The sequence below is a fragment of the Diadema setosum genome, chromosome 14 (assembly GCF_964275005.1).
Source record: "Diadema setosum chromosome 14, eeDiaSeto1, whole genome shotgun sequence".
NCBI classification, from domain to species: Eukaryota; Metazoa; Echinodermata; class Echinoidea; order Diadematoida; family Diadematidae; genus Diadema; species Diadema setosum.
The window spans coordinates 36,947,692-37,019,780 of record NC_092698.1 but is presented as its reverse complement, the minus strand read 5'-3'; the positions used below and the strand labels follow the sequence as shown (position 1 = coordinate 37,019,780).

Below are 72,089 nucleotides of genomic sequence, written 5' to 3'. Positions count from 1 at the left end.
CCCTGCGAGGGGTCAACTGCGTGATTGTGTGTGTTCCGTGTCTATATTATGCATCTCCGTGAAAAGAAGTAACCCTGGGATTGAACATTCTTTGCTCAATGGGGGCTACATTGTGACAGTGGCGTGCTAAAGAGGTTTATTTCGTGTTTACACGCATGTGACAACCGATTAGCGCCGAACTAGTTCGTTCTAAGTAGATCATAAGTAGTCTTTAAAATTAGGAATAATCCCAATCTATGGTTAAATATTATACATGATACAGTACATTGCATAATTCATAATGCGTTCGCTCATGTCTGTAAAGGTAACATTAAAACCAGATCAATGGCAGGAAATTAAAAATGGGGAGTCATCAGCCTTGCAGATACCTTTCTGTAATGAGAGGGTGGGTTCGTAGACAATGCCACTGACATGTTGAGACTAGGCTGAGCACACAGATAGCAACACGGCAAAACTGGATCAAGGTTTTGAGCACGAAAACGGGCACCATTACGAGCACGCTTTTTTTGCCTTCTTGCACCATGACATGAAAAGCATTCCCCGCACTTGTCATCATCGCGTAAGAGCCCATGGCGCCCACCGAAGTTCAACAATGAGCTCCTGGGTTGCGTGTATCATGCACTTCCTCCTCCTCCTCATACGTTGTCTCTTTTTATCCATTAAAAAAAAAACCCAAATAAGTTATTTCAAAGAAAACGAAACAAATCGAGCCATTGTTATCCCTTGCACATGCAATATAAAGACGAAAAATCTGTCACTGCAGGACAGTCCTCTCAACAGCAGTGTCAAAGATTCTAGGTCAAATGAGCACTCCCGTAAGATTGTATTAAAAAAAAATAAATTAGTTAGGATTTCTTGGCTCTGACGGGAAACAGTTTTGGGGAGAAACGACTGAAAGGTTTTGTATGTACGCTGTATATTGTATTTCAAGGAGGCAGGCATCCCATCCTTGACACACTCAAAAGCTGCTACAATGCGATGATGGTATAGAAGGAGAGCTTCAACTGCCTGCCTGCTGAATATTCGCCGATTTCAACAGATTCAAGTGGCCATCAATGTACAATACTTTCAATGTCGAAGGACTGAACAATAAGTCTTGTAACACGTCATTATATTATGTATTGCATGTTTAATTACTTTGAAAAAAGAAAACTTGTTGCCAAGTTCATGGATTTAATGTTTTATTTCTCCGTTTATCTTTCCAATGAAGCTTTTAAGCCTACATACTCCCAGCATTCTTTGAATAATGTTAAGTACATTGTATATACTGCAAGCGCGTCTCCTCTCATTTTAACTCTCCGCTCTAGATTAGCAGATTTTTTTGGATCAATTATTTTTTTCAAACCAACTATGCGAGTGTCCCCTATAAAGATCAATTGGAAACATTGTTAAAGGGATGTTATCGTTTTAGTTGAGATGCAGCTTCCAGTTTCCAACATTTTTGTGAGATAATGAGAAATCTCTTACGAAATATGAAAGAGCATACAATTCTAAGAGGAATTCAAATTTTATTTGATGAAAATTGGTTTTGAAATACTGAGAATTCCCAAAACTACTTTGTTTTACTTTGTTTTTGGATATCTCAGCCATTTCAAACCGATTTTCATGAAATAAACTTTGAGATCCTCTTACTACTGCATGCTCTCTAATAGTTCATAAGTGGTATCTAATTATCTCGCAAAAAGTGCATGAAAGCTGAATCCACATCTAAACCAGAACTATATACCTTCCCTTCAAAAGCCGTAGATCATGTTCAAGTTGACTTTTAAAATACAAAACATCTTGAATAGAAGCAGATAAAGGGGGGGGGGGGGCGGGCAAATAAAAAATGTCTAATAATATGCTCTGAGTGAGGCAGAATGGATCTCAGGTGTAGTAGCCTTATTGATCGATCGAACAGACAATATAAAATGTAGTTGAGCCCACGAACTTTTTTCCAGAGAGGGTGCAGTGAGTTTTACTCATAGTTATTGTCTTAAGCCTGAAAACATGGAAAGCGAAAAAGTGTGTGAGGGCGTAAGTTGGGAGCTAAAAATTGGGGACGACAATAACAGCAATAATACTGATAACAACAAAGTAAATACTAAAGTATTATTATAACATTAATATTAACATTAATTTATCATAATACATAATATCATATCATATATTATTCTTATATTATCATAATCATAATATAATTCAACATTAATTCATCTTAATATGTCACACACGCAAAAGCAAAGGCTCGCAAAGGTATAAATCCGCACCAACAACACACCATTTCAAACCCAGGTAAAACTACAATGAACAGGTGGTTATCGTCCCATTCCTGATGATCAATTCACGACAGGGCTCACTATACCCTGTTATGATGAAGCAGCATATCATGGACAGCAGAACAGAAAAAAAAAATTGTCAAGAGAAAGGAAGGGACAGACGAACAGAAAGACAGATAGACATACAAAGAGACAAAGGGGGATTACAAAGAGAGAAAAGTAGAGGGTTTCTAACCTAAAGTCACATAACTGGAAATGGATTCATGTGTAAGCCGGAGGACACTCAAATACAGCTCAGCTAGAAATAAGTAGATATTCACTCTCAGAATGCGCGCAAACAGTAGGTTTTGCTTTCAATGTTAGATTCCTTATGTCTTATCATATCCGAATCTACATGTTGTCCAATATTTTTTTTGGCTTACATAATCAGTGTCATCACGATCAATACATGTATATAGCTGCAGGATTCTTCGGAGCTTTGAATGAATGTTTTCAGTCACGGAGAGAGGAGAAAAGGGGGTTAGTAAAATATCAACTACCATCAACATGTGTTATTTCACAGTACGATGAAGGAATAACATTGACATTCTTCGTTTCGTTTTCTTCTGAGGAAATATATTCCGTTGTTCTTTTATTCATCTTTCATAAACGCTTGTGAAACTGAACACCACTTATTTCATGGAAGACGTTGATTTTATGACGAACCTGCTGCGTCATGGCCATAAAATCATTGCACGGCGTTAAATGATAGCCTCCAACAGATTGCTACATACCCACGTTAAGATTGCGTATGAAGAAAGTTAAATTGGTAAGAGTAACATGTATTACACGTGTACATGCAAAATGATAACCACATAATGAGCTAGGTATTGCTTGCATTTGTCGATAGAGGGCTCTCTTTCACTGCGGTTCCCTGTCGAGATATACCAGTGTATACCATCTGCAGTTCCCCGCGTTTTTCACAGAAGGCGATACAACGGACATTTGTGTAAAATTAACGATACACGATAGCTACAAACACGCAAGAAAATTAATAAAAACTGATAAGGTATAATGCATAATGCTTTCAGTAAGACATAAAATGTATAATCGAAATAACGGTTGAATATATGGATGAATCACTGAATACAGTAAAAGATCTCATGCACACACTCAGCATACATACAATGATGGGTATTGCATTTCACATGCAGTCGTATTAAAGGAATTGATTGATACATGAATAATGATTAGATGTTGATAAAACCAAAAATAGGTAAATGCAAGAAGCTTTACAAAATTGTGACTATCCTTTCACTACTGATGTTGATACTTCCGCAAAGTCTTGAAAGAAACATTGCATATAATAACAATATAACAATGTAATTATTAACATTGATATCACAATGATCGTTATCTATATCATTATCATTATTATCATCATTAACATTAATATCAACATTATAATTATAATTATAATATTGCTTATATCAGCATCATTATCATCATTATCTACTTGTACATCACACTAATAATCTTGTAATTCGTTTTCCTACCAGGATGAGATTCTATTCGTTGGCGTTAAATAACCATTCTTGTCAAACATCAAGTACTAAGTAACATTGGATCAAAAGCAGTCATATCTCGGTTTAAAGGCATAATTTACCATTTGCAGATAAAACAGAATTCCAGCATTAGTGCTTTAAAATAGTTCTAAAATGTGAGTTAGGGATAGAAACAATCAATGTAAAAATTTGAATCCGTATAATCGATGTTAAGCATTGTCAAATACACAAAATGTGAACAATAGTTATAATAAGAATGCTTCCAGACTAAACCGTCTACAGTTATGGTTTATTGAGAAAAATGCTAATATCTCCTCATATTTTAGTCTTTATTGCGAAAATTTTATATGGTAGGATGTTTTGTGATACAACAGATCTACATATATGTATCAAAGATGATATCTTGAAAATTTTTGAAATCACTGCTCCCAAAGGTAAACTGGACCTTTAAATGTGGAAGCTGTCTTCTGCTAATCAACTATGATTCTGGTAACAACTAGACTCTAAGAGGAGGAACACTATTACATCATCGCTAGGTAACTTTATTCATGAAGGTCTAGAATGCCAGGACTGAGGGCGTATCTTTAGACAATCTAGAGTAACTATCAACTAACAACATATTTGGCAAGTTGATGAACACATGAATGAAGGAACGAATAAAATAATGAATGAATAGATAAAAAGGAAAATAAATTGACACATGGAAGGAATAAAAAGGATTGAGTATACAAATACATTAGCACATAAAAAAGATACAAAAGAGATAAATGACAAAAATAGAGATAAAACGAAATAAACGGAAATGATAGAGAGTTATAGGATTTTATACCTCTCAAATGAGAGCGACATTCATGTTCAACGCATAGCAAAAGGTCCAAAGTACTTAGTGTTTGAGGGATATCCAACTGCAGCAGCAGAAGATAATAGAATCATGCAGAACACTGCCCTCCTCGTGAACTGAAATACATGTAATAAGCGGGGTGACAGACGCCCTCTTGCGTTTTGCAGAATAGACGCTAACCTTGGTCTGACATCAGCTCCACTGCCCACTTTCACAGGGTGATATACAGAAACATGTCCATTACATCTCTCAATGATTAACTCATAAAAGCGACCTGTCAGACACTTCGATGCATGGTCAAGTTAAGCCATAAGTATTATCTTATTTATTTGCTTCCTCATCCAATATTAAAACTCCGCCAAAGTGAAATTGAAAGGTAATTGCTTCTTAATTCCCTTTTGGGCAACCAGGTCTCAGCTTGGATTTAAATCTGGGACACGCTACCTTAAGACAAAGGCATACATTTTCAATTTTCTTCTGCAGCTACTGGACATAATAAAAGACGGTAGTCACTTTTTCTGAGCCTACTAAATAGCAACCCACCGCATTAGAAATGCTCCGAGCACGGACGAAGCTTTCCCTTCAATGAAGCTCCGAAGATTTCAACTTATTAGTTATGCCGTTGGAGGGGATTTGGGTCAATTTGTCGAGTAAACGAAAAGCAGCGGCTCAGACAATTTAGATGCACCTCAAATGACGTTAGTATCTTGAATGCGACGGCCATGACAATGTTCAAATAAGACATCATGTTAAATTATTCACTAGTGGTCATGATACGCTTACTTAGTTGTACTGAAATTTTCAATGGCAAATTTCTTCTAGTAGACTTTTCTCTTTCATACACGTAAGTAACAGCTGATTACAAGGATAATCTATAAATCCACCCTTTTCAACCAATGGGCCGCAAAGCTCCCTCAGGTTGGCCGCAATATTGGCAAAAATGATTTAAAAGTATTTGTATTTGATTTAACTGGGTCTCCATAAAGTCGTAAAAAGCCTAATTGGGCCTCGGGTTAAAAAAAAAAAAAAGGTTGAGAAGCACGGATCTACATGTAAATTATGTTTGAAAATAAATGGGATTACGACACATATTCCAATTTAGATTTTCGATCCCAGTATGTGTGGAGTGCCTATAGTATAAACTGTCACTGCAATATTGATGAGTCGTCCACTCTCTTTCAGCGTCACCATGGATCATCGCCGTTGGTAGATGAGTTTGTCCATTGCTATCGACTCTTTCATTTCCTGACGAAAAAAAAAAAAGCAGCGGAGAAATAACAAATATGACCTTTTCCAGGTCTTCAAGAAATATGAGAGTTTAAACCGTGCATGTGGCGGTTTTCACCTCAGCTTCTTTTTGGTCAAATCCTTGTTTATTTCACATTTAAAAACAGAATAGCTGAGAGGGGGGGGGGTAAGACAGGGAAGGAGAGAAATAGACTGAGCGAGACATGAGAAATGAGTTTGTTTGTGTTTGCGTGGAAGTTGTTCATAATAAAACAACTTCAGTCCTTTTAACGTCTCTGGCAGCGTGCAGAAATTATGTGTTCACTTGGCTATAATGAAGGTTAATGAATGTAAATAGACGGGGGTGGAAAACCAATGCGGTTATTGACTTCAGGGCTTAAACTGGGGCGGTAAACCAACTTCGCTTAAACACATCGAGCGTGCCACATGATCAGCAGTGAAAAAAAAAAAACATTTAAAGAACTCGCAGATCAAAGCCGCAATTACGTATTCATTGTTGTCAAAATAGTGTGTAATTTCAGGAAATCTGAATCATGATATTGTGGCTGAGTTATGTCTCCTCACAGTCGAAAGTAAAAGTATAATTCTCGGAAATGTTTCGATGGTTAGAACTCTTGGTTCATCAGGCTATTTATTGTGTCGTATATCATCCAAAGCATTTGAAGCCAAAAGTAACGGACATAAAATCATGAAACTGCATAACTGGTCATAATTCACGTTTATCTGATGACGCTTTATCCATCTCACAGGCAAGTAGAAATGTCACAACGCACACAAGGAAAATTTTCTCAAGGTCATTCTTAAGTATTATGTATGCTATGTATACATTTCTATGTAGTCAACATAATTCTGTACCTTATTATTAATTGCTTTGAGGGGAAAACATATTACTAACACTATTTTTGTCTTCTCCATTTTTAACGTCATTCTAGTAACTATTCGCATCTTTGCGCACAACGTATTATATTGTGATAAAATTGACAGAGTATTATCTAGAATTGTGTTTTAGAATAAAATTATGTTTTGTACCTTTATATATTCTTTGCTAACAATAAAACTGAACAAAATAATGAAATGAATATGAAATGATTTTTCTCTTGCAAATAAGAAAGCTGTGTGTCACGGTAATATCACTATTTCAGACAATAACAAATGATGTTTCTACTCGAATTGTCTTTTTCATCAAAAATATTTTGATTTGACGAATGTTAGTGCCTTTAAGAGAAGCACCTAATTTCATTGATTGTTCGGCAGGCTCGTTGCATTTGTTTTCTGGAGGGCTATGGCAAATGACGCGCTCGAAGAACAAACTGTGCTCTCCCGGACACGTGATTAATTTGATTACAGCGCGGGCTAATTTGATATTGTTTGCATTTGTCATGAAAATTTATTTCATATCAGCTACCATTCTGACGCAAGGTGCGACCAAATATACGCGAAGAATGCAAATATTGGGCAAATAAAGAACAACGGTATATTCAAGCCTTGTGAAGTATGTTAAATATGTGAGTAAGGTAGTGCGTGTTAGTTGTCTTCCATCGTGTCCGTGTATGACTACTGTATAGTGGATGCATACATTGTATGTGTTTGTCCATGTGTCGGCATGGTGTCCAAAATGTCAGCCATTGATTGTAATCGTGATACGTCAACGAGTACAGAAAGTTTTAAGCGCATCCTACCTCTTCGCTTCTCAGCTTCATGTGCACAGGCCACGTTCTTGGGTCTCCCCTTTCGGGGATGCCCCAACCGATGGCGCCGGGCTTCCGGGCCATCTGCTCGGGAAACTTGGTGCCCTCAGGCATGCGGTAGAGGTACATAAGTTCCGTGGTGTGCTCAGCCGATTGAGCGCCGATGCCAATGACACGATGCTCTGGAAGAACGTATACTCTGTGTTGCCGCTTGCCCTCGGGACCTGCATGAATATAATGATCAGTTTAGATATAAAAAAAAAAGAAACTTAACATCTACACATGAAGTATTTGTAAGGTACAGTTATATTTCCGAGTTTGTAACTTCAATACAGCCTCTGACCTCGTCCTACAGCTGTCTTATTATCTTTATATTGTTCTCCCCTCGTTCCTGGATACATTACAGGTTCATAAAGTGATGTATACAAGCTCCTCTTCCTGTCATACATGTCTCTTCATGTAGGTCAGGATAATCATTAAACGCAACTGTTAAAGGCCTCTTTCTCCGCAAGTTCACCTGTTCATGCAAGATATGACGTTGCCCGTCTTCGGATCGTTTGGATGAAACATACGTCATTCTAAAGGGCAGTGCGTGGTAACAAGCAGTCACATGACACCGTTGATGCACGTTCGCGCTAACCACAAACTGTTTTTTTTTTTCGAATGAGCCAAACGTAAAGAAGGTTTTCCGAAGTAGAAGTCACCGTCCAACTGACGTCATTTTTTATAGTTGCTATTTACATATTCATATTACGAGTACATCGAGTTATTAAAGACTCATGGGGACCATCTGCTCTCAATTAGTTGTGGAATTAAAAGACGAATGAATATATGAAAAAAGGGTCTAATAATACCACCCAAATGCATGATATAGGACATCTCCCTAAAACCATACGGTGAACGCTGGAAGATTAGTGAAACAAGTCGACAAGGTTTTCAGGAAGATCGGTCTGTTTATGAATCTTTAACCTGTTTGTTGCTTCATAAGGCGCCACTCTAGACGGGGAATCTACACCAATTTGGAATGTCGAGAAAGCATAAAATATAAAAGAAAATATAAAAGAAATTTAAAAGAAAAATGTTCTTTTTTTTTTCATGAAAAATAGGGTAGTATAGTATAGTCATTCCCTTGACTTGTTTTAACAGAGATATATTACGGAAGACATACTTTCTGGGGAGATAATTCATACGTTCTGTCTTTGACAGCGTAATCATGTCCTTGAAGTACAGCAAACCTGTCTTAAATAGCAGCCACTAATTTGAAGCAGAAAAATGACCTATATAGACAGGTGGGCACTGGCCATTGTAAGATAGATTGGCGGTCAGTTTGATTTTGCTGCACGTAGTCACTGGTAGTATCGAGTCTGTAAACGTATAAATGGATACATATAATGTGTGTGTATGCATGTAACTATGTACGGATGAATGCTGTAAACTATCGATGTTTATCAAATTTTGATGTAAACAATAAAAAAGGTGATTATGTAATTAAGTTATTTCTGTTGTTTTTGTCGTGCGTGTGTGTGTGTGTGAGAGAGAGAGAGAGAGAGAGAGAGAGAGGGAGTGTGCGTTTGTACCTGGCCATGAAAAGAGCCATTCAACTACGCTGGCCCAGACCAACGCATTATATACCGACACCACGGTGAGAACTCTCGACTTCTAATGATAATATTAATATATTGGCTATAAAATGCGGCTTTGCGGTATTGGTCGGTATAGAAAAAAAAAAAAAAAACTTGTTCTGGAGCCTTGAAGAAATCGAGTATCATTGTTTACTTGGCTGCCTGTATCTGCTGTGGTACTCAACCTCACCCAACCATCGGAAAACAGGTGAAATGATGAGAGTATCACATATAGGCTACCAAGTTTGGGATGTGGTTGTGACTATTATAAATGAATTGTGAAACAACTGGAAAATGGAAAAAAAAATTCCATAACTTCCTTATTTACTGTCGATCTTTGTTGAATTTACTTTTATTTTTATTGGTCCGATGTTACTTTACTTAATAAAAAAGCCAACTTAAAGGGAACACCGGCGCCGGGCTTATGAAGACTTTCATTTATCTGTTTCTGCTATGAAACAGATATTCTGCCAATGAAATATCATAGTATGACAATGACTTCTGTGAAGAGAAAACCAAGAAAAAAGTAATGGCGCTTACAGAATTTATCGAATGTGGTATTCCGTGCTCGACATTCGCCGATCTGCTGTGCGTTAATTTGTGCGTTGTGTACTGTTTCGAAGATAATAAGCAGCCGCACGCACACGCGTGAGTTAAGTAGAGACTAGCCATTATCATCATGTATGTACGCGCCATGCAGCGGTACAGGTACATCGCTCAACGATCGGGGATACATCTTTTGCATCGACTTATATCTCGTTTAGGTGCGTTAAGCCAGCAAACAACTGCACAGAATGCCATCATTTTGTGAAGTTGGTAGGATTTCTACAATGAAAATAGTTGTGGTATAATGATTATGTTTATGTCGAGTGTTGTATTTGCCATGATATAGCAAACGCTATATAAGTTCTTGCCCAGTAGCGCCCTTTAAACATGCTGTGGATTTTGAAGCCTTTGCACTGGACTGGATACTGTCTGGTTAGCATTAATAATGATAATAATAAGTATAATTTACAGTGGTTATTTAGCGCATAACACAAAGTGATAATGTTCTTATGCGCTCAAAAAATGAAAAAAAAATAAAAAAAAAATCCAATTACAGTTAGGGTACCGAGTTTCATGTTTGCTTACACTGTTAACAAAATAACGTTTTCAAAACAGACTTGAATATATTTATATCAGTGATTTGTCTAAATTTCTGAGGTAAATTATTCCATAGGGTAGGGGCATGAAAAGCAAATGTTCGTTCTCCGTAAAATTTGGTTCTTCTGTTCGGAATAACAAATAAATCTAAGTTGCTTTTTGAAAGAAGGTTCCTCTCTCATGTCTCTGGTGTGTAGATTTGAAGTAGTTCCCTTAAATAATGTGGAGCAAACATAGAAACATTCAAATGCTAATAACAATATCTTACTGAGTCCGATTTTTGACTGGAAGCCAGTGTAAGCTTCTTAAAACTGGTGAAATTTGTACCTGTTTCTTGATTTTGGATACTACTCGTGCAGCGCAGTTTTGGATTAATTGTAATATCTGTATCTGTTTGACCGACATTCCATAAAGCAATCCATTACAAAAATCAAGGTGGCACATGACAAAAGCATGAACTAATCGTTCTGCGGTGCATTGTGTTTGTCAATAAACTCTAGAATTTTCCCAATTTTGTAAAGTGCGAATGAAGCAGAGCGACATTTCTAAGCCAGGTTTGCAGAAATTTCTGAGCGTGGCTGATATAATCTAATGATGTGAATGAGTGAGTGCAAGTCCTTTCGAATTCACATACTGGTGGCGTTGTGAGACAAACAGGACAGGTTTATGACGACAGGGTAAAAATGCAGAACAGGGGAACATCACGCCACCGAGACATGACGTGAGTTATCCATGATTGGACAGGCCATTTTGAACGGTGATTAACCGAGACTTAAAATATTGTTCCAGGAAATGTAGTATCAAATGACGCAAAATGATATAATATCTTTCGTTGATCACATTTCTTGAAATATGATCAAAATAATTTGTCAGGTATGACCACCTAATCCACTAACACCTAATAAAAAATGTCATAAATCCTATAACGTAAGTATTCACCAGGGGAGAAAAGTTGTGATGGGAACAATTCAGAGGATTTGTTTAAATTTGATACTGTGCTCTTTGAAGCTGCTTTATGCGAATATACAGTGGATGTCATTTATACTGTATTTCAATACAGTTATTTATTTTCTCACTGTGCTTGCCTATCTAAATCTGTGTTATGACGATATCTCATGCCATACTCAACGCTATCATGCTTATTTCCGCTGAATCGACTTAAGAATTTTTGCAATTTGTTGTTCTAAATCACTATGATCACTAAAATGTTTAAAACAAGAATAGTTAATATCAAGAGTTTAACATCTAAGACTACAGATACAATACTAATGTTATTTGCGACCTATTGGGACGTCGAAATTGAGAAAACCTGTACAGAATTGTGTCTTATTCTAGTTTTATACGAATGTAGTCGTATTTTCCCGAAAGCTCACAATGATTATTTAACAGTTAACAAGATATTTATTACTGTAATCACTGTGATATTATCACCTGCATAACGCTTTCATAGGTTTCTGATTTTCAAAACGAGAATTATTTTTATTGCATTAATATCTTTGTCATCATAACTAATTTATCCTTATGGAATCCACGTTTCTTTGCTCATTTTTTCACTAATAAATTATACTCATTTCTGGGCAGTTTTCTTCTGTTTGCGTTTGTTACATAACTAATTTACTAATACTGCGAGAGCTACAATGGCCATTATGATCATTATGATCAAGTAATAGAAGTAGACGCAGTTAATTGTCACAGTAGCAGTGTGGATTGCAGTGGCTGATCAAGTAGTGAAGGCTGTAAAAACAATAGATGGTCCATACTCTCTAAAGGAAAGCAGGTTCAACTTTGCACCTTTATTATATTGTGACACAATATTTGTAGCACCTCTATTTATACAGGTGCAACTTTGCACCTTTCAGACCAGTGAGCACCTGTCCTTTAAAGGTGCAAAGTTGCATCAAATAAGGTGCTACACCTCTGTCACACGTAAAGGTGCAAAGTTAAACATATTTTTCTTGGAGTGATGTACTGATCCGGGTTACTGCTTTGCCATGTTTTTGTTTTTGCTTTTGTTTTGTTTTTGTTTTGTTTTGTTTTTTGTTTTTTTTTTCATTTCTCCATTCAAACGACTGAGAGTACTATGTAAATGCTAACACATGTAGCATTCTTCTCACACCTCGGTATTATTAAGCAAAGAGAAACGCTGGTATTCATTATATCACTTTGACCTTTATACTTACAAATAAAAAACAAAACAAAACAAAAACAAACCATCTACGTTTACACCTTTCAGATTTGGTCAGGAATCAGCTATAGACACACTAGCTTAGATCTAATATATCTTTCAAGCAGAGGGTGACTTTTCATTTTGTATAGTTATACGGGGGGGGGGGGGGGCGCTGTGGCATAGTGGATAAGACTCTCGAATCCCAACCCGAGTTCGATTCCCGCCCAGTGCTTACATCCTTGGACAAGATGTTTTTACCCACAATGTCCCTCTCGACCCAGGTGTATAAATGGGTATGACCTGGCAACGCTGGGGTTATAATAATGGCAGGGCCCTCTGGTAGAGCAGTGATAACACTGCAGAGGCTACCCTTGATAAATAAGACATTATTATTATTGTTATTATTATTATTATTATTATTATTATTATTATTATTATCATCATCATTATATATTTTTCTGTAAGCATAGCGCACATAATATGACAGGTGTTTGGAGTTGCTGCTTTCTTGTAAGCGGAACCTAACAACTCAGAGAAAGCTACATTACTGTACAAGCGACCCTTACTCCTGACGTAGTTCATTATTATGATCGCTGTGTGTCCTGGGAAGTGGGCTATCTATATAACATATAATAATCTATAAATATAAAGGTGGAAAGAACAGGATATATAAACGGGTATATCGGTGAGTTGATATGGAAAGTCAATGATGAAAGGGATGTAAATGACCCTGACCCTGGACCCTACCCCTCTATCAACAAACGTGTAATCCCAGAAACTCACAAATGAAAGCGTTGACCGAGCAACTACTGCATACATTCCCCCAAATTGTACTTGTAACATAACACACTCAATGCCCGATAACGCCCGATATGTTTTACGACTTACCAGTGTACAGAAGCTCTCCTTTACCCATTCTGTGGACGTTGTTAACAGTCATCCAAGTTTCCACTGAGCTGTTGCTACTAGCTGAAGTGCCAGGTCTTGGTCCTGCCTTCTTCTCAGCACCAGTCTCACCTTTGTTCATCTTGCTACGACTTTCTCTCACTCTAAAATAGGCAGAACGCACGTATTGTGAATAGGGTCACACTGCGGTGCAACCAATGAGAAACCATACACAAAATTCTACGGTTGGGACAGCAGAATCGAACATAAACTGTTTGTAGCTATTGCATCACGCGGAAGAAACGGGTATCCTTAATATAAATGAGGCTTCTCATCACCGAGGCAAACCATACTACATAATATGCAGTAAACAGGTATTTACTACCGGTGAGCACTGGGTCCTCATCCCAAGTACATAGCCAAATTTACACGGTCTTTATCTGTTTATAACCCTGCTCAGGCCATTTAGAAGCAGACGAAAACAAATACACTCGGTCTGTCGAGTCGCTCCCAAGCTGACGAATAGCGTCTTCGTGTCGGACTATTGAATTGTCACTATGGGAACTATTGATCCCCATTGGGGGTCCGTCCGAACGCGCCCCCACTCGCTACGCTCTACTGACTTGTAGAGGGCAACTCTCGGCCGGCTCTGTCACATTAGTCACAACACTGAATGTTTCAAATCGATTCTTTTGTTAGTCGAGGGCACATACTTGTTAAACATCGTTTAACTGGTTTGCATCAAGGTCCATTCGGCATAGTGCCATCCACGCACTACTCGATATCTCTATGGTTATTCAGCATTGTGGTTCTTTGAAGCCTTGGATTTTGAAAGCGACTTCAAATGATGCGCTAAGGCTCTATCATGGGAGTAAGACTCGGAATTGATTTATAATGCCAGTATGATAAATGCCACTCTTCGTTATACTTCATCAACATCGTTTCATTTGGTGACATTCCTTACCAAATGATAAGGAAGCCTTCAAGGAAAGTGTAACTTAAGAGATAGCGAGGAGAACCTCAAGAAAGAAATTGAAATAATAATTCTTAGCGATTGGCTGTTGGTTTTCCCAACTTGTACCACGTACTCTCGTTTACAGGTTTTATTTAAATTTTGGAATCGAATGCAATAACCAACTAAGTAATCAAACGGATGAAGAAATAGATCAATGTATAACTAAAAAACAATTGATGAATAGATGAATAGATAGATGATTAAACAGATGAATAAAGTGTATGAAAAGAATTGCTGTGAAATTTTTGGTAGATCATGTTTCTTCTGTATTAAAATTCATTTTGGTTTTTACCAGGGAGCACCACGATCAAAAAGAAAAAAAAGGTAGAGAAAAGTGCATAACTGATGAGAGATTATCAAAAGAAAAAATAATAATGGAGACTTAAGTGGGCATCCAATTAACCTTTAAAAAGCAATTAACATTTCACAAAATATTCTTAGCTGTGATTAAAAGAAGTCTGCGAAGAGAAAGACCATGGATCGTCTTTCCCTCGACCTTACGAAGTTGATGAGGATGTAATGATCTCAATTAACCACAGTTATCATATTTTGGGCTGTCGGCATCTTGCACATCGCCTTCACGAAAATTGTAAATGAATACGTTCAATCTTGTGGTATATATTTCTGCGAGATACCATTGAAAGCCGAAAATATCACGCGTGAAGTCACATCAACTTTTCCATGTATCATTATCAGTTGGGATTTAACCCATCTTATAAAATTATGTGGATTCAATGAATAAACAAAAAATATTGATAGTGCGCATTAGTGAGGTATATGAGGAAATTCCTACCACCCGTTAAAAAGTAAACAGATTTTAAAGGTTTGATTATAATCTCGGTAAGAAGATTACATCGATTAGTGATGTCACAGTTGGGCAATGATACAAAGGAAAGAGAATTCAGCGTAATTTCTCGCAGGACGAAAGAGCTCTGTAGGCTTACTTCTTTCAGAAGGCAAGGGAAAATAATAATATTACCCTTAAGATAATGTTTATCAGTCTCAATTCGGAGAGATGTGAAGTATTCATGAATAAGAACTGAAATTTTGTGGAAATCTCTTTGTATTCTTTTCAATCATTGTCCTAGTGACATCACGAACTGTTTGCCTTATATCAAAACTTGAAACATTCTTAACTTTGAAGCAAATTGTCCACTTCCCTTCAACTTCACCGTGTTTTCTTGCTATTACTGCATTCACTCAGATCATATATAGTTAGGTATTTTGGGCAAAGTCCCCTTAAGCTTATATAATATGATATATATATATATATATATATATATATATATATATATATATATATATATGTATGTATAATCACATATATATAATATTACGCCATGTTATATTATATCATATATAATATCATATTATACTATATTCACGTGATATACTGGATACTGTATGAACAGTAATCAATCTTCCAACTCTCTTCTCTCTCTCTCTCTCTCTCTCTCTCTCTTTCCCACTCTCTACCCAACTTGGGTCTATTACTACACTTGGATTTACATTAGTCCTAATAAATTATCTTGGATCTTTTTATTTTACAATATCTCTTTAGTCCACTTCCCTTCTTTCTCCCCCTTCTTCTCTCCTCTCTCTTTCTTTCCTCCACTCCTCCTTTCTCAAGGGAGAATCTAGGAGAAACACTCAGAAAAAGTAGGAAAAGATCTCAGCATTGCTTTGATTTAGTGCGGCTTTACTTGAATGTCATATGCATCTTTTCACAAATATAATATATTGACAAGTCGACACTTATACACACAAAGCACATGGAAAAACTTTCGAACTACAAAAACAAACCAAAAATAATACAAACCGAAGTCTGTACAACGTATTTTTTACACCTGAAAATCAAAGCCATGATGTTTAATGTTGCTCCATGTTGACGTGTCCAGTATTAGGCATACATCATATTGGAAATACAAAATACATATAGATATCTGCATGTTTGTGGGTGGGTATTTATTTGCTTGCACGTCAGTATAGATGCACTGTTATACGCAATATACATACATGCATCTGTGTGTATGTATGTTTTTTGGTATCATTTTATTCAGCAATTAATATAGTAGTTGTAAATGCTAAAAAAATAACAAAAGGCGTTTGGCGGTTTTTTATTCTTCTTTTTGAGGGGGATATTTTTACTACATTTAATTCAGTTTTCATGCATGGTGTCGGTTTACGTAATACAAGTCGACAAGAGCGGAATAGTACAGTTGGTTGTCTATTACAGTGCGCACACACGCGTACTATTTACAGCATTACAAAATTGTTTGATACAACGAACAACGTCCACGCTTAAAACACTGCTTAATAGAATATGGTGCATACGCCTTTGTTCAAGGGGAACGTGGAGCGACATGTTGTTACACTTGAACACTGTGTTGATCAGTATTATGTAAGAATAATTGAGAATATGTTGACGTCATTCATGACATCACGACATTAAAGATGAAGCAATCGTACACTTAACGACTCTTGTTCTTGGTCATTTCCTCATGTTTATAAATAACTACATCTCTCAACACTACAAGATGCCAGAATTATCATTACATACATTCTAGGCATACCCTTCAGTACCATAAACGATCTTATGTACACTGTATAATGTTTCTAAATCAAGATTTAAGGTCGCCTGCTTCAAGTTTATAGCGCCACTCAAACTCTGCTTTCATTTGGATACTAAATATCGACACAAAGTTAAACATTTTTAGTGTCCTTTATGACGTTGCTATCAATGTCAAAATAACATCGAGGCGTGTGACTGATTCCGAGTGTATGTTCTTTGCGCGAAATCCAAAACGAGTAGGCTGCGACGGTTTTCTTCAGAGGTCCTGCGAACATGGGCAACATTAGTCTGCAAAGAAAGAGTCAATTTGAAAAAAAAAAAATCTAATGAACAATATAACTGATATTGAAAATATTGCTACAGAAGGGATCCTATGTTGCGTAATGATTACTTTGCGACTACATAGTATGATAAGTAATTATTGTTGATACCCAAACAATGTTGACATGACACACCGATTGACTCCTTTCTGATTATCACAGCTTTTTAATCCTCTGTGTGCCTCATTAATATCCTGCCAATATGAATGCATGTGAAATTTGCACCAACTGGCACGAAAAGGGTTAAAGACAACATGGGCATCGCAATAAGATATCCTACATTATGACTGAGCTTGATAGATCTGCGGTATATGTTTGCATTATGCTTCCCGGGATACGTTTTGAAACCAGAGGAAATATTATGCAAAATTATTGATCAAACATGAATTCATGAGTGTTTCATACGCGTTGGGTAAGTTCGAGTAATTCGTGTAATTCCTTATGCAGTATGGTCATCACTCTGTCTCAATCATAGTCGAGTTTGCATTTGTCTGGAGTACCAAAAAAAAAAAACTTATATTATGTATGCTTATTAACGTTGTGCAACACTGCATATTTTGCATATGTTACCAAAATAAACTTCATCTTAGATCAGTTATACCATATACAAACGTATCGTAAAATGTAGCTTCTGTTTAGTTGCTATGCAGAAATTTCAATCGGCATAGCACTAAGCTCATCTACCATGTCTACCTGCGATATTAGGAAGGTATCATTAATTGTTTGCCAAAGTAAATGTGCAACAGCGTCTATGCATGGGTAAAGATGTCGCATTGTTTTGGTACAACACTATACAGATGGCGAACCTTCACTGACTTGTCAATATTGACCCTTGACCCCTTGTTGGCTCGTATTCGGCATCTCACCTATATATATCTTTGATTGCGTTTAGAGGTAAAGAAGTCAAACTGGCGCGATGTCCTCTCAAACATCGGTCTCGGGGCATTCACTCCTAGCGATGTTCAGCCTGTTGAAGCGGAAGCTAACCTCGTTCACATATTGGCTGCTGGAGACTAGACGGATGACGGAATTGTGGCACATGAGAGGAATGCTGAACGCATCTGAAGAGAGAAAGAGATTGAGAAAGAGGGGGGGGGGCAGCGAGCAAGAAAGAACGGGAAATTAAACTTTGTATAGGAACACTAAATGAAAATGAGGTTAACAACACGAAACGCTCTCTCTCCTCCTAGCTTCATCAACAGTCGCATGTTAATTCTTCATCGTTGCTCTTGTGCTGTCAGTATAATTGCAATTACCATGATGTTATCGTCATTATTCATTCTCTTGCTCATTTCTTTTGCCATGTTAGCTTCTTTTTGCTCTTTTATGTTATAAAACCTGAAGCAAGATAATGAAAATACCATGCTATAATAAGCTATAATTAGCTATAATAAGCATCCTTGTTTAAATGAAGAGAATCTGTTTTCAAATTAGCACAGCTTGGTGAAAGAAATCATATTATATTCGCAGGCTTTCTCATCACCTTGTGGAATTATGTTTGTTTCTAATTGCAAGATGTTGCGTGCATCTTTATATTTGGTCATTGACCTTGTCATGCTTGTGCATATTACATTTGCAGGCTTCGATCCTCCTAATCATACATATGGAATTATTATTGTTCCTTGTGCGATGTTGCGTGCGTCTTTTTTTTTTCTGGTCATTTATAGCATGCCAGTGTGATTCTTGTCTTTACTGTTTCCACGAAGTTGTATGCTCGAGTTGTTATAGACGCTTAAACGCCCACAGACATTTTGATTGCCCAAAGCTACGAGACGCAAAACAACACTTGATGATGGTTTCCTTCACCTAGGGGGTGCTTTCGTGTTTGTGGATTTAATCTGTTCTGTCTGAACTGCATTCTAATTATTCAACACAGTCAAGGAAAACCCAGGGCTTCTAGCGTGATGGTATCTCACTAAGAGTTAGATATCAGTAACAAATCTCTCTCAACTACTAGTACTCGTTATATTTTACGTTAACTGTCAGAACCCTCAAAAGCGATGTGCCTTTTCTTGGTAACAGGGACTCTATCTGATGGCAGACATTAGCCTGAAAATGATAAATATCATGAAAAAGACAAAACATACAAAGAAACAACAAACGATGTACATCGACACTAACGAGTTGTTTGTTCGCTCGCAGATTTTATTTATTTCTCACATAGACAGACAGACAGACACACACACACATACAACCTATGAAGTGAGCTAACCCACACACACCTGACTGGCAGGAAGATTCCCCGGGTACAATGTGATTGTTCCTGTTCAGCGAATCTCCGTCGCCATTTTGTCTGACGATGCTACCCACGTGACCACAGATACTTCCTTCTGTTATCATGGCGCTCATATCCAGAGAGTTTCCCTCCAGGAGTTCAACGTAGTCCAGACCCATGTGGCACTATCATAATAAATACACGGACACGAGGTTGGAATATCAGTGTTTGGGTAGATACAAGTGTAAGTAAACAGGAGAGAATATAGAACAAAGAGTGGAGTGGAAGATGAAGAAGATGCAAATAAGAAGGTCACAAACAGATATGATAAAGTATCAGGTACATCCTGTATGGAACAAATGCCTAAGGGTATAAAAGGGACATAGATGGATTAGATTTCCTCTTTGCATTTCGTATAGACTGTACTCCAAACAATGAAGATCGAATGTGAGCATAAAATATCAAGATTTGCCATTTATTCCACCATAGACATACTGACATTACGATGCCAGTGCCGGAAATAAAAGAGGAGGTATGATCTACGACGAGGGGGGAAATATCTTAGACCGAGATAGATAGATACTCCCATACTATACAAGATTGTGAATCATGACATATTAATCAGATTTGATATATTGAAACCACATTCATGACGTAAAAAAATAATGAAATCGATCATAGCATGCGGACGACTTAAAGTGGTCTTCTTTTTTTCTATTCTATTTAAGTGGATAATAGTTGCGTTTCGTCCCTTTGGTTTTGCTTGAATGGTACACGATTTACAAGCTATTGGAAACACCTGCTTTTATGTTAATTCATGGGCTTCTTTCTTATCGCCAGTGTTCGATTATCACTGAACGTATTTCATCCCTACAGTTCGTTCACGAAAAAAAAAAAAAAAATCTGACTGAAATTGCCATTGTTAGATTTATCACTTTGCTTCTTCACTGTTCAATTTTCAGATTTATGCAGTATATGCATCAGCCACGTCTTTCTCCTTTTGCCTGACAGCAATATTCAGTAAAAGTCTTACATAAGTTTCCTCCACTGGCATCATTTTATATCTACATGAAGATCCGTCAGGGGCTGCAGTTTTCTCGTTTTCGTCTTGTTTCTTTTTAAGAGGCCTTTAATGTTTTCTTTCCTAGGGACCTATGAGCAGTGATGTATCGTGCGATTCCAGCACCCTCTGAATGTGTCAATGATTAGATTAGTAAATAAGTAAACGCAAAATACGTCATCTCAGATCCGTTATTGACGTCATGGCCCATCTGAATTCTGCTCGACAGCCAATCCTCTTACACACTATCAAGAGCGATACCTCTTTATTTGGAGCTGAGGAAAATATCCTGCGAATCCATCGACCTCGGGAAAAAGTATTTGCTTGAGGTTCACACTACGCTTTGCAATCTCATAAGGAATACTTTCAGTGATGAACAATCTCATAAGGAATAGGAATCGAATATTTATGTGGCAATCCGAACTCCTGTATCTTAAGAAAAACAGCAAACGGTCGATTAAATGTTTCAGCTACTTATTTTTCACAACTATTCTTTCAACGCACAGATTGAACAGAATTGATCAACCACTAGTGATAGAAAGCTTATCAAAAACTACGATCAAAACACAAACACATTCTACTGGACAATTGAAATTGTACCACCTCTGCAAAACGAGATTACGAATATTTAAAGATATGCCTATTCATAATGGCCCAATATTCTTTCTTAATTTTTCCGAGTCCTCGTTCAAACAATCTCAAGATATTTCTTAACATTCTAACGTACACTATAATGTTAACTTTACTGTATTATATACAGCAAGAGATATAACTGCACTGAATGACGGTAGTGTCTTGTGGTTCCTTGTTACTGTATGTCTTGATCTCGACTGCGTTGACTAAAACCATTGCTACCATTGGAGCATTATAGTCATGGCTTTTCAGTGGGTCTTATAGTTTATTGTCCATTTTTCGCCCTCTTCCGTTGTCTTGCACGGTTAGAATTGCATACTTCAGAATTATCGATTTGCTCTTCGTGTTAGCTCAATGAAAAAAAAAAAAAACACTTTCCCATACACAGCTGTATGTATCTCCAGGTATTTCGAACAGACACAATGCACGAGTGAAGTACTTTCGTGTTGGTCTATAGTCAATGTCTTCTTTTCTCTGCCGTACTTCCCACCCCGCAATTATGGGCATAAAATGAGTTTTATGCATTATTCAACTAAATTTTCATTCATGCAAAGAGATTTAAAAAACAACCATCCTACCCCAACCACCAATATACCACCATCACCACACCACCGCCTATGTGCATAAATTATGTTCATTTACCGTCTTCTTAACTTATAGATGCATAAAACTCATTTTATACATCTATAAGTTAAGAGACAGTAAATGAGCATAATACGCACGCAGGCGGGCAGGGTGTGGTGGTGGTGATGGTGTTGGTGGTGATGGGGGGGGGGGGGGAAGGGTTGCTTTAAAATCTGTTTGCATGAATCAAAATTTACTTGAATAATGTATATGTCCACTGTACTGTCTGTGATGTATTCTTATGTGCATTTGTTTGTTTCTTTTGCCTATAGATACTTTCGAACTTTGGATGTTGCATTTTATCTCTATTTTTATCTTTCTTCCGAGGAACCTATAGTCTATACGAGCTTATCGGGTCTTCAGAAGCTCTTCAGTAGGTTTCTACCATGAAATTAGTCAGATCTGGTTAATTGCATTGAATCTTTCATTTCTGTTTCGTTTTCCGAATTATTATGCCACGTTTAACGTCGTGTACCTTCAAAATGTATCTACTAGGTAGCACATTATTCATTACCACTTATAAATTGTAATATGTTCTAATTGCGTCATATTTATACCTGAAAATGGAAATGCATAATGTAAATTGAATTGCTGCAAAATAATAAACACCATACAGATATTACACTCTGTCGTCATCATACAATCACACTATTTAAACCACATTTTGCTTCATCACATGTACAATGAAAATTTGTGACAAACGTCTCCAAGTATTTCGTTACCTTTATTCAATAGCTACTTCACCGATTTCATACAAAATAATAACATGTCATTTTTATTTTTTTCTTTCTTCCGCTACTTTGTTTATACAACATGATAGATTTCGATCGTCTATATCACAAAAAGTCAGCTTACATTGTATTTTGTATTTTCTGCCGGGGCTTGCATACATTATGGTTAGAGTGGTTACGAACGGAACTCGCCATGCCTTATGACAATTACATGAACAGATAGATGACTATATCTACATCCACATCATTAACAAATTGGTATACGTAATCTATGAAATCATAGGGAAATACGGTAAGCAAATGACCGCAGTGAGCTGTCTCTTACCCGGAGTCTGGCGTCACCATTGTCATAGCCTCCCACTGCCATCTCCCAGATGTGGATAGTCACCGGATAGATGATGGAGAAAGAGCAATTTCTCTCGTTGCCATAGTTACGGAGTGTGTGAGCACCGCTTGGTTCGGGAGCAATAACGTTGCACGCTGTGGTATGAAGAAAAATGAGCGGAAGTGCTGGTTAAGTGAGTTTTGGATTTTGCTAGCCTAATTGCCTAGATTGACTCAATAGAAATATTTGGAACTATTGTCCACAGAAGAAACCAGAGCTGTCCTCTTTGGAGAGACAACAGATGCGAATATTATCCAAATTAGTGAAATTCTTCCGTCAAGATGTTTTCATTAGAACTGATTGACAAATTGCCCAACACCGACGTAAACAAGCACTGAATTGATCAGTGTTTTAGTAGTAGCCATGATAAAAATGGGCCCATGATTTTTTTTATCATGGCTACTACTAAAACACTGATCAATTCAGTGCTTGTTTACGTCGATGTTGGGCAATTTGTCAATCAGTTGCAAAGATGCAAATATTGCTGTCTTTTACCAATACACGTTCAGGTGTCTTCCATCAGTGTCCATAGACCGGTGTCTATTTATGGTCGAATGTAAAACATTGTGACATTGTTGTGATATACGAATATTCGTGTCAAACAGAAGAAATAACAAAATATTAACGCAAAGAAATCATTCATCATGTGGATCCATCATAACTTTAATCGTTGAATTATTCATAACTTAGTCATTGCGCCCCTTTTTTGGCGGTTGTCATTTCCGCAATTGCTGGAATACTAACCCATTATCACTTTGCACTTGTCAGTGTTAAAGAACTCCTGAAACGCTATGAACGTCATAGGCTAAAGATGACCGTGTTTTTCCCCAGTAGCCTGAGGAAGTATTGTTAATCAATCAAGTTACTACGGCGATCGGTACCCCATCGACTCTGGGGTTGTCAAGTTAAGCAGGACAAGCATGAATTTATCTTGACTGATATGTCAACATGATGTACGACATGCCCCATAACCCGCCAGCCAAAAATGACTTAATGTTTGCACTGCGACATTATAGTTACGAAATATCGCCTATGGGACAGCTTATCACTCACCCCTGAATGGAGCGCCACATAAGAATAAAAACATCATCGATTTAAAGGCTGTGTACTTGATTATTCATTCAAGGTATAGCCATATAAGCTCATCCGTGGATTCGTGTGACCCTACCCACTTTTTCCCTACTTTTTTCTTTTCCAGATAAGATCGTTTTCAAGACTTGGAATGACAGAGGTACTTGTATATCAGGGCCGATCATGTCGCTGCCGGCTGGTAAAAGGGCGACAGGCAAGGCATGGCCACCGGAGATGTACGCCTCGGCTCTCCTTCTCTTGCCGCGAGGCGACATCTGGTCAGCTGACTACTGCCTGACGATTAACCCGCTCGACACTTTCATGTCTAGAATCTGTCTTTCCCTTTCCTCCGTGCAAAGAATCTTAAATGTAAATTTTTGTCGCTCTGTATTTCTTCGTTCCCCGTTTCAATGATTCTTTACATTTCTTCAAATACAGTAGTAAGGAGATTTATTTTGAGTGCAATTCCCCTCGTTTGGGGATGTGCAAGCCATTTTACAGTACACAAATCAACGCTTTCAGTCGAATATAAGACATTTTGCCTAATTTGATTCGCTATAGCGTGAAGGACGAACGCACTGAAGAGGGCATAAACAATATTAGTGAACATTGGAATATTCAGTCTGTGTGATCATTGGGAAAGGCAGGATAATTTGGGTCATCCCACGAGTTAGGCATCCACGATTCATACTGTCCACGAGCTAGGCAATGAAAGAAGGTTCATGAGTCATACACTCACGAGTCATACAGACAACTAGCTTGACACTAGGGTCTTGATTGCCTGTGTCTGGCTCGTGGACCGTATAGCTCGTGGGCTTAGTTAACTTGATGTCGAACTTGTACAATAGCTCGTTGGCTGTATGACTCGTGATCTTTATTACTCATGGGATATATGACTCGTGGGCAGGTTGACTCGTGGATATCTAGCTCGTGATGTGCAATCAAGGTTGATCACTAACACATTTCTTTTACATACAATTCTCTATAGAATAAAGGACGAGTGTGTAGCAGAGACGAGAACGGAAGACAACTGAATTGTGTTTTCTATGTAAATGTAATAAGAAAAATGATAATGTTTCATTATCTAAAACATAGCTGGTCAAAGTTGACTGAAAAACAAAAGCACTGGCATTTTGGCGTTTTCGACTTCTTAGTGAATTGATAAGTAAACTAGAAGGAATATGGAACTGTGGTTCTTTATCTTAAATTTTCTTTGATACTCTTCCATCGTTTAACAAATAGTCTATAGAATTGTTATTTTATTGATTTATTAATTACAGCGAAATAGTGATCAGAAAGAACAATAAAAATTATTGGCATTTTGCGAGTTTTCTTCCTTTGTTTAAAGTAAAAAATATAATTGTGGCGATCTGCTATTTCGTCTCTGCTTCATCAGACCGGAAGACACACGGAAACCCAGAAACACGTCGTCTGTTCTAGAGAACTAGTTTTTGGCGGTCAGGCGTTTCTTGACGCCAATTAATTCCAGCGAGGATCTGCACTCCATTCAACACGTTTTCCAACCAGCATTCTTTTCATGAAATGAAGCTGATCATAACAAAGTATCGAGTTCCCATTAAAAAAGACAGCTCTCCGAAACACCTGACGAAATCCTTAAGTCTACGCCAGTTTGCTCCGGGTGGAAGCAATCCTATAGGAGGATCCGATCCCAGTGGCTTTAACTTACTGACAAAGACAGAATAGATGCTTCACTTTTCCAAATGGCGTTTGAAAATTATGACAGCGTTTCCTTCTACATCTGCCGGAGTTGGAGGGAGCAGCCACATCCTTTGTCAAAACCAGTAGAACTAAGATCAAGTTAGGCTCTCTGTATTAATTTGATCTTCTAAGCCTGGAAGGCAATTGTTCACCAACTCATCCAAATTGTATTGCCGGGGTCACTCGCACAACGACGAGTAATTTTCACCTCAAATTATGAGACATTTGATTCATTTGTGTCTTTGAAATCGATCTATAGACTTCAGTTTGTTTTCCTTGCATAGGGACTGGTGTTATACGTTAGTGACTCTCTTGCACGGAACGATCTGGGCAGAAAGGAAAAACAGTTTAAAAATACCTCGCGGCGTTGTGTGTGTGTGTTTTTTTTTTTTCACTCTTTCATTACTTTGTTCTTTTCTCTTTATTTACGTTTATTTCTTGCAGAGGTAAGGTGACATCTGTCATGTTTGCTTGAGCTCTTGACGTCATCACTTCTCATCATGCAATTTTACAAATTGAGTTTTCTTTGTTATATTGCACCTCTGAACAGCTGAAAGAGGAAAGAAGAGAAACTTTGAACCTTTCCACTGAGATATCTGATGGTGTGCATCGGAATGAGCAATATCGTCTTACTGTCAGTTTGTCAGGGGAAATTAGCTAAGTTACCAACACCCACACACTGTCTCCAGCGAATTAAACGAAAGCAGCCTTAATCTTCCTCTTTTTTCCTCTTTGCACACTGTTATGACTGGAATAGAATGTCCCTTACTTGTTTTACGTCAACTTCAGTTTATTGCTTCTGGGTATAAATTAAAATCATTCCGCATCGTTTTCATTCAGAAACTGTCAAAAATGTTGAGTCATAAAAGCACCACATGTTTATCCATTACTGTAATGTCATATTCTTGCTAAGAGTTGTGATGGTTGCGCAAAATGAGCACATTGATATTTTCTTGAACTTATCTTGTTCATGAATAAGGCATGGACTCACAGTTATGATTTTCTCTGACCCCTTGATTATCATAACATCTGAAAGAATTAAAGTCATATAAATCAATTAACAAATCAAAAAAAAAGATAAATAACTGATTCATGATACCACGAAGGAATGGGAGATATGGAATAGAAATAAAATTTGGGAAATATAATAGAAATACATGAAAATAACGTAAATATCTTAATCATGAGAGTACAAAAGATAATTATCCATAAGTCCTCAAAGGCTGGTACTGAAATACCATTTATTACACTGATAATGGTTCTCTTCAAAATATTTGCTGCCTCTACAGAATTTATCTTGATTTTCTCATTTGATTTTTCATCATCTGATACATCAATATATGGACTGACGTAATATCCCACCATTAGCCTTAGCCCACGACCCACAGAGGAAGAATAGTCAACGTATAGGAGTCATATGTCACATCTCATGGTGATAGAGAAACAAAAAACAGCGTATCAAAAGTTGACCAAGGTCTATGAAACTAGAGTTATGTAAGCAGGTTCCTGATGTTTGTGTATCTATCTTTATGCATACCCCCTTCTTCATGATGACGTAGTGTCATGTCTTATGTCTTTGTCTGTAAAAAAAAAAAAATTACTGTGTGACGGAAACAAGCACCTGCATATACAAACGCACGCACACACACACACGCACACGCACGCACACATTAAGTGATTATAGGTCGGTAAGCACGTAGGATAGTACCCCTCGCAGCCTCGTGTGATGACTGTGGGCGTTGTCTGACCGCATTTCTACACTGGTGAAGTCACGACCATTTGAAATATTTGTCGATGCATGCGATCGAAGCGCTAAGGGAACCAGCTGAAAATAAATATCCCCCAGGAGCATCCTCCAAGGCACACAAAATACATACATGACCACTCACGGGGAAGACAGTTGTCTGTCAAACACTTCAAAGACACTTCAAGGAAGGCAGAATGTGACAAGCTTCACAAACCATGTGGAAAATTTAACATTGGGTAATCAGATTTTCCACTATTTGGTTTTGTTTTTCAAAAATGTCATCCATACGGTGTTTATGCTTCTTTATACCAATGTGTTACTTTTATCTATATAATCTATCTGTTTATTGCTTCATATCTTACCATTATTTCCTGTTTGTGCTTTTTGAAAGATTTCTGAAACTATTTTAACCTTAATTAGTATCTTCTTTACTCATGGAAATCCAAATTCATTCTGATTCCATGACCATTACATGGAAACATTGCTGTTTCTCCATCATACTCCAATTAAACCATGTGTATCTTTGCATGTATGTCTTTGGTGTATGGTTTTGGGATATCATTAATTAGTCTGAAGGATACTGTGCAGCAATTTATATTATTTTAGTACATTTTACAATTGTGGACTTTTTTCCCGCGTGCAAAGCAGTTTTTGCTCACAGTTATTAACATGAAAATAATTACCCGAACATCCGATGAAAGATTAGGCTAGGTTTGCTAAAGGCATTGTGTCTAAGGATGATAGATATTATCATTGAACTTTACAAAAAAAAGGGGGAAAATGAAAAATGAAAAACTTCCTTGCTGTTTTCATACTGACTATTTATTTTCGGTTCCTAAATTCCCAGTTCTTTCAAGTTTTCAATAACCAGACATTACGTCAGTGCCCCACAAATTTTGCAAGCCAATGATAGGCAGCAATTTTCACAGATTTCCACAATTTGTAAGACATTGTTTTACGAAAGACCCACGATTAGGTTTTTATGGGTCCTGTGTGTGTGTGTGTGTGTGTGTGTGTGACTAACGTTTTCCTTGCATTTATATTTTGGTGCGTTGCCGGTATTATCACTTCACTCGAGGTGACTGAGAGAAAATGAGCAGGTTGTAGGCCTACGTATGCCTGCTTTTTTTTCTTGTATTGTGTTAAATACCATGTATCTTTCCGTAAAAATCAACAATTCCTACCGCAATAGCAGCACTTGGTATACCGATGTAATATACACCAGCAATGCTGAATTAATGTTAATTCCTGATGATAAAGGGCATGAATATTGAAAATAAACGTATACAAATCGATTTTTTCAACAGAGCTGAATTTTTGTTTAATCACGAAATATTGGAATCAATCAGGAAATATTGGAATCAAATAAATTTTATTTTGCTGTAGGTGACTGAAAGATATTTTAATCTTCTGTGAACATCTGTCTATTTCCATATTATCTAACATGTTTTTCATCCACAAATGACATGAAAACCTTCCATTTAAAATGCTCCTGTGTGTTTGGCAAACACGTATGTGACATAATACTTCTTTCCTTTTTGAATTTCATGCTATCACAAAAGACGCCTGTCTTGTCAGGGAGCACTTTACAGTTTGGTAACTATAAGACTGCAAAACCATACGTCTGCGGTAGATATGAAGATAGCAGAGTCTAGAAATCAATCGATGTCAAACTGTTACCATATAGCTAGAGCGTGTGTCCTGTCATAAACACTTCTTGGGAAACAATCCTTTTTGCGCACGTACATCCGCTTTGGCTAAGACTAATTGGCTAACGAAACATGCAGCAACAAAATCGGCAACTTCTTATCAAATCACCCGGGCAGTGACTCGATATTCCCGGTGGGCACGGACTCCTTTTGCGCTTTTTTTTTTTGTGACAAAGACAGTGAATTTGCAGCAATTTCATACTTCGCTGAATCTGTTGAACTTCTTGTTTGCCGTACTTTGTCATCGTTTCCAAATTCAGCCTGGCCGTCACCCGAACTGGCGATCATAACGCTCCAGCGCGCCGCTCACCACTGCTTACCATCAATTGGCGTACGTCCTGATCTGCCATGGACATTGTTTACAACGATCTACACCACGGCGTAATCACACATGAACACAAGCATTCTGCATATTTATTGCATGCACCGACTCTACATACACAATTATCACGATTGAGAATCATACTCATGTACGCACTCTAATGAAATAAAGAAATATCACGAATCAGATTTGCTGTACCAACAATACTTCCATCTGTGGAACATACTTAATGTTATTTGTGGATGACGTAAATCATTGGAGCGTTTACAAAGAAATGATACATAATCAAGGCACGAGATTAGCGATAGACCACAACTTTCTTTGAAATCATATGTTTTGGTGGTCGGGGCACCTAATATTTGTGTGTGTTTACAATGTTTTGTGTGTTTTTCTTATCCGGAAAAGGGGAAGAATGACTCGCGACTCAGTGCTTGATTACTTCATTTCATTTCAGCTGGCTGCTGTGACCACGGTTGCCAGATCGCTGCTAGTCCTCATCGGCCAAACTCAGGCTATTTTCCATTATATTGGCCAAATTCGGCCAAATTATTTTTTCTCATTGCTAAATTTCATTACAGAACGAGTTTTACCCGTATGTTAAAATCATGGACATCATTGTGGTGTCATTGAAAAATGTGTAAGCCCTTTTGCAATATTGCATGAATATAGTGATGTTAGATTAAGTAAACTGTATAGTCACATGTATTTGAAGCCCTCTATCATACTTGCCAATTTTCACATAATTATCATGATTCATGATTATTTTGATGTTTTACTAAATCATTTCATTTAATTTATACTGTCTTACTTCTCAGTATTACAGTACGGGGTATTTGAGGCACTTTTTAATACCTGTTAATTTTCACCAATTTTCGTGGCTTTAACCTATTAGGTCCTACATGTATTTTGATGTTTAATCGAATGACTTCACGCTGTATGCTTTTCTCTTCTTTTTTTCGTGCCTAAAAATTTATTGTCAAGCCACCAGTAGATGAATTTTGATGATCTTGGTTCCCGATTGGCCATGGGTGATCACTTGAAAACCACTAAAAACCACTTGGGCTACCAAACAGTATCTTTTCTCAAAGACTTATCTATCAGATAATACCTTTAAAGGTATATCTTTATGTCAAATCATGTTAAACTTGTGAATAAAAGAAGTCATGGAAAATCGCGTTTATGCCTTCCTTACAATATTAGATAATAATTTATGTTAGACTTATTGTACGAAGTCACAGTATGGCGTGGTATTTGAAGCCCTTTATCACATTTGCCACTTTTCACATTGCCATCATGGTTTATAATCACTTAAATGTTTTATTTTATCATTTCATATTTAAATGTTTGTCTTTCTTACCTCTTAGCCACATATGCAGCACTTGGTGTTTGAATCACTTTATACAATCTGTCAAGAGTCCCATTATGGCCATATTTTATTGTATCATTGCAACGTCTTACTATGTCATGTTATTTCTTATGATTTTCTTTTTTTTTTCTGTTCACCAGAACTCATGTCCGGCCACCAAAGAAAAAAGCTGTAGTTGAGTCTTGCATTATGATCATGCACTCCAGAGAAAGAAACGTTCATTGGTTGATACTTGGTTTTAGATATAATTTTGTATAGCACATCTCAATTAGTTTTCCCATTTTTCCCTACTTAGAAAAAAAAAAAAGAACGATCTCACCGTCAAATGATCATTACTCTTGGGTTAACCCGTCCAGCATCATGGCAGTACAGTTGTTATTGTTAGGACACCACACTTCTAAAATACCTGATTTTCCAATAACACTGATTGAAGATGAGATATACGGGGGGGGGGGGGATGGTGGAGATGATAGGGAATACAAGATGCACTCTTGTCTTTCATCTTCATTCTTGGGGCACTGCTTGCATTTACTTCTTTTCTCCTCCCAACCTTTGACGAGGATGGTTGAGATGTCATAGCAACGACGTGACGTGGTGATTGTTTGCAGCCGTCCGGCTGATTTGATTACGGCAAGGGGAGGGGGGAGGGGAGATGGGAGATAGGGGCGATTGTATCTTTAATTTTTCTTCTTTGATAGGGCCATCGATTTCAACTGTAGTTTAGAAGGTAAAGAATTGTTATTTGTGTGTCTGTGTTTCTGTGTGACCACTGGAAATGCTCCAAGAAATGGGCTACCTCCTTTAAGGTAGGATCCTTCCAGCAAACACTAAGGAATAGAATGACAGTATGATTAAAATTTGATTTCAACTTTTGCTTTAGCTTTCATTTTTTTCTTACTTATGCTACCTAATGAAAACGTTCCTGACTCGAGCTGTTTAATGGTTTATGTTGTTTCATGATCTTTATGTAGTTTTGGCCTGCAATTAAAGTCCTACCGTTTGTTAATTCTTACGGGTGTATTTAGGGAGAAGTAAACGATATTGGTGTCTATAAATCCGATAGCGCCTTGGCATACGTGGCCCTTGTGGTAAAATTTCATAATTTGTTTCGATCACTGATCTATACTCTGTGTCAATTCTGTGAGTCCGATGGCGTTTAAAGGAGACAAGATCTAAATTTTCCAGACACTATTGAATTTCAAACAGATAATGGTTTACTACAGCAGCTGAATACACAGACTAGTGTAGGATAATTTGCAATGCTATGTTCCACCTGCTACATAATTCGATTAAAATGTAATGCTTTGGGGGGAAACTTTTAAGAGATAATGAGATCATAAGTGCCCCTGGTTTGGTTACGTATAGGAAGATTTAACCAAAGCTAGGAGATGACCACAAATACTCGTTTTAAAATAAAAAAAGATAAAGATAGATATGTTGTGTACATTGTACTCTCAGAGATTATATTGCGACCGTTAACAGTAAGTTTGGTTGACGCGTGAAACATTTACTCTTTTCTGTAACCACTAGATTGAGAGGTTAAGCTGGCGAAACGTATAAACATCAATATCTACATGTATTATTCACTCACATTTTGTGACAAAGGATTAGATATTAGGTTGTAAGTAAATCAAATCACAACAACACCACAGGAATTTATAAAGAATGGCATGTACTCACGCTCCGGGTTGTGTATTGGCCTGAAAGTGAATGCGAAGCTCGCTGCAGCATCGGTCAGCTTGAAGGTGATCATAGCCCCGTTCTGATGAGACCGGAACACGCGGCTTCTCTGGCTGCACACATTGACCACCCGCTCTGCGATGGTCAAGGGATGGTCATCCACTCCCGGGAATGACCCGTATCCCATGGTCCAACCATCAAAGAACTGTAAGCCAAGTGAAGTCAGGTATTTCTTGGTTTGCTTTGTTTAACTCTCAATCGAATTCATTCATACATGTCCTTAAAGAAATTCACAAGCGACACATGATGTCATAATGAATATATCTTCATACAAAGAAATTAAAGCACAAAGAAAACAAAACCGGAATGTCATTTCGATACATAAGTTTGATATTATTTCATTCATGCCTTGAACGATTCCTACCTGTACTTCGTTCTCAGGATCGCTGCAGTCGACATCGAATTCGGTGAACTCGATCTCGACCAAGTCGTTTGACTCGGCGAGAAGGTACGTGGCGCACACCGTTCCAGCGTTCTCTGGCCTTGCCGTGTAGTAGTAGGTACCCTCCAACCCAACCATGTCGACCCTACACGCTGGGGATACGATTTTTCGAGTACGTTAGTATGTTAATCTTATCTCAGTTAAGAACTTCACTCCGTCTTAGAGTTAGACACAGACTAAAGTAAAACTTACGAAACATTAATCATTTTTCATTACATGCAGCAAAACAAGGAGCTGACGGGGGTCCAGTTTATAGCAATTACATCATTACTGTAATATTGTATATACCATCACCTCCAATCTTGATTTCTCCTACAAACATATTACTTGCATTTTTGGTCAATAACATTGGAAAGTACCCCTGCCCCCTTTGTTATCATTATCAACCAGATATCAAGTCGTTATCAATTCTGTGGCTATTAGTACGGTGCCCGTTTCTACTTCGTACATTGAAATCGTTGAGAACTAGTTCACGGAACATTCGTTTTATTTGTTCTTAACCATATTTAATGACAAATCTAGTGACTCAGCATGACGAAGTGAACACTAACATCGTGTTCGTTGCTACGTTGCTGATTTTATTTCAACAGAAGAAAAAATGGGTCAAAAATGTTTTCAAAATCACCGATGCTTTGTTTTTGAAATATTAATTTTGAGATATTTTACTACTGCCCTTACATCTAACCGTCATGGAGTTGATAAACTTGACAGGATGGGATAAGACGGCCCTCGCTATAGATGTTATCGAATGAATCAGCGCAATAAATCAATCAGCGCAATGGACATTCACAAAACAGAAATATTGCTGACTTCATGTGACAATAATTAGTTGAAATGAATGATGTCATCTCCCTGTAATAAAATGAAATTACTATTTTTTCCAGTGTGGGCGTTATCATTAAAGTATTATATCTATCGGCCAAAGATAATCTATATAATTTTTCTTGTAGAAAACCGATTTTACTTGAATCATTACATTAAAATGAAAGAGACTCACTATACGTTATGTCTGATGAACGCAAAACGAATCTGAAATTAAATGATTCAAATTAGACGGACCTTGCTAATGTGATCTATGTCCTTTTGTATCGGAACATGTGAAACTAATCTGATGTATTACGTCCATTTTTGTAAGATACCAACTTACCAGTCCATTTTCTTGATTTTTTCAATGTTTATAAAATTATTCTATGTCACTTCAAAGAAGTTGGCGCCGCTACCACGCTACAAATTGATAGACAAATCACCATATTCCCATTAGCGCAGTAAATCTTCCAATTAGAAGCCTTCCTTCAAGTATGATAACACGTAAGCATGCATACCAGTTGGTGTGAACATTATAATGCATTTTTAACATCATACCCTGCATTACTTCCGTCGATGACAGCTACTTGAAGTCCATGGATTGACTACAGATTACCATAAATTGTTCACTTTTAGCCAAAAATTATAGCTGAAATTCAGGTAACATAAGTTAAAAACTGTCAATAATTTCATAGAAAATTCATCACCTTTTTTTTTTTTCTTAGAAGCATCTCGCAATGAAAAAAAAAATCATAATAATTCATAAGGAGACGAAACATTGTGTGGGCTTCGTATCATTTTACATTTCTAAGTGTTAACTACAGGTACTTCGTTTTCCTCTCTTTTTCTAATATCATATTAACGATTACGACTTTCTCTCTCGCAAGTCTCATTATAGCGTATTGTACTCATCATTATCTTTCCTTGTTTGTGTGTACATTAATTAGCACCGTTCTTAGCTCTTTGTTGTCCTTTTTCTTTTATTTCTCTCTTCTTTCATTCCCTGATGTTTTCTCATCTCTTTTGATTCCTGTATTATCATTGTACATGAACATACATGTACATGTATATATACATACATTGTTGGAGCCATACTTAATAAACATCAGTTGTTAACAAAATATTCATTGCCTGAAGTTACACAATGTACAGCAGAAACGTATCAGCAATACAACCGTACAATGAATAATACAGTATATATATATATATATATATATATATATATATATATATATATATATATATATATCTGTATTATACATTGTACGGTTGTATAAGGTAGCCAGTGTGTTTTAACCTATGTTGGTTTATGTATTTCGTATGATTTCATTGCAATCATTACCGCTGTTACTGTTCCATTATTTTCACTGCCAGTGTATGTGATAATACTGCCGCTCCGTTGTAGTGAATGTCATGTTGCTGTCTATATTCCGTTTGATTTTCTTTTGCCTTGTTTTTGCCTTATTCTGTTCAAATGTATGCAAATTGGTGTGAATGTCATGTCGCTGTCTATATATTCCGTTTGATTGTTTGTTTTGTTTTTTTTTTGGCTTGTTTTTGCCTTATTCTGTTCAAAATGTATGCAAATTGGTTGCTTTTCTGATTTTGTGTTTACGTCCCAAGCCCTTGAAAAAGACCGGTAACTCGATCGAAAGCTCGAGAGAATAAAAGGCTCCTTAGTGAACATACTGCAACGTCTGCGAGCAGTCATTCCTCCGTCACACCTATAAATATAGTCAAATATGTATACCTATATTTATAGTCTAAATTGAGATAGCATTAAGAAGGACATAAAGGATGAGTACTTTATAAAAAATATAGTTTCTGATAATCGACATGATAACACTCAAGATATAATACATTCCTCCTTAACTGTTCTATCTATAGTTCTCCATTCTCATGAGTGACTTATTTACAGTGGGATCCAATCCTTGTACATTTACGTCCTTGAGTGAAAATTGTTCACCCTGACTAGGTGTTGCGGGTGCATTGGACCGTGACTGATTGGTCCACAAGCTCGAATCGGTCACGGTTTAAATGGCGCCGAGCCGTTATGTGACTTTCGTCATTGTTCACTTGATGCGTTTGTGACGTTAATTTCAAGGCTCTTTGGCTTACTATGACGTGCGTTTATATTCAAGTCAGTAGATAAGATCTGATTCATGACTTTTTTTTTTCATGACTTCGTGTATAGTAGATTATTCCCACGTAAGTAGATCAGAACCCATCCTCTTCTGCCCCTTTTTGTCCTCTTCTCTCTTTCTGTCCCTCTCATCAACCTCCCTCTCACCTTTTCGAGCCGTTATGACAAGGTGTTAGCTTTGCATAGATATCCTGGTAATGAGTTACCAGTTCCGCTCCTGACATTCTTTGGAGTGACACGTGGGAGTGGCAAGGCGAAAAAAACCGAAACATGATTATCTCTCATCGGCTGACCATTTCACCCGACAGACGTGTCTCTTCAGGGAAGGTCGAATCATTAAGCAAACAAAATCATGCACTAGCTCGATGAATCATTTATCTATCTTTTAATTATTCATGAAAGATTGCTGCTCTAAATATTTCCTTTGCTTCAAGAACATCTGCTAACATTTTATGCTCTATCTTTTATAATTATTCGATATATACATATATATATATTTTTTTTCTTTATCCTCCTTCGAGGGACTTTATTTCATTTCAAATATCTAAAAAGGTTCACAGAAGAGAACAAGATATACGAACATAGAACAATAAATTGTCAAATCATAATCATCACATGAATTTCGATTCCTCTGGAAATTATATACTTCAAATATATCCAAAATACTTCATAAGTGTGACATTACCTCAACATATTAATTTCCGCATCCACAGTTAATCAAATATCATTTATGTGATTCAACTTCTGCTCTAATTCATGAAGTTGCCTTTTCGTGAAATCAAGTAAGTTTTTTTTAACTAAAAATTTTAAATTCATATTGAGCTCTGTTCTGAAGTTGGTCAATAATGCATATACATTCGTTGCTTTTGCGGTATAATTGCTAAGTATATACAAACGAAAAATCGTATATTGGGCAAAAACTAATATCAAATTTAGCAACATCAAAGATTTATCTCTTACATCTATTCCTGTTAATATCATTCGTTCATTTACAGTGATATCAATATGAAAATAAGCGCATATAAAATTTGATATTTTTTCCCAATATAACTTCTTATCTGGGCAATGTAACAAGACATGCCAAATCGATTCAACATCGTTGCATTTCTTACAAATCATATCAGACACAATTCTCCATTTCACTAAATTTTCTTTAAATGGTAAAATTCTATGTAATAACTTAAAACTATATTGCTTTATTTTATTATTAAATAATTTTCCAAACTTGAAATCAAACAACACCTTCCAATCAAATTCTGGAGGTATATATAATGTTTTTGTCCAAAAGTATATTACACTTAGCTCGGATTTCTTTTCATCCAGCAGTAACGAATACAACTGTTTTGTCTTTAAAACTATCAATTCAATTATATCCCCAGTATTTATTTGGAACAATTCTTTATCAAACAAAACATCTCTGGTACATTGCCTTTTGCACAAAAAATCAAACCACACCTGTGGCAGTGCCTTTTTAATTCTTTCATATTGAAACAATCAAGTCGAATTCATTGTCTCATATATTTGTTCATGATTTTTCCATGATTCATTTTCTATCAACTGTTTAACATAAATGATACCTTTTTCAACCCAGTATCTGTTAAATAAAACTTCATTCATATACTTGATGTTCGTATTATTCCAAATAATTTCATTTGATATATCAGTCACCTGCAATATATTTTTATAATGTGTTTTTGCCCATGTAGAAAGAAGATCAGAATAAAATACCGGTAATTTATATCTTTTACACAATAACATCATATCTGCTGCTGAACAATTATAATGTAAACATAAATAGTCAAATATATATATATAAATTATATATATATATATATATATATATATATATATATCACTTTCTGTGTACGATGTATATAAAAAATGATAGAGCAAAAACGATATGCTCATATATTCCATGTTTGTTTGTTTGTTGTTTTTTTTTCCAATTGGCAAGTGGTCTTAGTCAGCTATGTTGAATTCAAATCTGTGGCATTCTCTAAAGACGTAATCTTCCTTTTGAATCTGTAGTTTGGCAGCACAGCTGTAAGGTAAGGTTGATATAATATTATTGTTATTGTGTTTATGTAATCACTCTATCGTCTGCAGTTGTTTAATCAATTTTCCATCAAGCACTGAATTAAGAGAGTACATAGGAAAGCCTGTGTTTTGTTGTGGTTTTTTTTATAGTGTTTTGACTTATTTAATACTTATTCTTGTTTTGTTTCGAGGCACCTGGCTAACAGGAATGCCAAGATTCATGACAATCTGACAATCACTTCATGAAATTATTGGGGTGTGCTTGTATAAGTGCGCACAGAAGAGAATGAGTCAGTGCAATTCAATAGTCCCTTAGCTTTAAAAAAAAAAAAAAATGATGCCATGAGGACCGCTGCAATCAGTGACAACCAATTACATAGCTAGAATTCTTATCAAGATAACATTATCACTTGCATCACATGTTTAACACATTCCATACTGAATTCTGAAATGCCCATAGATTTAATACACAGGCCACAGGTTCCCGTATGGAATGGAATAAGTTCCGATGCATAGTGCGGTAACCGACGTTAATGACTTTGTCATAAAGACAGTGCTAAGTAAATACCTCATCCTCTATTTGTGTTGTTATCATTATATAACTATAATTACTGTAGTATAACGTTCTCATTTATTTCGGGTATATCGCTCTCTTTTGATTACTTGTGTGATCGTGACGATATAAAAGGCACTTTTCTTAAAAAAAAAAAAAAAAAAGGAGAAAAGGAAAGAGATAAACATGAAAAAAAAATAATAATAAATAGTAAAATACAAGAACGGGTCCAACATAAGAATTTCCCTAAAAGGGGGGATTTAGACATGTGATAGTATACGGGCACTATAGACTCCTCACAAATAGGCCCTATAGTTTTTTCCCCTATTGACTCTCCATGATATTGGGCTTACGTCGAAATTTTAATCGTTGAATTTTATCATGTTTACTCAAATGCAGAGTACTGAGCGCATGATTTTAATTTATTTTTCCTTTTCGCGAACAACCTACGAACAGAATCGTGAGATAATCCATGTTCTATAGTCTAGTTTCTTCATAGTGCAGTGTCATCACAATGGCATATAGCTCACCGTATTTGATGTGTGGGAGAAAGATGAGAGGTTTTGTCGTTAAATAATATATTGATATGCTATTAATATTTTATGGTGTGTGTATGTGTGTGTGTGCGTGTGTGTGTGTGTGTTTGTGTGCATGTATATTATGTATTGTAGAAAAGATATCCGTCTCACGTAATTTGTCTGTTTGCAGTTTGAAAGTTGTATCAGATTCGCAGCTCGCCTCGCCTGCTGTAATGGACCCTGTCAATAGCACGGTTTGTTTTGTCAATATACATGAATCTTCGAGGGTACGATTCGAGTGGCAAGGGCATCCCCGTTATAGCCGCCGGTATTTCAATTTATATATGACAAGTGTGTGCGTAAACTGCCAACACCATACTCCTAAACATCTCGATGAACGATGGCAGCTCAAATGCAGATGATCTTACCATTGTCACACTATGCCTCGACTCATCAAGTTAAAATGTTTGCTTTCGTGTCTCACAGTGAGCAGAATCACGACTTGTCGTGTCTTCTCTGTCTATGGCCATGATGACCGTTCAGATGAGAAACCAAGGAAATAAAAAACCTACATGCGTACTGGCAAACGGAGTAGTGTGTGTGTGTGTGTGTGTGTGTGTGTGTGCCTTCCCAACTCCCTGGCAATGTAAGCGGCCATCCATTATGTATTTGTTTGTGACATTATGTCACTCATCGTATGGGCCGTAATGACATTTTAAGAACGATAAGTTTACAGTCTTCACTATTGAGTGATCCCAGTACGATAAAGGTGTGCATCTGAAGAACTTCGTTGTTGTTTGTTTTTTTCTTTGATGAAAGTCAAAACATGAGTACATTTGGTCGACTTGCAAAGATGGAGTAGGAGAAATTAATTTTGGTGGTGAAACTATGATGATCACCACCATCTATATTCGAGAATAAGATCCCAGCTTCTACATAAAAAAGCCCCACCTCATTACTATCTTTAATCATGCTTATTTTTCATACTCTCCCTTAAAGTTCCTATTAAAAATTTTACTTCTACCCATCTTTTTTTCTTATAATATATCAAAATAAATATCATTCGAGCTTCTCGCATGACTTCTCAAGATCAAACTCTTAATGCGAGGATTGCATGCATAGTATATTCTCGCAGCCCCTATGTATGTTGCCTTTCAAACATATTTAGAAGAGCTCCGTGGGAGCCTAATCACCCTAATGCCTCCCACATTTTTTTTTTTTTTTTTTTTTTGCAGCTGAGATCCTGACAAAAATAGCGGCGCAAGGTCCCGTTGTATTAAAAACAACCCTTTAAAGTGGTCTTTCTGCTTACCTAGGTCCCTCGAATAGAAATCGTCTGTGGGGTGGCCGTCATCAACGTTCCTGCGAAGCATGCTAATGTCAACGTGGTCCCCTCGCAAATGGGTAGCCTTTGAGTGGCGTCCAGACCAATGAAAAGACAGAAGACAAAATTAATATCAAGCACTGAGTTGATTGTTCGAGAAGAAGGTCAAATTTGGTTTTGCCAATAGCTTTTGTAATTGATTTTTCTACAAATATTAGGGGTGGAATGGCAATTGGCACAGTAAAGAGTAGGAAACGATCGGAAATAAAAGAGAAATGTGTAAAGACATTCATTCATTCTTTGTCTTACATAATTCTGAAATACTTGATCAGTCATCCACTCATTTATCAATTTAACTTTTCAGCCTATCTAAATGGGTAATCCACCAAGCACAACAGTTCTTCATTAGGACCCCATTGCATGATATATGTATATATAATATATATATAATACATAGTGTATATATACATATATGATATGTTCTGTTGTACATTGCAAAGGCAATGAAGAAACTGTATTGCTGTACATTCTAAAGGTAATGAAGAAACTTACATTGTTAGCACTTAATGTTTATGTATATCCATTTATATATATGGTACCAACAATGTATATGATATATATGTATGTATCTGCATAAGCAATGATATAATGCAGGAACCAATAAATCAAATCAATATATATATATATATATATATATATATATATATATATATATATATATACAAAAATCATCGTAATTGCATGAGCACATAAGTTAAGAAACATGTATGCACCCACTGTGCATTCAAATCAATTTACAGTGAACAAATTATATGTTTCACATCATTTTATCATAGATTTTTATTGTACGCAGGTCACTCGCTCCATGCGATGTGGGACTGAGATTTGTTTTTAAAGGGCCCCTGAAATCCAAATGCATGTTGATTTGTGTTGATTTATATGATACCCTCAACATCACTTTTGCGGTGAAACGAATATCTAGAAACATTCAATGTATTTTTAACGATAATTTTCTTCTATTTTTCTTCAGATCACTTGGAAACGCCTACAAAAAATCCTTCCAAACCAATATTCCTCAGATTCCTCAAATCATTGTATGGTATCTAGATTACTCCGAAAAAAAAAGAAACAACAGGAAATAAAACACCCAGCTCTCAAGAGAGATTAATGACAGGGGAGTGTGTAGGGATTCCTAGTCACTGTTGCATTTTGCAACGTTGAAGGAACAAATAGATGCAAATGGACATCGAGTGTTTCGGAATTAGTTTCTTTTTATAGAGTATCTTACCATGATGCATCATCTTTGAAGATGGAAACATTCTGCTATTTCTTTATAGTAGTATATCTGTTACTAAATAGATCTTAAATCGGGGACAACCATACGAATAGGTTCAGATTGAAATGTTCAAACAAGAAATTAAATGCGCTTGTTTAAAGGCAGTTTTATTGGCAACACTGGAAGGTTCTTCGAACTACTCTAGCAAGCAATGTACATGTGAGTAATTTAGTAACTTAGTGTTTTCCCCTAAATCCCTTTATTATGACCTTTTCCAACGCTGATTCAAAGGACTGGATGGAATTGTCGATAAGCAATTCGCATCACACATACACTGAGATACAAAACGAAGCACCGAGGTTGCAAGAAAATTCTAGTACGATTTCAATATTTTCTAATCATCTTTGTGCGAGAAGGGACTACCTAAAACGTCTGAGGATTTCAAGTAATTGTTTTGCCCCCATCCGTTAACCACTCAAAATTATGATAGATTCTATTAAAAGTAACACTCCTTTACCCTCTTCCTGACTCCAATAATGATTTTAGTGAGTCTTAGATGATTGAGACTTGGTATATTGATATACTTACTATATGCATGAGTATCAAAGGAATGTGCAAAAATTCTGATCTGGGTTGACTTATTTCTCGTCCTATAAATCTGATATTGTGACAAAATAAATCTCTCTTTCTATGTGCAAACAGCGAAACGGCGCCTCCATCATAATTTTATCATCCGTTGATGAGAAATCCTCAGATGCTGCGTTTGTCACTCAAATGTGTCTGCTGTTATACTGTTTGCCGCTCCTAACAAAACTATGGTTATAAAGTAATGAAGTACATCATTCCACGACTCGCTAGGTTATTGACTCCATTTCCTTTCGACGAATGAGGCCAACGAAAACAATTTTTCTCTATACGGAGCTGTAAAGGATCTAGTTTGTATTTGTCGAATATAGAGATATTTTTGCTCGATTTGAGGGGATTTATTTACCTTTTCCTTCTTCCTCGCATTACTTTTCAGTCATTATTTTTCCTTTTTTAATCTTACTCCGCACCTTTTCCTGTTTGATAAAAAATATTTCGAATGAAATCAGAGTCCCGAATAAAAAGCAGAAAGGGGGATCGAGAGAACGCAAAATTACACCACAATCATGTGATATGTTATTTTGTGAATATGCATATTTCTATGCAGCATTGTACATTTATTCCGGTTTCTAGTGATGCAATTCAAAACAATACAATCGGATCATTTATATTACCCTCTTACACAGTCAATGATTGGTTTCGTAGCAATTCACAACAAAATTCAGTCACAGATTGGCATTAAAAAGAAAAGTCTCAAGATTCTTCTATTAGAGTATGTGTTCCAATTACGTGGTATGTATTCATTAATATTTGACCCCGTGGTGCGTTCAAACATAAACTACTGCCTTATGTGTCATAATAAGTGAACAGTGTTGGGCCTCTTCTTCCAGTGCTCAGGTTTCGATTTACCCACACACTACACCTATACGACAAAAGTTAAATCAAATGAGAAGTGAAAACAAAATGCGTTCGGATTCACTCTGTGGTACTCCATTCATGCGTCCCATGTTTAATCTTTAGTACTGTCCATTTAGTAGAAGTGATTGTCAATATCACTTTATATATATATATATATATATATATATATATATATATATATATATATATATTATATAACATACAATTCTTTACATAACACCTTTAGACAAACAACGTATTTTTTTTAATACATCTAAGACTTCTCCCTCGTTTAGGAAGGTCACGTAAGCACTATTGCACATACAGTGTAACACAATCAGCTGACAGCAACCAAAATTACCCTGCTAAGCAATAGTAGCCTCCTCTTTTGTAATTCAGTTTACAAGTTTTTTTCTCTCCTGTATTTTGTCCAGGACAGGATAATTCTTACAACGCATGAATTACCATCACAATCAATATCCGTGCTGAAAATAATGCTTTCAGCGATTAAACCTCTGCCTTTTTTTTTCAAACATGGCACAGCTGGCTTGCTGTATTTCATAAGATATCTCATAATTTATGGACAAAAAGAGGAGCAGTGGATGTTATGTATGAGGCGGCCCATTATCTTCTATATCTTCTATAACGAGATGGGATATTTCATAACTTTCAATCATCTGTTATGACTCCGTACATAACATTCAGCACACTTCGAATTATGTGTCTTGCATCAAGAGGAAGACGGCTGACCATTATTTTGATTCACACCTCTCATTCACTATCCCTCGTTCTACAAAGTGTTGTCGACAGATAATCTGATTAAGTCAAAATGTAAAGGATATCTGTCTCCTCTTCATTCTTTCAGCCGAACGGGATTCACTTATATGTTCAATAAAATGTTGAAATGACATGGCAACTCAAGGTAACGCATTAATTTTCTCCCTGTAGATACGACAGGTGGAAGTCGCTCCACCTGCCTCACAACTTCCGCTTACGTCACTCATCCCCTGTGAACAGAAAATTAATGTGGCGACACTGACATGGCAGATGGTTGTAGTTTATGTAGACTAATACTTGATGATAAGAGTGCTATACTGGACCATTGTGTCCAGACCTATAGCGATTTAAATAATTTTGACATAGAAATGTATGAGATATATTTCCCGATGGAGATTAATGTTACATGATTATCAAATTATATTTAGAAGTACAATATGTTTATTTATCCATGTGATAGTTTGACGGATTAATTTCCATTAGTATTATCATAATCATATTATCATCATCATTGTAATCTGTAAGGGGGAAAATGGCCATGGAAACCCGATGCGTTTGATATGTTGCTGTAAAAGCAGATCGCTTCGTTTTGTTTTCCCCTACATGTTTTACGGTAACGCGCACAAGTTCATTTTTAACATCTGTTACACCTCTCTGCAATTTGTATATTGCCTTTGAGTTGAATGGCATCGTTAAGACATTCTGTTCAGCACATTCTGCCTCTCTTCGACCTTCACGTGTACTAAAACTTTCCTACTGGTGCATATAGATTGGCTACATTTTGTTGCGCGTTTGTCAGTAGTAACGCTTTAAGGAATATCACACTTCTCTTGAGCTGTATATGGGTGAAATACATCTGAAATACATTTGAATTTCACAAGAGCTAATACACAACAGAATCAGTGTCTTATTTATGTCTATAGATTATTGTATTTGAGAAATTTTTGTAAAAAAAACCTATTTCTTGCCATTAATTCTCTTCTTTTCTTGTATTTCTTTTTGTGTTCCTAGCCAATGCTTACTGTTTTCTTAACATAATGTTTATCTTTGGTTATAATTATGTTGACATTCGTTCAAAGCTCTTTCAAAGTTTGTAAAAAAAAATATGAGTTTCATAGTGGACAGTTCACTACTCAAATTTTTGTATCTCTGAGCTCGGAAATAAGAGTAAGCTTCCTTCAATACCGAACAAAAGATACTATCTCTTCGTTAATAGCAATCAGATGAAACGAACGGGAGGATCATTTGATATTACCCACCTGTTCTTCGATGCCCAGGGTGTGAGAACAAAACATCATAACCACAACGAATATCGATTGACAGTATAGTGACGTCATGGCGAAACTTTATTGCTATCCTCTGGCTGCCAACAATACGTAGTTAAAGTTGTTGTTCACAAGAGTTCTGCGTACTGCCGTGAGATTCGACCGGACAAGAGTGTAGCAAGACAAAGTTTGCTATCTGCTCAAGATGCAGAGCTGGACGCGACTAGGCTCTCTCCGTTTCTGTGTAACTGCATGTGTTGCTATGAATGAAGAGTGTAGTTTTCCTGTCAGTATCGTTGTTTGCAGCAAACTGTTCCCTTCTCCGGCGATCGAATGACCGAGAGCTCCCTCAGGGGACCTTTTTATTGCCGCTCAACAGTCAGAGAGAGACCGTCGCAAACAACGCGGGTGCCCGACAACTCTTTCGTCATTTCACGAAACACGGAAACACGTTGAGATTAATGGGCGTGGTCTCGCTATAAGAGATATTTTGATTGGTTTGCTCCAGTAAGTCCGATATCTCATACTCAAACAGCATTCTTCTTGCTACACCATGTCTTTTCGCTCTTTCAATATACTGTCCAAACTTATGCCTTCATATTTTACCTGATGAATCTGAAGAAGCGTGGCGAGAGTGGTAAGATTCAAAAGAGTGCCTTTCAAACTGCCCCTTTCTGCTCTGGTGACGAGGGAGGTCCAAAGATTCGTTAACCCTTTGTATGCCTCGAGTGTCAGCAGGCAAAGAAAACCCTGTAGCATTCTACGCTGTCACAGAAAGGGTAAATGACTGAATATTATGAACGTTTATTGTCACTACTCCTTACTAATTAGTCCCATCTCTAAGAGTTATGACTTTAATAATTACCATTTCGCTCAATTGTGGTTTCCTTTCTTCCGCTTCCCTTCTTGACTTTCCCCGGCTCTATTATTTTCTTCATCAAATCAACTTTTAGACATAAGATATCTAAACACATGGATGAAATCCCCCCTCCCACCATTTTTAGCCTTTCGTATTCAAGTGTTTGTGTGTATCATTGGGGCCCTTTTCTGTAAGCGCTGATTATGCGTCGATGCACGACTGGGTAACTCTTCATCCAATAATTCGATATTGATCATGTCTTTTTGTCGCTTTTGATTTGTATTGATATCTTTTTTTTTAGCAGGGAAGGTATTGTTCTCATGTATTTCGCAATAATCCCACTAAAATATTTAATCAAATCATGTTCAACCCTTCATTTACTGTCCTTCAAATTATATACTGCATCTCCAAGCATCTCTCAAAAGAGTGCATACGTTGTAACACATTATTAGCTTGTCAAAGATTCTTTCATCATTTTCCTTATCAGTTTTGAAAGGGCTTTCACTTTCATGCAATTATAGATTAGATAAATGCTGACTGGCCCTTCAAAATATGACATGGATTCGTAGACCCAAAAGCACCCGACACATTTTGAGATCTCTATGTCATTAAGATACTAGATTTTGATTTGTTTTTATGCGACGTTAGTGTCAGTGGATTCATTCCCTGTTTAAAAAGGCAGAGAAGTAATATTCAAAATAATAAGCGTGTATGGAAAGTACAGTATGTTGGCATGCCATCTATAATTATGATATTCGTACTAATTGACGTCAGCGCATTGCAAAGATACGTCGTCATTGTTTCACGTACCCGCCTTGGTTCTTCGGCGAGGCGGCTTTCCGTAATGGTCACATCCTGACGACGAGCGCATTCTCGCTGTCGGAAAATGCTGACAAATATGCAAACATTTTAATTATTCTCTTCTCTTCCTCTGCTTCTACCTTTGGTCATCAACCACTGCAATCTCGACTACGCATTGCGCCATGATTGCTGCTGACTTTGGTGACGCATTGAAGCAAAAATGCAGTTCATGAATTTCTACAATTAGCTAATATTGCCTACGGTAAATGTCATGAACTCTTCATCAGAATATCGGTATAGTGTCTCTTCGTAATTCTTTGTCAGGAAAGAAAGAGAGAGAGAGAAAAAAAAAAGAGAAAGATGATAGGACAACCATCGCATTTCATTTTCATCCAATTTGCGTAAAGTATGGCCTGTTTTCTCACACGGGCGGGTGCAAAGGTTCATATGTGCCCCATTTATGTGTGCTTTAAAAAAATTGGAATATATCATAATTGCTTTGATTGACACGTGACACCTTGAAGCAGATTAATTGCCCTGTTTGTCTTGGTACAATTACAATTTCTATCAAATACTTGCTGCTATGACGTTCGTACTTCAATGCCTTTTTTCATTCAGTAGTATTTCTTCAAGAAATTCAATTATCAAACGACATAATTTATTATGTAAAAATTGGAAACATCGTGAGATGGTGGTATACCAAGTACATCAGTATTCCGATATGCTCAAGCTTTGACTTGTCGACTAAATGCCTTAACCGTGAGTGGATTGGGGAATGACTGCCTTTTCTTTTTTTCTCCACTATATTTTGAGTATCGTTATAAGATAGGCAGAAAAGTGGTGAGGCAGCTGAATTACGTAACTCTATCTACTGTTGTAGATAGGAGTACAGTGTATAGCAGGATATTATTTAAAACGTTAAGTTATTTATAATGAAGCGTAATATATATATATATATATATATATATATATATATATATACATTTTCTTTTGCGACCGTAAATGAAGTCATTGCGTTTTTAAATATCAGAATACAAACGATTTCCCAGCAAAGCAGTCATGATCTCTGATGATAAGGATCTCCCTGGAAGAGGCGTGAAGAAAAAAAAAACATACCAAAATTCACGATGCATCAAAACATCAAAAAGAGCGCTGCTCATGAGCGAAGATTTGAGAGAAGTTGAAGAGGCAATTTAATGAGTTTTTATACTTCATCTACACAAAGAATTTGAAGCTGGTTAATAGAAAAAGGAGAGTCATTAACTAGTTTGACTGAAATAGGAGCCAGATCAACGTGTTCCAAACTATATCTCACTTTCTTAATCTTTTGATTCAGAATATCTGCAATCTATACCTTCAGCCAGCAAAGCCAGAGTTTTATCACATCTAATTAAATTCCATCTATCAATATATATATCTATATATATATATATATATATATATATATATATATATATATATATATATACTGTATATATATATATAAAACATTAGAAAGCAACTTCAGTACTAGATTTACCCGAAGGGCTACACAAGATCATAGTTATCTCAGTTGTACGTGTTGATGTCTTGTTTGAAGGTTCCAGGTTTCAGACCCTACCAATCATCAAACCTGAAACAAAAACGGTGCCTCCTGTCTTTAGGTATCAGGAGGTGGTTGTTGTGGCGATGTGGCGTACTACTAGTATTTTCTCGGTGTGCTCTCTTTCTCTCTCGGACACACCGACAACCCAGACGCAATTTCTTCCAGAATACCACTCGTGATCATTATGTGTCAATTCTACCATTCAGGTGTTTGCTTGTTTTTTTTGTTTTTTTTTTTATTGATTCCATGTTTTCCCCGAAGTTTCACATGCTGGCATTCCTTACCTACCCTCTCCACTTTGCTTTCCAGTGCCAAAACTTCTCAAGACAAACGGTCAGCTGTTCCGGTTTCACATCAAAGGCTTCAGGGAGGAGTGATCTCAGGACACATGAGCTCATCGTCATGAGAGTTTCTTTGACAATGTTCTTAGTAACTTTTGTTTCTGAGCCAGCCATCTTGAGTGTAGACAGTAGAAGGCTGTGACGAGGATTACTTCAGAGAAGAAAAAGTTCTAACAGCTTGATCAGCCTAGTTCATCTGCGGTCATCCCACAAGACCGACATCCATGAGTCATACAGCCCACGAGTTTGACATTGAAAAAAAAAAAAGATCCATGAGTCATACAGCTCACGAGTCACACAGCCCATGAGTTTGACACTAGGCAAATAAAGCCCATAAGTTCGACACTTGGTAAACACAGCCCACGAGTTCGGTAGACGCAACACGGGGCCCTACGTGTCGATCTTGTGGGCCTTGTTAGGTTAGTGTCGAATTCATAGGCTGTATGACTCGTGAGCTCTGCGAATCGTGGGCTGTATGACTCGTGGGTATTGGTCTCGTGACGTGCACCCTCGAATTTCAGGGAGAGTCCAAGGAAATGCTATAGTGGACAGAATTGAAGTTGACAAACGCTACCATGGGATGATTAGTATGAGACTGTGAGTTCATACCCAGTATGCAGCGTGGAAAATCCAGCAGATCAGGAAAACAAAAACATCTTTCAAGATTGTCTCCAAAATGATCCAATTAATATTGTAGGATTAGCTAGAAATAACTACATATGCCCAACATCAGCATGGATATAAAATCAAAAGAAAAAATACAACGTCGCCAATCGACTTTTGAACCGCAAACAGTCATCTCCATTGCCTAAACATGTCGATGGCTGTGCCATGGCTGAAACTTTTAGTCAGTTTTTTCATTCGAAAGTTGAAAAAATCCGAGATAATTTCAATTGTAATGTTGTACTATCTGAATCTGAACCTGTTACCTCTTCCACACTGGAAACCTTCCAACATACAACTACTGATGAAATACTTCTCCTTCTTCGTAAATTGCCTCCTAAATCCTGTCCATTGGATCCGGTTCCAACCATTCTCTTAAAGGACTGCGCACCCACGTTTGCCCCGATTATTTCTCAAATTGTTAACCTCAGTATCGAGCAAGCTACCGTACCCTTATCTTTAAAGAAAGGTCTGATCCGTCCTTTGCTGAAAAAACCTTCATTGGATAAGGAATCATTGACAAGTTATCGTCCTGTATGCAATCTTTCATTTTTGTTCAAGATTTTAGAGAGAGTTGTGTTTTCTCAGACTCTCAGACTATATGCTGGAACATGGTCTATTCGATCCTTTACAGTCGGCTTATCGCCCTCACCATAGTGTGGAGACCCTTTTGATAAATGTTTCTAGTTATATTTTAAGGGAAATGGATTCCGGATCCGTCACAGCAATGGTTTTGTTGGATCTGTCTTCGGCCTTCGACACTGTAGATCACAGAATTCTTGTCAATACACTTAGAAGTTTGGGTATCCAGGGACAAGCTCTCGAATGGTTTAAATCATACCTATCACACCATTCACAGTCTGTTCTTTTGAATGGTGTCACATCGTCTTCAAAGCCATTAGGCTGTGGTGTACCTCAAGGCTCTGTTGGCGGGCCCACCCTTTTTTCTATCTATTTGATCGGTCTGCGGAAAATATTTCAAGGGCATTCTGTTCGGTATCATCTATATGCAGACGACATACAAGTTTTTGTATCTTTTCCACCACATCAAATCCAAGCATCTCATGCACTGCGCTGTCTAGAAAATTGCATCATTGATATTGATGCTTGGATGAGATCTAACTCATTGTTTCTAAACCACAGCAAGTGTGAATTTATCCTTTTTGGTTCTAAATCTCACTTGAATAAGTTGGATATTAATTGTATTTCGATTGTAGGTAATGATATTCCTCTGTCAAAGTCATGTCGCAATCTGGGTATTATGTTTGACTCTCACATGGCTATGTGCGATCAAATCACCAACATTTCTAAATCAGTCTGTTATCAATTGCGCAATATTGGTTTTATTCGCAAGTATTTGACTCGCTCTGCCACGGAAAAACTTGTTCATGCATTTATTTCTTCACGCCTTGATTTTGGTAATGGTTTGTTTTTCAATCTACCAAACTCGCAAATTGCCCAATTACAAAAGCTACAAAATGCCGCTGCACGTATTGTTTCTTTGTCAAGTAAACGCAGTCATATCACACCTATCCTGAAGAGTCTTCATTGGTTGCCTGTACAGGAGCGTATTCGGTTTAAGATACTTCTTTTGGTTTATCATGTTATTGAGGGAACAGCTCCTGATTACAATGTTTGTTTGTTTCGTCAATACCAACCTTCACGAACTCTTCGATCCTCAACTTCAGGTCTCTTACATATTCCGTTTTCTAGGAAATCTTGGGGGGAACGTGCTTTCGCTCACGCTGGACCAACACTGTGGAATTCACTTCCTCGTGAGCTGAAAGACTCAAGCTCTATAACATCTTTCAGGAGTAATTTAAAATCCTATCTGTTTAGCAGTGCATTTTGAAGACCAGTGTCTTTTGAAGACAGACTTTCATGTCTTTTTTTTTCTGCTTCTTCATCTTCTTCTATTACTGTGATGTACTTGTATTTTCAATCTGTTTGCTTTGATGTACCTACTGTAAAGCGCCTTGAGCATTTAATCAAAGTGGAGAACGGCGCTATAGAAATTGTATGTATTATTATTATTAATGTAAATGGAGATCATCTACAAGAGTTTAGCATATGTACAGGTACAGCAGAACAGCGAGTTATTACTCAAATCTCGCAAACACATAAATTCAATTCAATTCAATTCAATTCATTTATTTTTCATTCTTCTTTTTCCAACAAAACATAACGCATAATAAATTTGGAATTACATCATAAACATAAACATTCGACTTTGCAAAAGATAAATGATACAGAAAAAACGAAAGAACACATACTGGAAAAAAGTACAAAGTTATGCTTCAGTTGAGAAAAAAAAAGAACTGAGAGGTCCACTAAAAAGCAAGTTTGTATGTTGTGAACCACTCAAAAAATGAACAAACTTATGAATTACTTATTTACAAATACTTATCACACTACGACAGAACAGAACAAGACAGGAGAAATACAAAAGACATGACACGACTTGACAAAAAAGACGGAAAGAATGGAAAGAGAGAAAGGAAAAGAAAAAAGAGAGAATGCCTACACGCTGAACTAGGGAAATGGAACAGGGGGTGATTGAAAATGTGCTTCAGAGGGCTGGTACTGGACGCAGCTGTGCAAGGATTTGATGGCTATTACATAATAAAACACGTAATCTATTACGTAATAATGAATCCAGTGATCGAAAGATTGGTGGATGGATGATGAACCCTGAGGTTGATGAGATCTAACTAATAAAGAAATATATCAGAGAGGATTTAAGAGAAATGATTTCAACTTGCGCTATTGCAAAGAAGGGGAATTTTTTAATTCACAGCTTAATGAATTCCAAAATACCAATATCACGAGAAATTATGGTACTAATGTTAATAATGTGCGGTCTCCATGAAAGTTTATCGTCCACTGTGATACCAAGGAAATTTATATGAGATACACGTTCTAGCAGAGTGTCATCAAAAATGATATTTGTGCGCAAAGCTTCTACGGAATTGCTAAAAAGCATATACTTAGTTTTCTGGAGATTAAGTGATAATTTATTAGCTCTTATCCACTGAGTAACTTTTTTCAATTCGGAATTAACAATGCGTACGAGAGTATCTGGATTTCGGTGAGAAAAGAAAACGTTGGAATCATCAGCAAAAAGTATAAATGAGAGTATATCAGATGATCTACAAAAGTCATTAATATAAATTATAAAAAGTAAAGGTCCTAATAAGCTACCCTGTGGGACGCCACATTTAATAAATTCTAGATTTGAGTCATTCCCGTTCAGAGATACATATTGTTTTCGATTTTGTAGGTAACTCCTGAACCACTCCAAGGCCTTCCCCCGTATTCCATAATTCTAAAGAAACTCTTCCTGTACATGTCCCGAAATGAAAAAAAGGCAAAAATAAAAACGAAATATCTGTAAAAAGACCCAGCCCTGGCTGTTGCAGCAGCCTCCAAACTAAAGAATTAGGGCCTACTTACCATCGGTAGAAATCAAGAAATCCCCAACTGTAACATTATCCCATTTTAATCACATCTCTTCATTAACTGTTCACTGTTGTTAGAGCTTATTAGGCGCTTATACAAGGCAGAAAAATATATGTTCATAATATAGGTTTTGTTTAAATTGATACTTATATTACTATCATATCCAACTGAAGATAAAGAATTGAAATAAAGCCACAATCGTCACTGGAGTGAGAGACTGACGGTGAGTAAAAAGGTATAGGAGAAAGAGAATGAAAAAGATGACCCTTGGAAAAGTAGTACATCATGTTCTATTTCAAAGTAGAAATGTTACATGATTAAAAATCGATTGTAATCACGTTCGTTTGAAGCAACAGAGGATATTTTATAACAAATTCCTTACATTACCGAAGGAGAAAACCAGGCTTCTTTTTTGTCAATTATAGCACCGTGTAAAAATACAGGGCTCTCAGACGCACTTCTTTCCTAAAAACGCAATGCAAGGAGTAACATGGAATCAGTCTCGTACAATTTCGTTGGAAGAAAATACTCGTGTCTCGGACCTCTCAATATTCTTGAGGATGAACATGAAAAACATACTTAACAATACTTCGGAATACAAGAATAGATCTACAGAGTTAAAAGACGCGACGGCAATTATCTTCTTTTTTTTTTCCTTTCGAGAGTGTCGGTGTGAGAATGATTGATCCACCCTTATATCCTTACGTGAGGTTAATGGGGATGCTTTTTTGATGTGTGTTTTAATTATGAATCTGTGAGATAATGCCAAATAAGTCTTTTAATTGGAAAATTACGGACAAGATTGGAATTTAAACATAAAAAATCAAACAATTAGATGACACTAAGTCATCAAGAGGTAGTAACTTCTGCTGAACGGAAAATACATTACTCTCGGCTGCACGAGCTATGAGTCAGTGACACGCCTTATTATCTTATTTTATAATACCTTGATTTAGAAAAAGAAATCAATGTTAGTCTCAAACGTTTATTGCTTCATGTAACAATACATTACACAACATTAATTTGATGCTCAAAATAGGTTCATTCCCTTACATATCATTTTGAGACGGGAAAGGTTTGATTGTGCGCTGATCTATATGGAAGACTTGATAGACAATGATGATCAGCACCTAATCTCACTCGCACGGGAGTTATATTTAGCAGTTGAATATCATTCCCACTTTCATACCTCACCATGAGGCTGTGTGTGCGTGTGTGTGTGTGTGTGTGTGTGTGTGTGTGTGTATGTGTGTGTTTGTAAAGGGGGGGGGGCAAGAGATTATAGCAACTGACAGAGTATAATGCATCATTGTATTTATATTTAGGAAATCAGCCTAGGCCTTTTCCTTCAGCAGACGTTCATCAAATAAAAAAATAAAAAAAAAAAAAAAAAAAAAAAAAGGAAAGCGCCTTCGTGAATTTGATTGACCAGCGAAAATCACTGAGATGAAGTGTGAGAGAAGTATAATGCGCGTGATTACAGCAGCATATCGTATGAAAATGGTCAATGATATTCTAAACCCAGAATATGATTTTGAATTATGCCGATTGCCTCATAATGGCCTCCATGGGAGTCGCACGGTTGGATTTGGAACAGGCAGGTGGCTTGCCTAATCCAGCCATCGATTTATCCTTCTCGCTCTGTCTCTTACATGATTTATCACCTTTAATTGACGGAGTGTTGATCTCATTGGCTTGGAGATAGACAGAGAGGATAAGAGATGACAGGTGTACAGAGACGTATTGACGAATGTGTAGGCAGATAAAGATGTAAAAATAGATAGCACATTATTACTCGACGATACAAAAAAGTGGAGATGTTTTTGAGATGTATGTTTAGATAGATAGATATTATATAGATGTATAATGTATGTATAAACCATATGCATACATGTTATTAAAGATAATGAAAAACATTGACAAAATGATGACGAAAATTGATTTTATAGAGTTTGATATAAGTGGCTCGAAAAAGTAAAATTTGATGAATAGATTGACAAAGAATTATCGTAAAATCGAAACAAAGACGCAGCATGTGTAGCAATATAGGAGGATTGATTGACATGGTGAATTTGTCATGGAGCTGGAGAGAATATTGTATTTAACCCATTGCCTCCATGAATCCTATTGGTCCACATTGCCACGTTGCCATAATTTGTGAGCTGTACTGGAAAGCCGCAACATCGTAAGGAGAGCAATTCTCGGATGGAAGCTGCCCTCCAATCTTGTCACTATCAATTTTGTTATGCTTTGTTTGTTTCTTGAACATGTTGAAAGCTTCACTCAAGCCTGACGTTTTCGCTCCCTTCACATTTTCACATTTCTGACGAAGGAATTTCTGAAGGAAACTAAAGGGGCGATCACACATCGCCGGTTTAGAGGGCGGTTCATGGCGGTTCGGCAATTCGCCGTGCTCCGCCAAAGACCGTGTTCACACCGTGCACAAACCCTGGTCATCAGTCACTCATCCGCCATAAACCCCGAGAACCGCGGGGAACCGCCAGGAAAATTAAATATGTTCAATTTTTCGTGGCGGTCTTGGCGATCTGAAATGGACCGTGTTCAAAACGCCGTTCACCGCGTAAAGAACGGCATCATCCGTGTTTACACCGCAAGATCCGTGATAATACCGTGTTAACACCGCCAAAACCTTTCGTGCAAAAACAAATGTTGAACTTAAAAGAGAATAATGCCTCCGGCGACACTCCGTGGTGGAGCAATAAAAAAAAAAAAACGGGGAAAAAAAGCAAAGATAAACCCATAATACAAGATCTGGTAAATATATAGAATGTTACAGTCTCATTCCTTTTTTAATATTTTAACACAGAGAGTAACAAAGAAAGTTTAATGTTCAAAAAGTTGGTAGGTATGTTGAATAGCACATCGGTTACATTTAAAAAAGGTGTGTTCATAATTTTGTTAAAGCTTAGCAGCTTAAAAGATGGCCAGCTGTAAGTTGTACACAGAAGACTTATGTAAATATATTGGGTTCTGCTTTCGTGATTATGTATGCCTTTTTGTAAGACTGCATGCTGATACAGATAATTATGTTGAAACTTAAGAGAGTAGAGGGAAAAGCGATGTTGAAACTTGAAAAAAAATTACTCCATTATTATGTTACATGAACCTATAAATAAACAGGAAACAATGTAGATATACTGTATTCTTCTTTGATTATGTATATCCTTTTATTGACTGTTGTTAGAGACTTGTGAGAACTTAATTAAGAAAGAGAACAAAAAGAGATGTTGAAACAAGCAAGTATTTGTACAGTTCATCATTTGATATATAAACCTGCAAATGAACAGGAAACTAAAAACTATGTTGGACTCTGCTTTGACAAGTATGTCTTTTAAATGACAGTTACTACAGATAAAAGTAAGAGAGAGAGAGAGAGAGAGAGAGAAATGCACGTTGAAACTTATGTCAATCTGTTGTAAATACACAGGGGGTTACAACGTTTCGAAATTTCTTTTAAGTTGTGTTTGCCTAACAAAGCAATACTATAGTGAACGCTCCTTGTAACCCAATGAAAACGAGTGAGAGGGCTCTGATTGCATCCAACTACAAGGGTTTGGTATGGACTTCTCCACCTTTCGGGGAGATCCGTGTTACTATACTGCGCCAATCCGCGTTAGAGACGTGTTCAAAACTTGTTGAGAACGTTGTCACATCGCGTTTAATTGCTTTCCGCCATCGTTGGGACACGGTTCATGGCGGTTTGAGAACCGCCATGAACCGCCATCTAAACCGGATCGCCCCGTTACTCCTTATTGTCAATAACAACATGTAATACAGGAGATAAGACCTTGATAATTATGGCTTCGAGCTTAGCATGCCACATATAGAAGTATTTTGATAAAAATAAACTCCACAAAGCGTTTTTGAAAATATTTTTACGAAAGAGCATCGGAAGAAAATGTCTTGATTTTCAGTTATTGAACTTTCTTTGTAATACGGTGGATTTCACAATATGTTTTTAGTTTCAAACGAGTTTTTCACAAACGATGATAAGAAAATAATTTTAAAACATTCAAAGTCCATCGCATTGTGTAAATGAAAACACCCTAAAAACCGAAAACTCTAGAATAATCATACTGTTGCCACACAAGGAACAAGTTTGACATCTGTTAATAGTTCCATACCTATACAGAATTATGACGATTTCCAGCCGTATTATCACTGCAACTTCTACTGTTTACTTACACTATATATCGTTGCTACGTGTCCACTAAAAGCAAACTGATACTACGCTACATCGGTGGGCAACCACTTCTGCCACACAGTGGACAACCACTCAGTCCCCTGGCGGTACCTCTTCTACTACTTCAAATCAGTGGAATATCAGAACTGTTATTACTGCTTGAATTGCAACTTTCTTTTAACTGCAATCATTACCATATTATCCGACGAATAAAATCTGTAATCATCAACAATGCTCAAATAGCAGCTGCTTTTTGCCACTCAGTAATGCTTTGACTTTTCCGTTGCCATTCCAAATAATTTTTATCCAGGACAAGTTACATCTCCACCGAGACCATTCGTAGGCAGGCCAAACAACTCGCAAGTAACAATCATGCAACGAAGGAAAAAAAAACAACAACAACAACAACACCCATGGCCAATTGAACTAGGAGCTGTCAAGAAGATCTTACCAAAGTTCTGAATGATTTAAATGTGTGGAAATTAGAGAGAGCGTCATTGGACAGTGTTCGATTAATTTGTTTGTAAAATGTATAAATCTTGAAATCGATGTGACTAATGTGTATAGGTTCAATAGCTAGTGGATGGGTTGTTTTTGCTCTGAACAGAATTTATGCTTTCAATTATACATGAAACCTTACATTTTGAATGAGTGACGTAAATGTATGACAATAACATAGAAAACCATTATAACTATTGACAACGTATACCCTAGAATTGGCGATGGAAAGACGCGCTTCGTAAATCATGCATCCGGGCAACTGGTTTAGGCCTTCAGCATGATCGCTCAAACGCGACTCACTGACAAAGAGGTATAACTTCTTTGAGACATAAGGACAAGTTATTTGTATTCTTCACATCAAACAAGGCTACGTGTGGGAGTTTGGGGATGCAGGGCTGCAAGATGCGCCATGAAACATGTGACCACGTGGACAAGCTAGAAGTTAAAGATGAATTCCAGTCCAGTTTTAAGTAAGACTGATAAGAAAGAGTAAAATCTTATGAGTACACTGAAAACTGAAAATTTGATCAAAATCGGATGAAAATTAAGGAAGTTATGAAATTGTGAAGTTTCGCTAATTTCTGCAGAACAGTTCTCGTACAGTTGATATGAATATGCAAATGAGAGAGCTAATGATGTCATCAACTCCAACTTTCCATTAATCGTGTACACAAAAAAAAAATAAATAGGACAAGTCCATGTTTTTATTGTTGAAGTGTAAAACATGGTGTTATTTCTGGTTGAATAACTTCAGAATAAGGATCAATTACACATATCAGAATTTGAGACTGAGACATTTTTTTTACATGAATATTTGGAAATTTCCCAAATTTTATGCACAAACCATGTGGCAAGATGTGAGGGGATGACACAATCGCTTCACTATTTGATCACGCATATTGGCTGTTTAAGAAAGGTTTCCTGAAAATTGGTGGAACTTCAAAAAGCAATAACCTTCTTCTTTTTCCTCCGAAGTTGATGAAATTTTCATTATTGTGCTAAAAAATTTTGCTCCTTCTTTTCAGACTAACTCTCCACTGCATTTTTGAAAAACTTATCTGTTCAGAAAGTAACATAGTGATTGTAGATGATGATTTGTTCAGCATTTCATTGTTTCTGTAATTACCTTTTCCTGTTTATCTTGTTTTTTCCTCTAAAGCGAATAGAGACCTTGCCGAAGGTATTACGCGCTAATAAGAACGGTAACAACAACAACACAATAATGATAATAATAATAATAATAATAATAATAATGATAATAATAATAATAATAATAATAACAATAATGATAATAATAATAATTATAATTGAATTTTTCCTTTAACGACGGCATATAGGGCTGCTTTACAAACAATTATGATGAACAACTACCATTGCAAGTATAATAACAAATAAAATAACCTATACCAAATAATCATACGACCAAGGCAATGCAAGTTGATGATGAGTTGAAGTGCATGCTTTCAAAAGGACGATTGAAAGAGTACTTAAAATGGTTACGTGCGACGAGATCAGGTGTCTTTTTTAACTTTACTGGAGACACCTTCTTCATAACAAATTTTATGCGCTTTAGGACGAGACGACTACAGAGGGCGACTTCTCGACACTCGCCTGGGCGCCTTGGTACTTTGACGAGTTTGAACAAGGTAGTGTCCCTCTAGCCTTCTGGTCCTCAACAAGGTGCCTTGGTGAATTTCGTTATGCGCCTTTTCACTTTTTCGTGCGAAACAAGTAGTGTTCTTTTCTTGTCGCAAACACTGTTTTCACAAGTCGCCAACTCACATGCGAATTGCCTTTTCGTTCTGAAAGGGGCATGGACGATTTTTTTTTTCTTTTGGTTTCCTTACGTCGCCTACTCGTTGCACACTGAAGTTTCTGTGTAGGTTTTCGGGCTCTTAGATCATTAAGCTATACAACAGTGGAAAGAGAATTAGCGCGTTATACTTGCATGATTTCTAACGGCACGGCTAAGAGCACGTGATAAGAATGCTATGCAATGCGCTTTATATTACTACCTACATACTGTTACGAACAAGCTTTACAACTCCAGTTACTCACATATTTCCATTAGCAATATCTTCAACAGTATAATGACGGAAACTTTATCAATAGCAGACCTAAATCTTACCATAATCTGCAACATCGGGCTTGTTGGGAATTCAACAATTTTCAGTAGGCCTCAAACCGACAGCCAAGCCACAGCAACTCACGTGCTGCTCGTGACATCCTCTGCAGGTTGAAAATATTAAATTCGATGTAAAATCTCACTTCTGACGTCAAGTCTCAAACGATCAGTTTCACTGGAGTAGTCGATTCCATTTGGCCTGATTTAAAACCACATGTTGTATTCGTTGTGTTCTGTAATCCAGGACGCCATGACGTATACTCGTTCGGAAATGAAATTAAGGGAGGAAGATCACATGGGAACAATAAGTGGATACTTTTTTTTATTATTTGTCTTGGTGCAATTGTATTAGTTTCCAGTGTTCATATTGAGGCAAAACAATCTAAACCCTATGATATTTTTACTTTTGTACCTTTTAAATGTTTGTACAATCATGTTTGTGCAAAAATGATTTTGATTTCAGCCACTAGGTGGCGCTGTCTCTCGTAACTTCAAGCTACAATCGTACTTGGAAATAGTAACATGCACTTACAATGATTACTTCACATCGCCATTCCAAAGATACTGAAACAATAATTGGTGGACTGTCAGTTATGTATGTCATGTATACTCGTTCCACTTATGTTTTACTTTAGTCACCTCCGATGAAAGTTAGCATGCCTGGAAACATTAAACTGCACAGTACTTGAATATGAGACCATTCTGAAGCAAATGATTTTCACACAACAATATATAATGTACTCTTAAAGGGATGGTATAGTTTTGGTTGAGACCTAGTTTCAGGTTTCAAACATTTTTTGGTGAGATAATGAGAAACCTCTTATAAAATATGAAAGAGCATGTAATTCCATCAGGAATTCAATGTTTATTTGATGAAAATTGGTTTTGAAATGGCTGAGATATCCAAAACAGAGCGACTCTAGTGTGGGACCCACACCTTATTACGATCGCTTTGTTTTACTTTGTTTTTGGATGTTTCAGTCATTCCAAATCCGATTTTCATCAAATAAACTTTGAATTCCTCTTAAAATGGTATGCTCTGAGTCTGTACTATTTCGTAAGTGTTTTCTTGGTATCTCGCAAAAAGTTAAAAGCCCAATTTTTGTCTCCACCAATACTGTACCATTCCTTTAAATGAATCCCACAAGGATTGGAACAATCATCCCCCAGCATTCCCACTGAATCCCACTGATCAGTTACTATATCTAGCCATCCCCTTTAAGTTGAATGCACTAGTTACATTTTTGAATGATGATCTCGGTGATCATTCAAATAACTCGAACTTGGATGATCGCGTGGCTAAATCATGGACCTACAACAAGTTGTAGGTCCATGTTTACGATCCGCAACCCGTCCCATCCCACCCCACCCCCGCCCTTTTAAGGCAGTAAAGACAATACACGCACACACACACACACACACACACTCACGCACACCCTTACACTTTTGAATACGAACCTGTAATGTGCTTGGTTTATTTGAAATCTATATATTTCAGTATAATGATAACAATGACCTAGAAGGGCAGAATATGTTTATAGTTCTCAGAGGACGAATATACAGCATTTCTAAATCCACTGAATTATGGTGAAACTGCTGATAAGCGATACTATAGGTGTTTCCCCTTTCACCAACGTCAGAGTATATACATACCTTAAAAATTCCTGGATATCCGGGTGGCGTGCGAAACACAGTGTACAAAACAGAACAAATCGAAATACAAAGCAAAACAAAAATCCATGAAAAATAAGCATGGAATGTTTACTAAAAGAGAAATGGTACATTCAGCAGCAAAAGTGAACGTGAGAGGACGAAAGAAAGCAAAGTATTATATTAATAATATTATGTTCAAAGAAGAGAAAATTGCATGTTATGATTGTGAAGGAAACAAGGGGTGAGTGTTTTGTTCTCCTTTTCTGCAAATAACCTTCTTACTTGCTCTTTTAACGCTGTTCTTCAGCAAGCACAGGCTGCTTAATGAAAGCAGGGAGGTGGAAGAGTGTTTCCACCTCCCTGATTGGACCATAATAAGAAAAGCTTTTTTTTTTTTTTGTACTCAGTGTTAACCTGAGGAACAAACAGTGTATAATGTAAATGTACATGATGATACAGGAGCCAATATATCCAACAACAAAAAAAATCTCGCAGGTTACATTTAGTGTCAAAACGCACCCCCCCCCCCCCCTTGAAAAAACAGCAGGTGACACCCCTGGCTAATCCTCACGCACCCCAAGAGTTCATTCAACTTGGTCGGGACTGTCCCCGCTTTGCACCAAGCAGGACGGGTGAGGGGGTTAGGGTGTTAGGTGTCAATAATGTCAGTCTTCAGCTTTTGTTCTGAAAGGATTCCACAGTTCCAGGATGTGATTATTTTGTATAAAACTTGCGAACGAAAGCAATGCGCACATCATACTAAGATATTGTCACTGATATCGAGTAATATTTAAATGTATAACTTTGCACTTCCTTTAGTCAATCCTTCACCACTGTAAAACTAAAAAACAGTGTGTCGTTGACTTCTTTGATTTCATTTTATTTGCTCAAACACGGTGTGCGTGATTATTACACACTAGCTGCTAGTTCATTATGTAGATTTTTGCTCAAAATCTACATGTATTATTAGGTCATAAATGATTTTCATCGACAAATTGTAGAAATTAAATCAAACTGAAAAATGAAATAATCACGCCTCCCCCCCCCCCCATGCTTTTCATTTTCTGATTTCGATCAAGGGAGGAATAAGCTCAGATGTGCTAGCTGACCTATCCAATTAAGAGCTTTTTCTGTGGTTACAGCCCTGAGACCGAACGTCCGATAGACCGTATAGGCGAAACACTGTAGTAATGACGTACACTAATTTTAGTGTGTCCGATTTTTTTATATATATATATATTTTAAACTCAACTTATTGTGAGCGTGTTGGAGTGCACGTGGGTATATTGGGTGGATATGAATGTGTGTGCGTATTCAAGTGGATTTACAATATTAATGACATGCACTTCATTCTAAAAACATGGAAGTCGCTCATTGTAAATATTCCAATTTCCATTTCATCAGTTCTCAAACTCCCTTTCTGACCTACATCAACACATACTGTAAAACATGATAATATTCGCGGCATGAATTTTTTCGCGAATTGGAGCCGACGGCCTTTTTTGCGGCATGAAATTTTCGCCAACTGCCACTGGCATTCAATGCATATATTGTAGACAAGAACTTTCGCGTGCATTTTAATTTCGCGAATCTTGGCGCTCGCGAAATTCGTGAAATTAAAATGCACGCGAAAATTCCTCGTTTTACAGGACTTGTCACATTTTGACCTCCCATAATCTGCTGCCGCTAAATGAGCTGTGCTTTGAGAAAATCAAATCTTACAGTTTAGACGCATTCAAGCGAACAAAAGATGAGGCGTGCAAATGCAACAGGTCAAATTAAAAAAAAAAAAAAAAACCATTTTGAGAGGTGACTCATGAAAACAGAGTACGGTCCTTGAGCGTGCATCGATACTGATACGTGGACAGGAGTTAAAGGAAGTTGGAATTTCTTCATTTTGTCAGGAATATGCAGGTGTCATAACAATAAACAATATGCAGGTGTCATAACAATAAAACATTCGGTTGTGAGTGAGACTAACCCCACGATTCGCATGTACAGACGTGGCAATTATAGCTACAATATGCGTTATCAACGATTTCCACCGTATATTACAGAGTAGTTTCTACTCTCATGCTTATTTTACTGATGTTTTGACATGATGCCAGTCATTGTTATACAGTACTAGTACTTCAGAGAGAACATGAAGGCTGCATGACTCTTTTCATAATCTAACGCTGTATTTTACCAACTAAAACTCCGGATGTTCATGAGTGAGACTCGTCATGTAATAGCTTTCTGGCATGATTCTAATCCGTAAGCATTTTCGAAATCGTGGCTGGAGAATCATGCATTATTTTGTGCGCTTGCCACGCAAACCTCGTTCATGCATTCATTAGCATTAGGCTTGATTATTATAATAGGTTATTGTTTGGCTTACCAGATTCACAGATAACCAAGCTTCAGCGTGTTCAGAATGCATGTGCGACACTTCAAGTGTCCAGTTCGTCAAAATTTTCACGTATTACACCCGTTTCGATGAAGTTACATTGGTAGCGTGTAAGGCAGAGGATTGCATTAAAGATTTTGCTATACTTACAAAGTACTGAATGGCCAAGAGCCAACGGCGTAAATCCATACTGAGGAGTGGGGGGGATGGTCACCATCACCACGATTACAAGCCCATAACCGGACCGGCGCAGCCTTTTTTTTTGGGGGGGGGGGGGGGGGGGTGGAGAAGCTTTGTGCCCCCCTCCCCCCCCCCCCCACACACACACACTTTACAGGGATCGGATGCCCCACTCTTTTGCATGAAATATGAATTGGGAAAAAAGTGGCAGCAACAACATAAAGACTTTTTGTTCTTGTTGCTTTTTTTTTTTTGCTTGTCAGACGACTTTCGGCGGAAAATCAGACCTTATAAGTGTGAAAACATTTTTTTTTTTGGAAATATCTGTGAGAGGGAGCGGAACGACCGAACGGGAGAAGGGTGTGTATGGGGGGGGGGGGGGTATCCCTCTCCCACACGAGGAAGATTTTGCATTTTCAGACCTGAAATTCAGCGATCTGGTGCTCACTGGTCTTGTGGTGAAAATTTTGTTTTCTTTTCTTTAAAAAAACAATAAGAAAATGAAATATTCACAAATATTATTGAATGACAAAATCGTGGTATTTCAGCTCTTGCTGTGCGACATCACTGTGAAGGCCTACTAAATAATGAGGCCTATCATCGGCGTAGACAGGATTTGATCTTAGGAGGAGCGCTTATGTGAGGGAACGAATCAAGCGAGAGGGGAGGGTATGGTAGGGGGGTTACCCCCTCCTACGGTGAAATCTCTTTGCGTTGAAAATTTTGACATTTTTCAGTCCAAAAACTGCCGTTTGTAGCTATATTCTTCGCTTTGGAAATTAAGGGGGGCACACCAGGCACAACTGCTGTCAATCACTGGCAGCAACATCAGGAGAATGGCATAGCGATTAAATGCGAGTGAGCGGAGCGAGTGCGCATGAAAATTTTAACACTTTACAGTCTAAAAACTGCCGTTTGTAGCTATACTTTTTCGCTTTGGAAATTAAGGGGGGCCGCATCAGGCGCAACTGCTGGCAATTACTGGCAGCAACATCAGGAGAATGGCATAGCAGTTAAATGCGAGCGAGCGGGGCGAGCGAGCTTGAAAATTTTGACATTTTACAGTCCAAAGACTGCCGTTTGTGGCTGTATTTTTTCGCTTTGGAAATTATGGGGGCGCACCGGGCGCAACTGCCGGCAATCGGGTAGCAACATCAGAATGGCATAACGATTAAATGCGAGCGAGCGAAGCGAGTGAGCTTGGAAATTGTGATATTTTACAGTCCCACATGTCCTTTGTGGCTGTACTATTATTTTTTCGCTTTGGAAATTAAGGGGGGGGGGGGGGTGGGGGCGCACCGGGCAAAAACTGCTGGCAATTACTGGCAGCAACATCAGGAGAATGGCATAATGATTAAATGCGAGCACGCGAAGTGAATGAGCTTGAAAATTTTGACATTTTCCAGTCCCCAAAACTGTCGTTTGCGGCTGTATTTTTTCGCTTTGGAAATTAAGGGGGGCGCACCGGGCAAAAACTGTTGGCAATTACTGGCAGCAACATCAGGAGAATGGCATAATGATTAAATGCGAGCGAGCGAAGCGAGCGAGCTTCAAAATTTTGACATTTGACAGTCCAAAAACTGCCGTTTGTAGCTATATTTTTCGCTTTGGAAATTAAGGGGGCGCACCGGGCGAAAACTGCTGGCAATTACTGGCAGCAACATCAGGAGAATGGAATAATAATTAAATGCGAACGAGCGAAGCGAGCGAGCTTCAAAAATTTGACATTTTACAGTCCCCAAACTGCCGTTTGTAGCTATATTTTTCGCTTTGGAAATTAAAGGACAAGTTCACCTTCATTAACATAAGGATTGAGAGAATGCAGCAATATTAGTAGAAGACATCAGTGAAAGTTTGAGGAAAATTGGACAATCGATGCAAAAGTTATGAATTTTTAAAACTTTTGTGTTGGAACCACTGGATGGGGAGACTACTAAGGCTCGTGATGTCATATGAGTACAACAGTATAAAGAAAATGTAAAGAAAATTCAACATATTTCACTTTTTTTTCGCATAATAAAATAGCACTTGACTTGCCTCTTTCTAAAGGCAATGGGAATAATATTACCCATAACATATGTCAGTAACGAGACAAGGGAATGTGTACTTTTTTCAAAAGATGAAAATTTGTGAAATTCTCTTTATATTTTCATTATATTGTTGTACGCATGTGACATCATACACTGCAGTAGTCTTCTCATCCAGCGGTGACTGCACAAAAACTTCAAAAATTCATAACTTTTGAACGGATTGTCCGATTTTCCTCAAACTTTCAATGATGTGTTCTACTAATATTGCTACATTCTCTCAATCCTTATGTTAACGAAGGTGAACTTGTCCTTTAAGGGGGCGCGCCTGCTCACAATCACTGGCAGCTGCAACATCAGGAGAATGGCGTAGCGATTAAATGCGAGCGAGCTTGAAAATTTTGACATTACAGTCTAAAAACTGCCGTTTGTAGCTATACTTTTTCGCTTTGGAAATTTAGGGGGCACACCGAGTGCAACTGCCGGCAATTACTGGCAGCAACATCAGGAGAATGGCATAGCGGTTAAATGCGAGCGAGCGGAGCGAGCGAGCTTGAAAATTTTGACATTTTACAGTCCAAAGACTGCCGTTTGTGGCTGTATTTTTTCGCTTTGGAAATCAAGGGGGCACACCGGGCGCAACTGCCGGCAATTACTGGCAGCAACATCAGGAGAATGGCATACTGATTAAATGCTAGCGAGCGAAGCGAGTGAGCTTGAAAATTTTGACATTTTCCAGTCCTAAAAACTGTCGTTTGTAGCTATATTTTCGCTTTGGAAATTAAGGGGGGCGCACCGTGTGCACCTGCTGTCAATCACTGGCAGCAACATCAGGAGAATGGCATAGTGGTTAAATGCGAGCGAGCGGAGCGAGCGAGCTTTAAAATTTTAACATTTTACACTCCAAAAACTGCCGTTTGTAGCTATATTTTTCGCTTTTGTTTGTCCCACTTTTATTTGAGAACCATCCCCCCCCCCCCCCCATCGACGCCTCTATACATATTAGGTTGCTTTTGTTAAGTGAAAGATCTGCTGCACACTCTTTGATAAATTAGGGAATATACGTCTATGTCAAAAGTGTACAAAGTTTATCCCTTATCCTGTATAGCGGACCGTTTGCATGTTCATGATTGCAATACAACGATCTGATGCATAATTCTGGCGATATTTGGACAATTTTCCATTAAGAAAATTCGAGATTTGTCCTCATCTCGGGAATTGCTTGGGGGATAAATGATTTGTCTGTCTAAACACTTCCTTTGGGGCGGGGCAAATGCCCCTTTGCCCCCCATAGATTCGACGTCCCTGATCTTCCCTTGGTATGCCCATAGATGTATCCTGACTGAGTCATCAGTCACTGTCGTTTCTCAGGAATGATTCAGAAAATGGAGGGGATTCAATTATGGCGATAAAGTTGTTGTTATTGTTTGTTTGTTTGTTTTCGTACATATTCTGCAGATGGTCCCCAGTTACTCGCGTCATAGCATGTTTACATGTAGACCTATACTATTTGACGTTGTCAACGCCTGAGCCATACCTTACAGTGTATGTCGATGTTACTTTCTTCGCGAGCGAGCGAAGCGAGCGAGCGCTTGAGAAAATTATACATTTTCCTACAAGATAGAATACTGTTCAGCTCTGTACAGCTCAGTACACAGGATAAGTCGCATATAAAGCAACTTCATTGGGGGATTGTACCTTCAGATGTGCTGCTCCAAAACTTTGGAATAAATTGAGAAAATGAGGGAGGCTCCATCACTTGCTGTCTTCAAGTCTTTGTTGAAAATGTATCTTTTTTTTTTCAGGAGCTTTTGATTAATTTCTTATTCATTCTTTGTGTGTTTAATCATGTTAGGAGCTCTGTTACATCACAGCGCAGTAGAGTATAAAATATTTATAGTAGCGGCGGGTGATAGATTTGTGTGATTAGGCCTATCACTATTCTGCTTTACCATCTCCGCGCGTGTTTTCTCAGTACCCGCAGCGTTTGTATCTAGAACGTATCCAGGGCTGCCAACATTGGAAACTAGTTGAGAGTGAGACTCCCATAGGCCAATGCTATGATTTAGGAGTCAAAATGAGTGAGATCAATAGAAATGCATCAAATGAAATAAAGTTTTAGAGTGAGAAAGGACCAAAATGAGTGAGTCTCACTCTCAATGAGTGAGACTTGGCAGCCCTGACATATCAGAGGTGAAACACTACTTCTACGCATTCATTATATTTCACTCGTGATTTTTACCGTAATTTGATCACGTAACCCCCACACTTGTATTCATACAAATGTCTGCAAACGTTGTGAAGTCATTCGGTGGGTGAGTTAGAGTTCGGTATACCAAGGAAACAAAGTCACATGAAATCTCTCGATAACTTGCAAACTATTCTTTATTGTTACGAATAACTTGGTTTCCTGTGTTTGTGTTTTAAGTTCTCATCTACTAATGTACTCTTCTCACGTATGTCACCACGGAGAAAAGATAATGCTCTTCGTGTGTAGATATAGGCCTATATACCAAGATAGATCGGAATCGGCCGCACCCTCGATTGCAAACATTTCCTTCACATGTTTCGGAAATGGTGTATAAGGATATTTTGTGTGTATCTATATCGGCTATACAGAAAACAAACAAACCACAAAAAACCAAACAAATCACAGCAGCAACAAACTAAACCACAAACGTTAAATTTCATGACAATTAAAACAAAAAGTGCGAGTGGTTAGGGAATTGCTTTTCAATCATTTTGCTTGATGGAAAACACATAGGGCCTATATAGGCTATAATACAATGGGGTGTCTCAATGTCAATATCGAACATGCTGTAGGAATCGAGCAGTCTTATGAAAGTGAAATACTTCTTAGTATTATAAAACATGTACCCCCCTCACACACACACACACACACACACGCACACACACACACACACACACACACACACACACACCGCACACAAACACACACATAGGAATCATTCGAAATTTGGCATAATGAAAACTGCTAATATGCAACAGATTCAACGCTGCTCTTGATCAACCCACGATTGTAAAAACAACATTGTATTTATTGTCATTGTCTATCGTGTTTGCGTCTTCTTCAAATTGGCATTGATCCATGTACTAGTTCTACACTAACACATCTTATGACAGATTATACCTTACACGTGTCAAGACCTACGATTCACACCAAAGAGCGTGTACAGTAGGGCCTACCACCTTACCGTGTAGACACCAACTTCAATATGGCACACTTAACGTCTTCTCCGGAGGATAAAAACCGGTAAAACTAACTTTTTATTGATCATCGCATACATCTGACGAAGAGATAGGCTTTGTTTGGTTACTTTTGTTGTTATTTTAACCGTGAACGTAATTTTACTCCGTCTGCGTTCTCATAATAGTCCCACAGGCTTATTTACATGTATGGTGCACAGAATTACAGTAGAAGCGGAAAACAGCGCAATTAAGAGAGATCTGAGAGTGAGACTTTTGAGATGGAGAGGGAGAGAGGTATGGTATCACATTGTACTGGTCTGTGGACAGTGTACGTGACGTTACAGTGACAAGTTAGTCCTCGGGAGCCAGACAAGTCAGCACTGATGCCTTATAAACGTACTTTGTCTTTACTTTAGTGCCCAAATCTGCAAATGTAGCATGCTGATCAAAATCTAGGTCTAACGTTAGGTCTAGTAGATCTCTATTACTAGTATGCTAACTATACACAGCCCAGTCGCTGTACATGGTATGTCGCGACAGGGCTGTACGAGCGCGACCACCAACCACTAGGAGAGCGACGTAATCGTATCACGATAGCTTTGAATTTTGTAACTATACACAGCCCAGTCGCCGCTGTACATACGTAGCTGTATTCGCGTAGCGTATTAACAGCGTCTGGTCGGGCTATGAATTTTGATACTTAGGCCCTAACATCATTTTTGTCACCTCCAACTCATCGAGTATACTCTTCAATATTTACTCTACATCTGATGCTATCAGTATTCAAATGTATGCAATGAAACTTACCGAAATTGATCATCATATCCAGCATGTCCACACGGTACACAATCTTTCACGCCAGGCCTAACTATACACAGCCCAGTCGCTGTACAGGTACGTCGCGACGTACCATGTACAGCGACTGGGCTGTGTATAGTTATTAGTATGCATGCCATGGTACTGTAGGTATCAAAATTCAAAGCTATCGTGATACGATTACGTCGCTCTCCTAGTGGTTGGTGGTCGCGCTCGTACAGCCCCGTCGCGACGTACCATGTACAGCGACTGGGCTGTGTATAGTTATTAGTATGCATGCCATGGTACTGTACGTGTCCATCACATCGACAATGTACATTGAAACTGACACCCCGTAGCCGTACCCCTCTATTATCACATTGCGAGAAAAGAACGAATAGGTCTATGCGTGCATGAGATTACATGTATGCGCAGTGTTTTTTGTTTTTTTTTTTACACTTCACATCAGTGCGGACACTGGGGACTTAAATACAATGTATATGGGTAATTCCATGAAGTTGGGGCAGTGTCCATGTAGCATCGTGATATTTGAAAAATACATTTCAGCATAACTCAATATTAATCATGCTATACATTTATTGTTTGTAAGCTTTACATTTGCATTGAGGCCACACATTTTCCTGGAAATTTTGTGCCATTCAGACTCAATTTTGATGAAGTTATTAAACAATATGTAACGGTGTCCTGTAGCATCGTGACGTGTCCATGTAGCATCGTGAAATTTTAACATTTGGTCCTAACAGACAAATTATGGCAATTAGCTTGACCAAAATTTGATGCAATATGCATATTTACTAGATTAGTCAGATAGCTAAATATCTCAAATTTCCTGTACACAGTTTTAATTTTAAAAGAAAATTACAAAATTGTATCACGATGCTACGCGGTGTCCTTTTTTGTTACATTTGGTGGACACCGTGTAGCATAGTGACACATTGTGTAATTTTCTTGTAAAAGTAAAACTATGGAAAACAGAGTTAAGATATTTAGCTATCTGACTAATCTAGTAATTATGCATATTATATCAAATTTTGGTCAAGCTAATTGCATTAATTTGTCTTTTAGGACCAGATTTTAACTATCACGATGCTACATGGACACGTCACGATGCTACAGGACACCGTTACATTTTTTTAAAATAACTTCATCAAAATTGAGTCTGAATGGCACAAAATTTCCAGGAAAATGTATGGTCTCAATACAAATGTAAAGCCTATAAAGAATATATGTATAGCATAATTAGTATTGAGTTATGCTAAAATGTAACACTTTGTGCCCCAACTTCACGGAATTACCCATATTGGTACTATAATATCAAAATATTACTGAAAAAATGATAATAAACAGTAACAAGGTCAAAACAGTGATACCATAGATTATGAATGCATGTAGGAAAAGCATAACATGCACTTCACATGTATTGACACCATTGTCAAAAGAGAGTAGACGTCTAGGGGTGTCGGTTTGAAAATTACTGCACAACTGAGTCTGAGTGTGTCAAAATAACACCAACGTGTTCAGAGCACCTAGAGCAAGTACCTCAAATTACATTTTTAATAGGCGCTTGTGAATTCAGAGTATTTTCTTTATATGTGAGTAAAAATTCAGGTAAATTGTGAGATATTTTAAGTTTCTGTTGATAGAGAAAATGTTAGGGTGTCAGTGTATTAGATATCCAAACATACTGTAGACTGAGACAATTCTGATTAGAATCTAGCTAGGAAGTACATTTGTATAAGACTAGTAGTATTCTGGTCTATACTCCTAAGAGTCCTACTCCTATGCTCACTGCCCCCCCCCCCCCTCTACCGAGAGTGATTCATTGCTACTCACCTGCAGTAAACATGGTAAAACTAGATATTTTAGCATGCATGATGACACTTTCATGATCTGTATTCAAGTCATTTTGGTTCTTTTGGAAAAGGATTATTTTAGCTTACAACAGGTATGTCATTCCACTTTTGTTATTTTTTTATATTCAATTTTAAAGGCATTGTTTATCAATATGTCCAGTTCAAAATATCTTAGCT

At 37.4% G+C, this 72,089-nt stretch overlaps 3 protein-coding genes across 3 annotated transcripts in view; 1 reads left to right on the top strand and 2 right to left on the bottom strand.

Annotated features, from left to right (window-relative positions):
* Positions 1–5,753: 5,753 nt before the first annotated feature.
* On the bottom strand, positions 5,754–13,538 carry LOC140238330 (uncharacterized). The gene is made up of 3 exons (XM_072318264.1): positions 13,400–13,538; positions 7,571–7,803; positions 5,754–5,888 (listed from the first exon to the last, which is right to left on the bottom strand). The coding sequence occupies exons 1-3, from the start codon at positions 13,536–13,538 to the stop codon at positions 5,838–5,840; spliced, it is 423 nt and encodes a 140-aa protein (XP_072174365.1). The 3' UTR covers positions 5,754–5,837.
* Positions 13,539–18,193: 4,655 nt separating this feature from the next.
* On the bottom strand, positions 18,194–45,318 carry LOC140238088 (corticotropin-releasing factor-binding protein-like). Its single transcript, XM_072318014.1, has 7 exons — positions 45,241–45,318; positions 40,435–40,531; positions 32,990–33,159; positions 32,566–32,770; positions 22,892–23,046; positions 19,526–19,703; positions 18,194–18,364 (listed from the first exon to the last, which is right to left on the bottom strand). The coding sequence occupies exons 1-7, from the start codon at positions 45,316–45,318 to the stop codon at positions 18,228–18,230; spliced, it is 1,020 nt and encodes a 339-aa protein (XP_072174115.1). The 3' UTR covers positions 18,194–18,227.
* A 23,899-nt stretch (positions 45,319–69,217) lies between these two features.
* Positions 69,218–72,089, top strand: part of LOC140237573 (signal recognition particle 19 kDa protein-like) — an 11,465-nt gene continuing 8,593 nt past the window's right edge. The window contains exon 1 of the mRNA XM_072317508.1: positions 69,218–69,307. Within this exon, the coding sequence (XP_072173609.1) occupies positions 69,270–69,307 (38 nt within the window). The 5' untranslated portion in view covers positions 69,218–69,269. The remainder of the gene's footprint in view (positions 69,308–72,089) is intronic.

Coding starts and splice junctions, on each gene's coding strand:
- LOC140238330 (XM_072318264.1), bottom strand. CDS start 13,538: ATGAACAAAGGTGAGACTGGTGCTGAGAAGAAGGCAGGACCAAGACCT. Junction 7,804..13,399: donor AGGAGAGCTTCTGTACACTG/GTAAGTCGTAAA, acceptor ATATTCATGCAG/GTCCCGAGGGCAAGCGGCAA. Junction 5,889..7,570: donor TGAAGCTGAGAAGCGAAGAG/GTAGGATGCGCT, acceptor TTTTTTCGTCAG/GAAATGAAAGAGTCGATAGC.
- LOC140238088 (XM_072318014.1), bottom strand. CDS start 45,318: ATGACGTCACTATACTGTCAATCGATATTCGTTGTGGTTATGATGTTT. Junction 33,160..40,434: donor TTTCTATTCGAGGGACCTAG/GTAAGCAGAAAG, acceptor TCGTATCCCCAG/CGTGTAGGGTCGACATGGTT. Junction 19,704..22,891: donor ATGGTGACGCCAGACTCCGG/GTAAGAGACAGC, acceptor TTATTATGATAG/TGCCACATGGGTCTGGACTA.